Source organism: Pinus tabuliformis, chromosome 9, assembly GCF_031772625.1.
Source record: "Pinus tabuliformis cultivar Carrire ecotype Pingquan chromosome 9, CPIR1, whole genome shotgun sequence".
Classification (NCBI taxonomy): Eukaryota; Viridiplantae; Streptophyta; class Pinopsida; order Pinales; family Pinaceae; genus Pinus; species Pinus tabuliformis.
The window spans coordinates 783,105,262-783,177,350 of NC_142307.1; the positions used below are offsets into that span (position 1 = coordinate 783,105,262).

The 72,089-nt window shown below is 37.0% G+C and overlaps 1 protein-coding gene and 1 pseudogene across 1 annotated transcript; one reads left to right on the plus strand and one right to left on the minus strand.

Moving 5' to 3' along the window:
• Positions 1–35,846: 35,846 nt before the first annotated feature.
• LOC149151062 (protein TERMINAL FLOWER 1-like) lies at positions 35,847–36,797 on the minus strand. The gene is made up of 4 exons (XM_089443041.1): positions 36,588–36,797; positions 36,381–36,424; positions 36,251–36,288; positions 35,847–36,127 (listed from the first exon to the last, which is right to left on the minus strand). Exons 1-4 carry the CDS (start codon positions 36,795–36,797, stop codon positions 35,847–35,849), a joined length of 573 nt encoding a protein of 190 aa, XP_089299167.1.
• Positions 36,798–45,763: 8,966 nt separating this feature from the next.
• On the plus strand, positions 45,764–52,401 carry LOC149151063 (uncharacterized; annotated as a pseudogene).
• The last annotated feature ends 19,688 nt before the right edge of the window (positions 52,402–72,089 follow it).

The window sequence follows — 72,089 nt, forward strand, 5'->3', positions numbered from 1 at the left end:
TCCGGTGGTCGAAGAGGCACTAAGAATTGGATGTGAATTTTTAATGTTTATGCTGCATATATAAATAGAAAGTGCTTCTGGAACGGTGTTGATAATAATGGTATTTTTGACCTTGACTTTCTCATCCTTGATGGGGACCTAAACTTCACAATTGATTATATAGATACATGGGTTCCACTCTGTTTTCTGGAACCTTTAGGAGGCTACTTTAAATATCTCTTCATGTAGAAGACCCTACGAGACATCATGAATGACCCTTTGGTATTGAATTGGTGGAATGGGAGGCAGGATGAGCAAGGCATAGCCAAATGCCTTTATCATTTGTATATATAAGCTCCTTTAGAAAATATCCTGAAGGATCTGTACTCATGAATCCTTCCAATCAAAATCTCTGATCACTTCCTCATCGTATTAAATTGGACTTGTTTACTCACTCATAAGGCACCTCCATTTAAATTTAATGGGAACCTTTACTTTCTCATCCTTGATGGGGACCTGTTAGAGTCAGTCCTTTGGCGTTCCTACAGTGATAAAAATGGGCCTCTTACTAGGTTTGGTTTGGTTAGATGTTTTTCACATGATCTTTAGTGAAAAACATGTCATAAGCATGTTTATCAGGAACATCTTGAAAAAATATGTCTAGCAGTATATCACACTCCCAAAACTGGCTCCCAAATCAAAAGATATGACTGAGTGAATGGTTGACTCAAAGGCCTCCCGTGTAGTAGTTCAGTGATTGAATGATCCAGAGGAAGCTAGGAGATGTCAGTGGCTAGTCTTGTGGCTGGATTGTGATAGAGAAGGATAGAACATAGCATTTCAGTTCTATTTCCGTGTTTCTAATCCTCATCTCAACATATGGTGAGCTCATTATGCTTTTATTGAAAGAGATATCCTGTGTAGAGGGAACTGTACATTGTTGACAGGGATATTGCTGGTGAAAGGTTGATTTACAGTTGTTGGTCTCATGGTTCTACAGAGGAATTACTTGAAGATTTATAGATGTTCATTTAGTGTTTGTTGTTATCCCTACCTACATGTCTTCCAAACTTTTCAACTCAAAAATACTTGACATGTCAAACAAATGGAAAGCTCCCCCTTTGCCAAAGGGTTTGATAGATCTTTTCATTAGGGTTCTTTCTACAAGTAATAACTTTGTAGAGCACATCATTGTGAGGAAGACATGGATATTTTTAAAAGCTTTTGTTGAGATGGCTTTATGCTTATTGAAACCCTAAAAATTATTCTTCCATGAAATTCATGATACTATAACAAAATCAAAGTTGCAAATTCAGAGGCTTATATTACGGCATCATTATGTTCAGATGTTGAAAATATTGCAGCAGGCAACCATTAGTGTTTCCGTCTGAATGATGGCACTATAACTGATGCTTTCCCAACATCTGGCCAAATTGAAGTTAAGGGGAATATGAAATTGTCCTATTTAATCAAAATATCATTGTTATTAGAATTCGATCCACCTCATTGCACCCTTGTACATAGTAAATAAAACAAAGAAGTATGGCAATTTCATAAGTGTCAGAGAACATTAAAGAAAATCACCTGCAAGAATTCTTCAGTCAGAATTATAATTTCGAAGGATCAATCTGGAATCTTTATAGCAGTGATGTTTTCAGTCAAGAAATGATTTTCAATGAGAAGCTCAAGGCATTAAGCCTGCTGATGAATCATGACTAAGTATTGTGCAGCCACCTACGAAGAAGACACATCACATAATGGCTAGAATTGCAAAGTTTGTCAGTGAGCATGGAGGGTAATCAGAAATTGTTCTGAGAGTGAAGCAGCGAAGTAATCCAGTTTTTGGGTTCCTAATGCAAGATCACCATCTTCATATGTACTTCAAGTTCCTGGTGGATCATCCTGAACTTTTGGATCCTGATAACAAAGTTGATAAGAAACATGTTGAGAACGGCACTATTCAAGGAGAGGGCCTCTCCCTTCTTGGATTAGTGTATGGTATTGGAGATGATGAAGATGAAGGAATGGCTCAAGTCTTTGTAGATTCAAAAGAAGGGACATCCTCCATCCAAGATTGTTCTATTGATAACACTGCTTGTAGTGTAGACAACAACATGGCTTTAGAGATAGCTAAATCTTGAAAAGGAAAGGACCTTCAAAATTATATTTGTAGCACTAAACCAGATGCGGCTCTCAAGCATGATACTTCTATCATAGACCAACCATCTATTTTATATGGTTCTAGACATCCCTCTGGTGAGAGTTTAGGAAGTCATGCTTTGCCTTAACATGAATTGGCGAGAAATAATAGAGAGTCAGTTCAAACTTCATGAAATCAAACTCATATAGAAAGTTCACTAATATTGGAGCCACCATCATTTTTAAAGTGTGTAGTAGAAAAGATGGTTGAATTTATTGCAAGGAATGGAAAGGAATTCAAAGGTATTATTGTTAATCAAGATAGAGCGAAAGGACAATTACCATTTCTTTTGCCTACAAATCAGTATCATCCATACTATCTCAAAGTCCTTGAGGCAACACAACAGGGTAAGTTGCATGAAAAAAGTTTGTGGTCAAACCAAACTTTTCCAACAGTTGTTCGACCTAGTGAAAATCGAAAAACTAGCCAACCTAAGAAAATGAATAATTCAACAGGCGATGAGTCATTACATGTTATACGTGGTTCTCCTTCAGAAGATATAAAGCCTATTCATGCTAAAAAGACACCAGATCTAGAAAAAAAAATTCAAAATAGTACTTGGTGGCTCTAAGAAGGATGGATACGATCATGGGAGTGGAAAGCCTCTTGGTATGCCTTCTGAAGTTGCTGCTTCGACTATTAGAGCAGCTACAAAAATGCCGAAAATATTTTTGCGGTCTTTCTCAAGGTACCGTAGAAGTTAAGGATAGTGGTAAGAAAGGTGGATGAGTGCTGACGCAGCTACTACAATTGTGATGGCTGCTACTAGGGGTTCATGGAGGCCTCAATTGGGAGCAGCATCTGAACCTAGAACTTTACATGGAGGGATTCTACACAAGATACTGAAAGGTATGTCAAAAGAGAGTGATGGGATTGGAAGTGTTGGTGTGGGTCCTAGTTGAGATGGTAATGCATCTCACTTCAATTCAAGTAGCGGTGGTATGCCTTTTCTATAGGCTAGGGAGAATTTTGGAGTCTCTGGTTCTGGTTCAAAATTTCTTCTTGATGGTTGTTTGCCATATCAGCAGTCTAGAGACATTTCAGGTGCATCTAGATCTATTATGAGGTTGGTTGATCCAAAAACACCAAAAGATGATGCTTCTGTTGCAAAGGTTATGGTAAAAGGTGCAACCCTTGCTGCAGCTCATGAAGCAAACTCTTCTGAAGCTTGCATGTCACGTGAAGAGGAAAAGGAAAAAAATTGAGAAAGGAAGAAGAAAAATCGTAGGAATTGAAACTTGTGTATTGGCTCCAAGGTTTCTTGTTTGTTTTGTCATGCTTACGATGAGAGCTGAAGGCCCAGCTCAGTGCCCCTGCATCAACAAACACACACAAGTCAAAAATTGAAATCAAACCAATTTGGAGTGTAGCGCTACACTCCTGGCTATGGCATTGCACTTCTAGAGTATGGCACTGCACGTAGCCCTTTGGCATTGCGTGTAGGGACATCCTATAAAACAAAGTTCTCAAGGTGCCCAGAATCTAGCAAAAGGTCTTTAATGCAACTAGTAGTGAGCCAATCACTGGTGGTGGATATGAATATGGCAAAGATCAATCTGGAAGATGTTATAGGGGATCTAGAAGGCAAAATGATGGCAAAGTACAACTGTTAAATGTTCCAAATTTCCAGTGATGACACCTTCAGCAAATCGACAACAAACTAGTTGTTTTATTAATGATTATTAAACAAGGTTTGTTGAACTGCGCAGGAATGTTTGTTGAGTTTATAAAAAAAAAAATTCAGAATACGATTCAAATGCATTCATTGTTTCTTTTTACTGGTCCAAATGGTGGTTGAAAGTCTAGTTTACTTAGATCCATTTTTTTAACAACATTGCTTGGCATTCGTGGATTGATGCTTCTTGTAGAAATTGCTACTATCTCGACCTTTGATTCTATCCTGCTTCATAAGGGTTGATATGACAACCCAGCTGATGGAAAAATCTTTTTCTAGATGGAAATGTATGAAATGCGATCAATACTTTGTGAAGCTACAAACAGAAGCCTTGTATTGATAGATGAAAGCTGTCGAGGAACAAAAATACGAAAGGGAACATGCATTGTTGCAAGCACCATAGAGGAACTTGATGCCATTGGTTGTGTAGGAATCATATCTACTTATTTGCATGGCCTCTTAGATGTGTCACTAAATGCAAGAGATATTTTATATAAAGCAATCAGAACTGAAAAAATTAATGGGCAGATAAAACCAACATGGAAATTGATAGATGGGGCTTGTCGAGAAAGTCTTGCATTTGAAATAGGTCGATGTTAACGAATTCCTGAAAATTATTATTATGAGATCAGAACACCTATATTCATCATTGAAACAATATAACACTATAAGGCAAGCAAATAAAAGTAAGAGCATTACAAAATATAGTCAGAGAACATCCAAGGCGGGACAAGAACAACAAATCGATCAAACAACTCCAAAAGTCATGTAGGTAGGTGCAAGGTGGCAGTCAAAAGGAAGACTTTGTGGAATATAGTTCCACACCTGAAGGAGTAGATATATTAATATCAAGCCACTTGGAAAACCTTCACATAATTTAGGTTTTCAAAAACTATTTCTCATAGTTCTTGAGATAGTTTTGGATTTTATTTGCAAATTAGTTTATAATAGAGTTTTATGATAGGATTTTATTTTTAATTTTTTATTTCCTATGTTGAGGAAATAAAATATGTTTGAAATTTAATATATATATATATATATATATATATATATATATATATATATATATATATATATATATAGATATGATTATTTTTAAAAGATAGAGGATTGATTTTGGCAGTAGAGAGGCTACTTGGAACTGTGTAAATTTTTCCTAAATATCATTTTAATAAAGCAGTTTTTGCCCTTTGGACCCACGATCCATCACGGTGTTTACTGTTTAGTATGTTTTTCCTATAATTCACTTACATATTTTGTTTCATCTACCTTTTTATAACATTATCTAAGAGATGTATTAGGAATCCATCCCCTATGATGCTCCTTTCATGATGAATTTGTTGTTAGATGTAATGGTTGCATTTGTAGAATTCATCCTTTGCTAGATGCTCTGTTGAGCAACCTCGTGTTTCTCTTTCGTCTAATGCTGCTACCAGAGATCCATCCCCTATTTGATGCCTGCAGGGAAGTGGGCTTTCTCCCCTCTATTCTTCTCGCATTTGAAATCTTCTGTCTGGCTAAACATGGCACTTAATTTGCCCCAAGTATGTCGGCAAAAATTGGCATTGACTCCATAGCCCAATCATCCTTTCTCTTGTTGTTTCGACCCAAAACCTTTCAAACAAATCCCCGAACTCCACAAATAGCCTAAGATTCACTAGTTGTAGCCACATTTTGGGGGCAAAGAGGGAGCCCTCTCTTGTTAGGTAGGGCTAGATGCCAAATCGAAAGCTTGGCATGTGGTTACCTCGGAACAACCTCTTCTCAACCTTGAGATTCATTTTGAGTGATAACATATTGGTGCCGTTGTCAGGGACGAGGTGATAGATCTTCTCTGGGAAATATCATTCAAGTGTTAAATCTGATTGCTGATGGTGGACAACGGTAAGACACATATGGAGGCTGAAATCATCTACTTGACGACTCCATTGTTCGAGATTCCAAGTTTCAAAGTATTGATGGTGGCTCCACTGGGTAAATGAAGGACTCAGATGTTGCTTCTATTTGTTCAAGGTATTCATGTATTGATTTTTCTATTCTTCTTGGTTTTCCTAATCAATTACTGAAGGATGCATATATTTTGAGCAATAGCCCTAAATTCAATGGAGAAAATCTGACTCTGACTCTTAAACATGTAGCAAATTTCAAAACATTTATAGAATCTCTTAGAGTAAAAAAAGAGGATGTTTTCATCAGATTGTTATATGATTCATTTCAAGCGAAATGTAGACAATGGATCAAAATTTTTCCTATGAGATCTATTAAGTATTTTGCAAATTTTTGGCATATCTTTCTTGAAACATGGATGGAGAAAGAGGAAGAATTTGAAATAGAGGCGACCTCTATTCAAGGCTTTAGAGAATGGGAAGATATGTGCATAGATGATGAGGTAGATGAGAACTTTTCTTCATCTCTTTCTTCTTATTTGAAGTCTTGTCGATGTAGCCATGAAGATAAGCTCAATTTTTTGCAAGATTTTTCCATCAAAATTGAAGGAGATCTAACTGAATTAGAGACCAAAATACAGTCCCAAGATCTGGACTATCGAGTCCCATTATTTGGGGACCTTTTTCAGCAGAAGGAAGAGAAGGTAAGGCTGCCGGTGGATATTTTCATTGATAATTTGCAACTAGAAGCATGTATTGAGGAGTTGGGGCAGCAAACAAAGTCTGGCTTCTTCGATCCTATTATTGCATATATGGAAAAAAAATTCATTTTGAATGATAGATCAGATTTCCTTTTACACAACCAAACTCATTATGTGCTTGTATGGCTATTAGCCTTTCCAGTTGTGTCCTGGTTGAAGCACATCCAAGCAACATCCTTGTCACAATTACTTGATTAGTTGATCAGGCATTAGAACATCACTTGATATATTGATTTTGTTGCAAAGTAGAATAGGTTTGTAAATAAATAAGCTACTAAAAGAAGCTTTTTAATTTTTGGCATTTGTTTTAGTTTCCAAATGTACAGGTTGCAGTATGCATGTGGTTTTTTTGGATTGGTATGAGTTGTTCTGAGTTTGCAACTATTTGACCGTATTGTCAAATGGATGAGGCACTAATCTACATCTTCTGAGAGATTTGAGGCTCTTGGCACCTCCAAGGAACTGCCATCCCTGATGGTGCCACTATTAGAGTTAGTCATTTAGCCTTCCTACAGTGATCAGAATGGGCCTCTTACTAGGTTTGGTTAGGTTAGATGTTTTGCACATGATCTTCAGTGCAAAACATGTCATAAGCATGTTGATCAAGAGCAGCTCCGAAAGAAATTTCCAACGGTATATCACACTCACAAAAGTAGCTCCCAGATCAAAAGATATGACCGAACGAATGGTTGACTCAAAGGCCTCCTGTGTAATAGTTCAGGTATTGAATGATCCAGAGGAAGCTAGGAGATGTCAGTGGATGGTATTGTGGCTAGATTGTGATAGAGAAGAAGAGAACATAACATTTGAGGTCTATTGCTATGTTGCTAATCCTCATCTCAATATATGGTGAGAAATTTTTTCTTTCATTAAAAGAGATATCTTGTGTAGAGGGCACTGTACATTGTTGACAAGGATATTGCTGGTGAAAGGTTGATTTACAACTGCTGGTCTCATGGTTTTAGAGAGGAATTACTTGAATATTTGTAGTGTTCATACAATGTTTGTTGTTATCCTTACCTACATTTCTTCCAAGCTTTTCAACTCAAAAATACTTGACATGTCAAACAAATGGAAAGCTCACCCTTTGCTAGAGGGTCTGATAGATCTTTTCATTAGGGTTCTTTCTGCAAGTAATCACTTTGCAGAGTGCATGGCTGTGAGGAAGACATGGATATTTTTAAATGCTTTTGGTGAGATTGCTCCATGCTTATTGAAACCCTAAAAATCATTCTTCCATGAAATTCATGATACTAGAACAAAATAAAAGTTGCAAATTCAGAGGCTTCTATTACGGCATCAGTGTGTTCAAATGTTGAAAATATTGCAACAGGCAACCATTATTGTTTTGGTCTGAATGACGGCACTAGAAATGATGCTCTCCCAGTGTCTGGCCAAATTGAAGTGAAGGGAAATATGAAAGTTTCCTATTTAATCAAAATATCATTGTTATCAGAATTTCGCTCCATCTCATTGTACGCTTATACATAGTAAAAAAAATAAAGAATTATGGAAATTTCATAAGTGTCAGAGAACATTAAAGAAAAGCACCTACAAGAATTCTTCGGTCAGAATTGTAGTTTTTAAGGATGAATCTGGAATCTTTATAGGAGTAATGTTTCCAGTCAAGAAATGATTTTCAATGGGAAGCTCAAGGCCTTAATCCTGCTGATGAGTTATGATTAAGTATTGTGCAACCACCTATGGAGAAGACACATCACAGGATGGCTAGAACTGCAAAGTTTTTCAGTGAGCATGCAGGGAAGCCAGAAATTATTCTAAGGGTGAAGCAAGGAAGTAATCCAATTTTTGGGTTCCTAATGCGTGATCACCATATTCATATATACTTCAGGTTCCTGGTGGATCATCCTGAACTTTTGGATCCTGGTAACAAAGTTGATAAGAAACATGTCGAGAAGGGCACTGTTCAAGGAGAGGGCCTCTCCGTTCTTGGATCAGTGTATGGTACTAGAGATGATTAAGATGAAGGAACGGTTCAAGTCTCTATATATTCAAAAGAAGGGGCATCCTCCATCCAAGATTTTTCTATTGATAACACTGCTTGTAGTGCAGATAGTAGCATGGCTTTAGAGATACCTAAATCTTCAAAAGGAAAGTACCTTCAAAATGATATTTGTAACACTACACCAGATGTAGCTCTCAAGCATGATACTTCTATCATAGACCAACCATCTGTTTTAGAGGGTTCTAGACATCCTTTAGGTGATTTTTTAGGAAGCCATGCTTCTCCTTCACATGAATTGGCGAGAATAACAAAGAGTCAGTTAAAAATTCAGGAAATCAAGCACATAGAGAAATTTCACCAATATGGGAGCCACCATCATTTTTAAAGCGTGTAGTAGAAAAGATGGTTGAATTTATTGCAAGGATTGGAAAGGAATTCAAAGGTCTTATTATTACTCAAGATAGAGTGAAGGGACAGTTCCCATTTCTTTTGCCTACAAATCAGTATGATCCATACTATCTCAAAGTCCTTGAGGCAACACAATAGCGTAAGTTGCATGAAAAGGGTTTGAGGTCAAACCAAACTTCGCCAACAGATGTTCGAACCAGTGAAAATTGAAAAACTAGCCAACCTAAGAAAATGAATAATTCAACAGGCGATGAGTCATTACATGTTGCACATGGTTCTTCTTCAAAATATATCAACCCTATTCATGCTAAAAAGACACCAAATCTAGATAAAAAATACAAAATTCAAAATAGTACTTGGTGGCTCTTAGAAGGATGGATACGATCATGGGAGTGGAAAGCCTCTTGGCATGACTTCTGAAGCTGCTGCTTCAACTGTTAGAGCAGCTACAAAGATGCCAACAAGATTTTTGTCGTCTTTCTCAAGGTACCACAAAAGTTAAGGATAGTGATAAGAAAGGTAGATGAGTGCTGAAACAACTGTTGTAATTGTGATGGCTCCTACCAGGGGTTCACGGAGGCCTCAACAGGGAGTAGCATCTGAACCTGGAACTTTATGTGGAGGGATTCTACACAAGATACTGAAAGGTATGTCAGAAGAGAGTGATGGGATTGGAAGTGCTGGTGTGAGTCCCAGTCAAGATGGTAACGCATCTCACTTCAATTCAAGCAGCGGTGGTATGCCTTTTCTATAGGCTAGGAAGAATTCTAGAGTCCCTGGTTCTGGTTCAAAATTTGTTCTTGATGGTTTTTTTCCACGACAGTAGTCTGGAGATATTTTAGGTGCATCTGGATCTATTATGAGGTTGGTTGATCCAAAAAGACTGAGAGATGATGCTTCTATTGCAAATGTTATGGTAAAAGCTGCAGCCCTTGTTGCAGCTCATGAAGCAGACTCTTCTGAAGCTTTCCTATCACGTGAAGAGGAGAAGGCAGAAAAATCGAGAAAGAAAGAAGAAAAATTGTAGGCATTGAAACTTGCATATTGGTTCCAAGGATTCTTGTTTGTTTTGTCATGCTTACGATGAGAGCTGAAGGCCCAAATCAGTGCCCCTGCATCCACAAACACACACAAGTCAAAAATTGAAATCAAGCCTATCTGGAGTGTAGCGCTGCACTCTTGTCTATGACGCTATGCTTCTAGACTATGGTGTTGTGTGTATCCCTTTGGCATTACGCGTAGGTCCATCCTATAAAACAAAGTTCTGCAGGTGCCCATAATCGAGCAGAAGGTCTTTAATGCAACTAGTAGTGAGCCAAGCACTGGTGGTGGATATGAATATGGCAAAGATCGATCTCGAAGCTGTTATAGCGGATTTGGAAGGTGAAATGGTGGTACAGTACAACTGTTAAACGTTCCAGATGTCGAGCGATGACACCTTCAGCAAACAGACAAGAAACTAGTTGTTTTATTAATGATTATTAAACAAGGTTTGTTGAACTGTGCTGGAACGTTTGTTGATTTTATAAAAATTGTTTTCAGAATACGATTCAAATATTGTCACTATTTCTTCTTACTGGTCCAAATCATGGTGGAAAGTCCAGTTTACTTAGATCCGTTGGTTCAACAACATTGCTTGGCATTCATGGATTGATGCTTCTTGCAAAAATTCCTACTATCCCAACCTTTCATTCCATCCTGCTTCATATGGGTTCATATGAAAGCCCAGCCGATGGAAAAAACTCGTTCCAGAAGGAAATGTATGAAATGTGATCAATACTTTGTGAAGCTATAAACAAAAACCTTGTATTAATAGATGAAATCTGTCGAGGAACAGAAATACAAAAGGGAACATGCTTTGTTGCAAGCATGATAGAGGAACATGATGCCATTGGTTGCATAGGCATCATATCTACTTATTTGCATGGCCTCTTAGATGTGTCACTGAATGCAAGAGATATTTTATATAAAGAAATGGGAACTGAAAAAATTAATGGGCAGACAAAACCAACATGGAAATTGATAGATGGGGCTTGTCGAGAAAGTCTTTCATTTGAAACAAGTCGATGTGAAGGAATTCCAAAAATATTATTATGAGAGAAGAACACCTATATTCATCATTGAAACAATATAACACTAGAAGGTGAGCAAATAAAAGTAAGAGCATTACAAAAGGCAGTCAGAGAACATCCAAGGAGGGACAAGAATAACAGATCGATCAAAAAACTCCAAAATTCGTGCAGCCAAGTGCAAGTTGGTAGTCGAAATGAAGATTGTGTGGAATATAGTTCCACACCTGAAGGAGAAGATATAGTAATATTAATCCACTTGGCAATCCTTCACATAATTTGGGTTTTCAAAAACTATTTCTCATGGTTCTTGAGATAGTTTGGGATTTTAGTTGCAAATTAGTTTGTAATAGAGTTTTATGATACGATTTTATTTTCTATTTTTTATTTCCTATGTTGAGGAAATAAAAATAGATTTGTAATTTAGTATATATAGGATTATTTTTAAAATATAGAGGTTCGATTTTGGCAACAAAGTGGCTACTTCGCAGTGTTTAAATTTTTCCTGAATATCATTTTAATAAAGTAGTTTTTGCCCTTTGGACCTGGGATCCATCATGGTGTTTACTATTCAGTATGTTTTTCCTGTAATTCACTTACATATTTTGTTTTCTCTACCTTGTTATAGCATTATCTAAGAGATTTGTTAGGAATCCATCCCCTATGATGCTCCTTTCATGATGATTTTGTTGTTACATGTAATAGTTTCCTTTGAAGAATTCATCCTTTGCTAGATGCTCTGTTGAGAAACCTCATGTTTCTCTTTCGTCTAATGCTACTACTAGAGATCCATCGCCTATCTTATGGATGCAAGGCAACAGGATTTCTCCCCTCTCTTCTTCTCACATTTGCAATCTTCTATATGGCTAAACATGGCACTTAATTTGCCCCAAGTTTGCTGGCAGAAACTGGTATTGACTCCATAGCCCAATCGTCCTTTCTCTTGTTGTTTCGACCCAAAACCTTTCAAGCAAATCCCCACACTCCATAACTAGCCTAAGATTTGCTCAATGTAGCCACATTTAGGCGGCAAAGAGAGAGCCCTCTCTGGCCTGGCAGGGCTAGATGCTAGATCGAAAGCTTTTTTTGTGGTTACCTCGGAACGACCTCTTCTCAGCCTTGACATTCATTCTGAGTGATAATCGGATCTAAACTTCACAATTGGTTCTACAGAGACATCAGCTTCACTCTGTTGTCCAGACCCTTTAGGAGGCTACTTTAAAAATCTCTTTATGCAGAAGGTCCTACGAGACATCATGAATGACCCTTTGCGACTGTTAGGATATTTTGACACATACGAAATAAGAAAGTATAAATTGGTCTAGTGTAGAGTTAGGTGAAGTGTGCTTCATTACTATGTACTTTTGTAACTTACAATCTAATGGTCACGATATGTTCTAGACGTGAAGTGGTCTGACAATTTATTCTCTCGTCAGTATTACCGACACTTGATCTGTGGCTTAATGTTAGGTCCCTATACTACTAGTGTAACCCCTTATTGTTATTAGTACAACCCCCTTATTATATTGTTGTGCCCATTTAGTCCCCATATTGTTATATTGTGCCCCATAGAAGCCCACTATTGTTATTATTTGCCCTTACATTATTATTGTTATGTCAGCTCTGATTATACTGTGACCCCTTATACTCCTATATATAGAAAGGAGGTCTTGTCATTTGTATCATCTAAGAATTGTTCATTTTTGTAATGTAAAGGAGGTTGGCCCCTCGAAGAGCCTTATTTCTAAGGCGTTGATCTATGTTTTATATCCTTTTGTGAGATGGATTCATAACATTTGGCATAAAAGCTTTGGATTCTAGGGTTTCACTACTCCAAATAGGTCATCGTGGAATTTTTGCTATAACTTTGTTTCTACGATGTTTTAGAAGCTAAAAAAACAACCCATTTGAGAATAAATCTTGCAGAACCTCGGGTATAAATTTCGGATCTTGTCTCGCTATATTTTGGGATATATGATCTGTGGAAGTTAGAGTTTTTGCAAGTTCCAAAATTTGATCTAAAACAGGCATTGTGGAATTTTCGTTGTAACGTTTTTTCTACAAAGTTTAAAAAGCTAAAGAAAAAACCCATTTGAGAAGAAATGGTTCTAAACTTCAGGTCCAAATTTCAGAGCTTGTCTCGCTACATTTTCAAATATATGATCTGAAGAAGTTAGGGTTTTTGAATACTCCTGAATTACATCCTAACCAGGTGACTTTTGGAAAATCCTCATAACTTTCTCTCTGAGCATCAGATTGAAATTTCGTAAGAAGTTACAAAAAGTGTATGGATTGTGTTTTGTTTGGTTATAATTTTCAGAACCTAAGATTGAAACAATGGCACGTGGCACTTCGTTTCTATAATTAGGTCATCATGGGATATTGGCAATAAAGATTTTTTCACAAATACAATTGTGATCATATTTGCGGAGTTAGAAAGAGGATGCAGAGGGATATTACAGGGTAAAATTTTAGAACTTAAAGATCCAAAATTTCAGAGTTATAGTCGTTTCAACATCGAGCTCCTAAAATCAAGAAAAAGCAAGATGAGGAAGTTTGATGGCAAAGATCCGATAAATTGGATACTACAGTTGGAGAAATATTTTGATCTACATGGTTTACCACTATTAAAAAAGGTATGTATTGCATCTAATTATTTAGAACCGAATCAATTTTTATGGTATAAAGGGCTTTTTTCTCATAAACCACTTGTTACGTGGTCAGTTTGCACGGAGGAAATGATAGCGCATTATGAGGATACAAAAGGAAACACCTTCTTTAGTTAATTGATAAATCTCAAACAAAAGGGCTCAATGGCAGAGCACATTGAGGACATTTGAAAATGGAATATAAGGGTGAGTGATATTTCGGATAAGCAAAGGATTAATGTCTTCATAGGGACTTTAAAGGATAAAATTCAACATGAGGTTCATCTTTGGTAACCTAATTCATTGGAAAAGGATTCAGGTTGGCAAGAAAAATTGAAAGCGAAATTATGGAAACAAGGAAGCCCACCACTCACAACTATAAATATGGAAGTGTTTTTTCTCCTAGCCTTCCACAACCTACAAGGTTCAGATTTTGACAAATTTTATATGGTTTCATCACTTCTCGACGCCACGAACGCAATGGTGCTATTTGTGTCTCCATCAGATTTATGAATTTTTTGGTCATTTTTCAGTATGCAGGTGGAACCATGACTGTTGCAGAAATAGGGAGCAAAACCATGATCGATGAAGTTTTCCCGAGGAGGTAATTTTTCTCCATGTCGAAATATAGTTAACTTTATAGTCGTTTTTCATTGTTTTCCGCAGGGATTGCAATGGCGAGGTTAGATTTGCCTTTGGATTTGTAGATTTCCAGTCCACCCATGGAGTAGAATCTTTGAGGAATATAGGGGGAATCTAAAAGATTCCTTGAGCCCTAGATTCTCAATTTCTCAGAATTCAAAAATTGGAGAGTCAATTTTGCACTATTTGATGTCACAAAGTTGATGGTTCATTCAGATTTCTCATTTTCTCATTCTTTTCTCCAGCCACTTTTCTAAGTGGAATGTAGGTGTCAATGTTCATATGCGAGTAGCCATTTTCATGTGATTCTATGCCGTGAGATCGATGGTCCGAGCAGCTTCAACAACTTGACATCTGGTTCTTTAGATGGCCCCTGGTTGTGAGGTATATGTAGTGTGTTCATGTACTTCTTTTGCTATGCATTTTCCTGCATAGAACCATGTTTGATGTTGATGATGGATCTTGTTTATTACTTGTTTTCATGATTATGCTTGATGTGATGCGGAATCGTCTATGTGATGTACTTGTGTCATGATTCGTCATGTCATGTTTTGAGATCCCTTTTTTGTATGCTGATGGGATACTAAGGTTGTTGTCATGGATGTTTACATTGAGATCCCTTTTATGCCATGTTGGCAGGATGCTCATCATGCATGAGTTTGTTTCATACTGATAGGAGTCTTTTGACTAAGAGTTCTTGTAGTGGAACATCTCTTGGAGCCACTCCTGCATGAGGGAATTTTCCTTGTATGATAGCGACATCACTTCTACATGTACATCATCACTATTGACAACACTTAATGCAGCGATCTACACCATCTTGACACTGGGGCCTGGAGACGTAGTTCGTCCTGGAAGAATTCCATTATTAATGCTTATGTTTTATATGTTGCTGATGATTGATATGTTCCTCTTCTTTACAACATGAAGATGTATTCATTAATGTTCTTTTAAAAATGCAATTTAACACATCATGAAATTAAAAGGTCTTGGAAGGGTCCTTCGTCACACCTGGACCTAGATTAGTTACATTTGTGATATAAAATACACTAAAGGTCATAATTGTGCTGAGAAGAAATTATTTTACATAGATTATGAAGAGGACGAAGAAAATGATCAAGAAACATCAAAAGAGAGCATATACAGCAGGAACCAACCCTAGAGAAAGAAGAAATGAATCCGACCATATCTTGTAAATCATTGGCAATAATTACCACTCCTCAAAATCTCAAGATAGAAGGACATATCAAGAATAAAAGGGTTCAAGAAATGAAAGATCACATCGATAAAGAGGAATTGAATTCAACCATATCTTGTAATGCATTGGCCAGTATCGCCACTCCTCAAACTATCAAGATAAAATTACATATCAAGAAGAAAAAGGTAGTAGTGTTGATTGATACAGACAATACCCATAAGTTTATTCATTATAAGATAGCCAAGGAATTGAATTGCTTCCTATACCTAGCACCAAAGTGTCAAGTGATGGTTGCAAGTGGAGGAACCATAAATTGCTCTCGAAAGTGCCATAATATCAAGCTATTCATGGGAGAATATGTATTGAATAGCCCAATGCTTTCAATTCCAATGGGTGGTGTTGATGTTTTACTAGGAGCCTAATGGCTACAATCTTTGGGTACAATAGCTTTTAATTTTCAAGAACTTTTCACGAAATTTTGTGCGGAAGGAAAGGAAGTTTAATTAAAGGGTATTGCAGGGAAACCGGGAAAGATAATCAACTCTAATGGTATCACAAAGCTTCTAAAGAAGGAACAACGAGGTGTAATTGTACAATTATGTTCGCTAGAGGTTCCCACATCGAAATCATCTATTTCTCCACATCTCCAAAAAGTCTTGGACAATCATTCCAAGCTATTTAAGACTCCAAAAGGCCTCCCACCTACTCTTGACCATGATCATGCTATTCATTTGATTCCAGTAAGTGCTCCTCTAAACATCAGGTCATACAAATATCCCTATGCAGAAAAGAGTGAAATTGAATGTATGGTTGTAGAAATCCTAGAGTCTGGTATAATTCAACATAGTCAAAGTTCTTTCTTTGCTCCAGTACTATTGGTGCACAAGAAGGATGGATCATGGCGCATGTGTCCAAATTATAGGGAGCTCAACAAGCTCACTATTAAAGATAAATTTCCCATTCCCGTCATTGATGAATTATTGGATGAACTGCATGGATCAATTTACTTCACCAAGTTTAATCTTCGTTCAGGATATCATCAAATCAGAATGAAGACTGAAGACATTCCGAAAACATCATTTAGAAATCATGAGGGTCATTATGGATTTTTGGTATGCCTTTTGGCTTTACCAATGCACCTTATACATTTCAAGGTTTGATGAATTCCATTTTCAAAACCTTCCTTATAATGTTTGTGTTAATATTTTTCAATGATATACTAATCTACAACAAGTCTTGGAAGGATCATGTTCAACATGTTGACAGGGTGCTCAAACTATTGGAGGAGAAACAATTATATGCAAAAAGATCCAAATGTTTCTTTGGAGTACAAGAGGTGGAATATCTTGGTCATATTGTATCTCATGAAGGTGTTAAGGTAGACCCTAGCAAAATTAAAGCCATTAAGGAATGGAAAATCCCCACAGCCATAAAGCATCTGCGAGGATTTCTTGGGTTGACAGGGTATTATCGCAAGTTTGTTAAGAATTATGGGAGAATAGCGGCACCTCTAACAAAATTATTGAAGAAATATGCATTTTCATGGACTCCAAAAGCAACAAAGGCCTTCGAACATCTTAAAAAAGTAATGTGCCAAGCACTGGTCTTAGCTACGCTGGATTTCACAAAAACCCTTATTGTGGAATGTGATGCTTCAGGAAATGGAATTAGTGATGTTTTAATGCAATATGAAAATCCCATTGCTTTCGGAAGTTTTCCAATCAAAGGAAAGTATTTACACAAAGCTATTTATGAGAAGGAAATGTTGGCAATACTACATGCACTTAAGAAATGGTGACCCTACCTAATGGGAAGACACTTCAAGGTAAAAATAGATCATGGTAGTCTTAAATACTTTTTAGAACAAATATTATCCTCTTAAGAGAAATAAAAATTTGTCACAAAGACGTTGGGTTATGACTTTGAAATCATCTACAAAAGAGGGAGGCAAAATGTTGTTGCAGATGCACTCTCAAGAAAGGATGAGGATGTGGAAGCATTGTTTTGTGTTATTTCTATTATCCAACTAGATCAGATAAATGAAGAAGTAAGGGATGAAGGGAATAATGGTGAAGAAGTGTGGCCACTCATTCAAAAGTTGGAATACTACATGCACTTAACAAATGGCGACCCTACCTAATGGGAAGACACTTCAAGGTAAAAACCGATCATGGTAGTCTTAAATAATTTTTAGAACAAAGATTATCCTCTGAAGAGAAGCAAAAATGGGTCACAAAGATGTTGGGTTATGAATTTGAAATCATCTACAAAAAAGGGAAGCAAAATGTTGTTGCAGATGCACTCTCAAGAAAGGATGAGGATGTGGAAGCATTGTTTTTTGTTATTTCCATTATCCAACTAGATTGGATAAATGAAGTAAGGGATGAAGGGAATAATGGTGAAGAAGTGTGGCCACTCATTCAAAAGTTGCAGAAGATCCCAGTTCAAATAATATTTCCAAAATTTGACGAGGAAAGAAAAGTCATATCGGAACCTGAAGCAGTCAAAGAAACAAGAAATTGACAGCTACGAAATTGATAAATTTCAGAGTATCTCATCAAGTGGAAGAACTTACGCGCTGAAGATTCCACATGGGAGGATGAAAATTTTATACAGAATCATCCATAACCACTCAAGCGTGGAGGACAAAACTTTTGGAAGGAGAGGGGCATGTTAGGTCCCTATACTACTAGTGTAACCCCTTATTGTTATTAGTACACCCCCCTTATTATATTGTTGTGCCCATGTAGTCCCCATATTGTATTATGCCCCATAGAAGCCCACTATTGCTTTTTTCCCCGTAGAAAAAGTTGTAATTTTATTCATATGAAAAAATTACATTTTGTAGATGCTTAAGCATATGCAGTTGGCTGTCCCTGTAATCACAGGAGAAAAGAGATTACGATTATAAAAAAATAAAAAAATAAAATAAATTCGCCTATACTTTCCTTCCCTTCTTCTTCTCCACCATTCACCAACCTTCAAAGTTGGAAGTTGGTGCAGTTATAGCAAGTTGGTTTTCCATTGTGTTTATTAGTTGTTCTTTGTCAGATTCTAATCCTTCAGATCCATGAGTTTGTTTGATGCCGCTTACTTCTAGCTGAGGTTATTGTTGTTGTTTCATATTGTCAGGCCCCAAATGTGAATTTGGGTTATTTTCTTCGTGTGTATATTTCTGCCCCATTTGTATGTCAGGTTCTGATTGGTTCCCTGTATGTTGTGTGTGGAGCATGATTGTTAAGAGGTCCTCCTTTTAGCCAGATGTATACCCCAGGAAGTTTGTACAGCCCTCCACATGGGGGGGTGCGAGGAGGACTTGTCCCCCCTACAGGGGTCCGGGGGGGCCGATCCCCCTCGGCTGGGGATTCTAGGGGCCAGTGGTCCCCCGGCGGGGGCTCGGGGGTAGCGCCCCCGAAGCTAAAAATAGATGTAAAATTTCCTTGTAAAAGTATAGTAATTTATAGTCAATCTGGGCCGTTCATTAGGCAGATGATCTGACGGTAGAACTTATGTTTAGTATAGGGTTTTTTTCCCTAGAAGTCAACCCCCTCTCTTGGTATGAGGGCATTGTATTTGAGGCTGTGTAATAGATGTGTATTTTATGAGCGAGAAATAGAGAGGTGAGACTATGAGAGAAAATAGAGGATATTACAGCGGATCTACTGTAGGTTGTGTCTCTTCATTTTGCTGGATAATAGAAAGGAAGGACTGGCTATTCAGGGTAGACGTAGCCCAAACTGGGTGAACCACGTATATCTGTGTCTCTCTTGTTTTATACATTTTATGTGTTTATATTTCTACAATATTTTATGTGTTAGATTGCTTCGTAATATATAATTTTCTAACAACTGGTATCAGAGCCGAAGGTTTATTTGGCTGATAAACACGTAGGAAAGAAGGGTTCCTCATTCGAGTGGGAGAAATGGCGGAAGATGGTAAGTTTAGGGTCGAGAAATTTAACGGCCAAAACTTCTCACTATGGAAGATGCAGATGGAAGATTATCTGTATCAGAAATATCTATACTTACCATCGGGCGGAAAAGCAAAGATGCCGACGGGTATGAAAGATGAAGAATGGAACCTTCTCGATAGAAAGGCACTTGGAACAACACAGTTGTGCCTTGCAGCATCGGTCGCCTTCAACATTTCCAAGGAAACAATGACAGAGGGTTTGATTAAGATGTTGGAGAAACTATATGAAAAATGCTTAGCCTCAAACAAGGTATTTCTTATGAAACGGTTATTTAATATGAAGATGTTGAAAGGTGGATCTATTGCAAATCTTTTAAATGATTTTAATACTGTTACAAGTTAGTTATGTTCTGTAGGGGTAAGGTTTGATGATGAAGTTAGAGCTCTGTTATTCTTGTGCTCATTGCCAGAAAGTTGGAATGGTTTAGTAATGGCCATTAGTAACTCTGTGTTTGGATCTAGTACTTTAAAGTTTGATGATGTTGTCGGTGCTATCCTTAGCGAGGAAATGTGACGGAAAAGCTCCGGTGAGACATCGGGAAATGCTTTGAGTGAAGAGTCTAGGGGAAGAAAAATGGAAAGAGGAAAGAGCTTAGGATATCGCAGTAAATCAAGGAAAGGCAGATTCAAGTCCAGATCGGGGATAGTGTGCTGGAAATTCAGAAAGAAATGACACCTAAAGAAAGACCGTAGATCTCGGAAGGGAAAAGAAGGAGATTCACAGCAAGAAAACAATCATGAAGCAAATGTGACAGGTGAGGTGTTACAAGTTGCTTTGATTCTTTCTTTTTAAAATATTACTAATTTGTGGTTGGTAGACTCAGGGGCCTCATTCCATGCCACACCTGATAAGAAATACTTTCATGACTATGTTCAAGGAGATTTTGCGCAAGTTCGTTTGGGTGATGATAAACCATGTAAAATTGTTGGAATGGGTAAGGTTCTTGTAAAACTGCAGAATGGAAACCAATGGCTACTAAAGGAGGTAAGGAATGTTCTAGATCTAAAGAAAAATTTGATTGCAATAGGGTAGTTAGGCGGTGAAGGTTATGTGACAACTTTCACAAATAAAGCTTGGAAGGTCACCAAAGGAGCCCTGGTAATAGAAAAAGGTGAAAAGGTTGGTACATTGTACTTATGCAATGGTATTTCTAACTGTTAATGATTTAACTTCCAAAGGAGTATATGCAGCATTATGGCATCATAAGCTCGGACACATGAGTGAAAGGGGGATGAATATTATTCACTGAAGGAATTTGTTGCTAGGTTTGAAGAATGTTGATATGGACTTCTGTGAGAATTGCATTTATGGAAACCAGAAGAGAGTCAGATTTCTCAGAGTTGGGAAAGAAAAGAAGAATGAAAAATTAGAGCTTGTGCATGCAGATGTATGGGGACCCGCTCAGGTATCATCTCTCGATGTTTCTTGTTATTACGTTACTTTTATTGATGATGCAAGTAGAAAAAAATAGATTTATTGTATTAAGAAAAAATATGATGTATTTGATACTTTCAAGAATGGAAAGCTTTGGTTGAGATTGAGACAGAAAAGAAATTGAAGTGTCTTAGATCAAACAATGGAGGTGAATATTGCAGCAAAGAGTTTGATAGGTACTATTCAGAGCATGGAATTCACAAAGAGAAGACAGTTCCAAGAACACCACAAGAAAATGGTGTGTCAAAAAGGATGAACAGAAAAATCATGGAGTGTGCAAGGTGCATGAGATTGCATGCAGGATTTCCTTTATAGTTTTGCGCAGATGTTTTGAATACTGCTATTTATCTAATAAACAGAGGGCCTTCAAGTTCCTTAGATGGTGGTGTTCTGGAGGAAGCATGGACAGGTAAAAAGGTAAACTACTCTTTTTTAAAGCCTTTTGGTTGTGAGGCCTTTGTCCATATTGATAAATAAAATAGAACAAAGCCTGAGACAAAGTCAAGAAATGTACCTTTATTGGATATGGTGTTAATGATTTTGGTTATCACTTATATGATTATGAAAATCACAAAATCATTAGGAGTAGAGATGTAATATTCAAGGAAAAGGTCTTGTATAACAATCAGTGGTAGGAAAAGAAACAGGAAAAAGAAAACAAGGAATATGCAGTTCTTGATGAAATCACTGAAAAGGTAAGGGTGCCTGAAAATAGTAATAATCAACAACCACAATAGAAGTAACCACCACAACAGCAATAGGAACCCCAAACACCTGTAAGTTGTGTTAGAAGATCTACCAGGATAAGTAGACCCCCTGAATGATACTCTCCTTCATTATATTATTTATTGTTGACTGATTCCGGTGAACCCGAATGTTATGAAGAAGCAATGCAGGTTGAAAGCAGGAAGAAGTGGGAGGTAGCCATGGACTCCTTAATGCATAACCAGACTTTGGGCATAGTCAGGTTGCCTGCAGGTAAAACTACATTACAGAATAAATGGGTTTACAGGCTGAAGGAAGAAGATGGAGGAAAATAGAGGTACAAAGCTAGACTTGTGGTGAAGGGGTTTGCACAGAAGAAAGGTATTGATTTTGATGAAATATTTTCTCCTGTTGTTAAAATGATTTCAATCAAAACTATTTTAAGTCTAGTGGAAGTTGAAGATTTGCATCTTGAGCAGTTAGATGTAAAGACAACCTTTCTCCATGGGGATTTGGAGGAAGAGATATATATATGCATCAGCCACAAGGATATGAAGTGAATGGGAAGGAGAAACTAGTGCAGGTTGAAGAAGAGCTTGTATGGCTTAAAATAGGCTCCAAGGCAGTGGTATCTAAAATTTGACAAGTTTATGTCTCAACAAGGTTATACTAGATGTCACTCTCATCATTGTGTTTATCTGAAAAAGCAAAATGATGGAAGCTATATTATATTGTTATTGTATGTAGATGACATGATTGTTGCAGGATCTAACATGCAGGAAATAAATGTGCTCAAAAGAAAATTGGCAAATTCATTTGCAATGAAGGATTTGGGAGCTGCAAAACAAATCCTTGGTATGAGAATAACTAGAGACAGGAAAATCGCAAATTAACATTGTCTTAGAATGAGTACATACAAAAGGTGTTGAAAAGATTTAACATGCACAATGCAAAACCAGTTAGTACACCTTTTGCTAGCCATTTTAAACTTAGTAAGGAAATGTGCCCAAAGACCCAAGAAGACATGGACTATATGTCTAAAGTTCCATATGCATCAATAGTTGAAAGCTTAATGTATGCAATGGTTTGCACAAGGCCTGATATTGCATATATAGTGGGAGTTGTAAGCAAGTACATGAAAAATCCAGGAAAGGAACATTGGATGGCAGTGAAATGGATTCTCAGATATTTGAAAGGTACCACAAATCAAGCATTATGCTTTGGTGGTTCAAACATTTCCCTGCAGGGATATGTTGATGCAGATATAGCAGGTGACAGAGATAACAGGAGGAGCACTACAGGATATGTATTTACTATCGGTGGAATAGCTATCAGTTAGGTTTCAAAAATCCAAAGTGTTGTTGCACATTCAACAACAGAAGCAGAGTATGTTGCTGCTACAGAGGCTAGTAAAGAAATGATTTGGCTACAAAGGTTTATGGGTGAAATGGGTAATGAGCATGATATGGGCACGTTATACAGTGATAGCCAAAGTGCCATTCATCTTTTAAAGCACTCATCATTTCATTCCAGGACTAAACACATACATCTCAAGTACCATTTTCATATGATTAGTGTTGGAAGATGGAGAGTTGAAGCTGGAAAAGATACACACTAGGCAGAATCCTGCAGATATGATAACAAAAGTTGTAACCAGGGAGAAACTGAGAACATGCTGAGTTTCAATTAGTCTTCAAGGATGATGATGAAGATGAGAAACGGGCAGGTCCAAAGATGAGTCATTGTCCAGCAAATGAAGCAGCGATGGAGTTGCTACAATCATTCTCCAAGTGGGAGATTGTTATGTGTGGAGCATGATTGTTAAGAGGTCTTTGTTTCAGCCGGATGTATACCCCAGGATGTTTGTACACCCCTCCACGCGGGAGGGTGTGGGGGGGACTTTTCCCCCCAACAGGGGTCCGGGGGGGCCGATCCCCCCGGCTGGGGGGTCCGGGGGCCAGTGGTTCTCCGGCGGGTGCTGGGGGTCAGCGCCCCCAAAGCTAAAAGCAAGTGTAAAATTGCCTTCTAAAAGTATAGTAATTTCTAGTCAATCTAGGCCGTTCATTAGGCGGATGATCTAATGGTAGAACTTATGTTTAGTTTAGAGTTTTTTCCCCTAGAGGGCAACCCCCTCTCTTGGTATGAGGGCATTGTATTTGAGGTTGTGTAATAGATTTGTATTATGTGAGCGAGAAACAGAGAGGCGAGACTGTGAGAGAAAATAGAGGATATTACAGCGGATCTGTTGTAGGTTGTGTCTCTTCATTTTGCTGGATAATAGAAAGGAAGGACTGGTTGTTCGGGGTGGATGTAGCCCAAACTGGGTGAACCACATATATCTATGTCTCTCTTGTTTTATGTATTTTCTGTGTTTATATTTCTGCAATATTTTATGTGTTCCATTGCTCCGTAATATATAATTTTCTAACACTGTAGATTTTGTCTACATGTCCTCTTCTTCCCTCCAGTCAGTATGCTGCCATCCTTTGGGCTTTTTTTGTTGTTTCTTATTTCCTTTGGGGTCCTTCCTAGCTAGTGGACAGGTGTTTTGAAGATGCCATGTCTGCATGCAGCTATAGCATCTGAATGATGTGTTTTCATAGTAAAGTGGTTGAGTCCTCAGTGTATTATTATAGTTCAGTGTAATGTGATTAGGTAGCTCCTGACTTAGTTCCACTTCTACACATATTCTGGAAAATATGAAAATTCCCTGCTTGACTCTGTCTCTATCTATTTTAAGGAATTTCCAATGGCTGTTAAAACTTTGTGATGCCAAATGTGTAGAGGGAGGTTATGTAACCTCACCCAAACAAGAATTGTTGCGATTTTTGTAGTATTTGCATCAAACTCAGGAAACCAGGGGGTCGTGAAGAGGCCAACATTACCCCAAAACCAAGGCTCGTGATTGATAATGTTATCACATTCTTGTTCTGTGTTGAATCTAACTATGAAAAAAAATTTTGAGCATAGGTGAATTTCACAGACAGGTGACCATGCTGTGAGGTTCCATTGATGCAAGACGTCGGATTTTGGCCAAAACCCATTAAATCTACAGATAAAGGCATTTGTGGATAGATCAATGTGTAGATTAGTTACCTCTAACAAAGTTATTTGGATCGTTGGAGATTCCAGTTTTTGTTCCACAACATAGGGACCTGGAAGCTTTGATGCTGGTGCAGGTTTAGATTGTATTTTTTCCTTTCCTTTGACTGCATCGTGAAAGGTACCTGTATTTTTTGAATTGGCTCCATTGCATCCCCCTCACAGTCTCAGATTAAGAATGACAGTTGAATTGTTGTAGATACCATATTCCTTAAGTGTATGGATATCCTGTAGACTCCGTCCTGTATATATCAGATTTGGTATTTTGTGGGGGTTCCAATTTGAATCTGGATTTCCTTCTTTAATTCTAGAATATAAAGTCCCTTTCTGAGCCGCATGCAGTGATTTCTGCCCCCTATTAGTTTGATGAAGATTTTTATCCGGTCTTCGCCCATACTATTTGGGTTTCTCCGTTGCCCGCTCTGTTCTGTGATCTAGGCCTGTGATCCGGACCTAGAAGGAGACCTTTTATTGTCAGGCATCCAGATTTGGGTTTGGTATGGATTGTTCCATTTATTGAGCATAAAATCCATTTAGTCAATGGGGTTCTGATATTTTTCACTGCATTTTGTTTATTGTTCTGTTCTTCTTCAGCATTTGGCTATCTTGGCAGTTATATATCCCCAAAACTGTGCTACATGTTGCGATCCATGGCCGAAAGGAGGTTGTTCCCTTGTTGTTATCAACTCAGATTCAAACTACCCATCTGTCAATTTCTTATGGAGGCTTTGTTCTATTCCATTATATCCCCCTTCCTAGGTCGCCAGTGCTTTGATGACACCGATCTCTAGTCCAGAAAACCACATAAAGAGGGAAAAACCCATGATCAGTCCAGGGTATTTATCTACATAACTCTGCAGTGGCTTCCTTATCCCCAAAGGGACAACGTTTTCGTCTCCATCATTAGCTACCGCAGCACACACTGACAAGGGCATGATCCGCAGGTGTCTCAAAGGCAAAGCCAACTTATTAAAGCCGATCGATTTACCAACTATAAGCTCCGACAAAGGGGCCACAGCATGCAACAAGGCTGGCTGGGTTTCCACCTCCGAGCTGCTTAGAAACCTTATCTTTAGTAGAGAATAAGAAAACCCTACTCTCGACGACGCATTATTAACCAGTGATAGTCGTGTGGATTCAGGTTGCTGGTTTAAGGACTCACCGGATGTTTTGCAGTCATAGGAAGATTGGATCAAATCCATTGTCATCGTAGAGAAAAACCTTCGCCACTCCTTGGCAGTTTTCTCATCGAGCTCTGGTAGTTTGTCTTTGGGATCAGTGGCTAGATATGTGATAGGAATAACGAATTGCAGATCGAATTCATATTTGAGGAGATTGTGAATGTACCAGCACTTGCCAGTCCATCGAGTGCCATCTGCATTGGCTGAGATCCTGAACCAGTCATTATCATTGGCTTTGTTCATACCCATGTATTTAATGAGGGATTGGTACTCTTCCTTCAGCCGTTGGGTCCAAGCAGCTCCATCCATGGGGCCTGCTGTGGTAGATAGCAGAGGTATCTTCTGTAGAGTAGATTTAGTGTTCGAATCCCATCCCTCCATTTTCTCAGTCTCTTGCTCCGCTCTCCGGTTTGACAGTGATTTTTCAGGACTAGTTAAAGAAATCACTTCTTATCATAGCCATTCCAGAAGCCCACTATTGTTATTGTTGTGCCCTTACATTATTATTGTTATGTCAACTCTAATTATATTATCACCCCTTAGACTCCTATATACAGAAAAGAGGTCGTGTCATTTTTATCATCCAAGAATTGTTCATTTGTGTAATGCAAAGGAGGTTGCCCCCTCGAAGAGGCTTATTTCTAAGGAGTTGATCTATCTTTTATATCATTTTGTGAGCTGGTTTCATAACACTTAACACCCGATCGGTCCATGACCTCTATTTAAAGAGCATGGAGGGTCATTTGTAAGGTGACCATTCATGAGAGAAGATTATGTAAATTTTCTTCCTTTTACATTAATAAATTGCTTGAAGTGGTCGCGTTGGCTCAAGCCATGGATTGTTTTCCTCTTTGAGTGCTTTAACCACGTCAAGAATACTGGTGTACTGATCTGTGATGTATTTGTGAGTGGTGTCCTTTAGTGTTCTATCTAAGGAACTTACCCTGTAAATTCCTATAGGAACTGACTTGGCAGAATGGAAGGTAGGATGAGTAGGGCCTAGACAAACACCTTGATAATTTGTATATACAAGTTCCTTATAAAAAATCCTAAAGGATCTGCACTCCTTCATCCTTTCAATCAAAATATCTGATCACTTCCTCATCCTATTAAATTGGACTAGATAACTCAGCCATAAGGCACCTCCATTTCAATTTAATCATTTTTGGTTGAATGATCAAATTTTTTTGGTGTGGTTCACTCAACTTGGCAGCTCCCTTGTGAAGACTTTGCTCATCAGAAGATGGACCCAATCAACCTCAAGTTGTGTATGCTAAAAAAGAAGGTCTGACTGCGGGATAAGAAAAAGAAGTGGGAAAAAATCCAATAATTGATCCAAAAATGGATCATAGATAAACCTCTAAGTCTAAAAGACTTCATAGAAGAGGTAAAAGGTGCCAAATGGCACAAATCATTTGTAAATCAAAGGAAAAAAAAGTCACGGGCTACTCTCGGAAATAGTCTCATTGCAGAGATCTCCTCATTCTGAATCTACTGCAACTTGAATGGGCAAAAACTGACTTATGATGCATAAGTTATAACAAAATGAAGCTACCCTTTTTCCTTTGAAAAAGAGGCAAAATCCCCTAAGAATGGGTCCTAAAAACCCTCTAAGTCTTCAAAGTCTTCTAAAAATCCAAAAACCATCGAAAAGGAGAAGTTTTGGAAATATAAGATTACACTATTAGGAGGCAAAACCATAGAGAAAACATTGAAAAATGGGCTTATCAGTTGTCGGATTTGGCTTATCAACGGTCCAGATCCGATCAGAAAATCGTAGTCGGTGATGGCAGTTGGAGGATATCGGAACATGTTATATGATTATTGTGACCGCGCTATCGCAATCGACAATAACAACAGAGAACTTACCAAACGTCCTAGGGCTTATGTGATATGCGATTGCGACAAGTCGCGTCGCAATATCACATCAGAGCCACCGAGAGGAGCAAGGATATATATATTATATATATATATATATATATATATATATATATACATATGCATACATATACATACATACATACATACATATATATATATATATATATATATATATATATATATATATATATATATATATATATATATACATATTTGATGCGATGGCCGGACCTGACAGGGCTATAGGCGATAGTTGATATATTTTAAAATCCGTCGAATGACATTTTGTTATGTATTTTTGCATATTTCATTTCATAAACAAAAAGTGAAGGGATGCACCGATGAGATGAATCCAAACCCGAATGGGTTTCGAAATGCAAATGAATATTATTTCAAATCTGTCTAAAGCCATTTACAATATTTTTCCATGTTTTAATGTATTTTTAAAATTCAAAGGGGAAACCATGGAATAGGGCAGTGGCGACATGTGATAAGTGATTTCAAGCGGACTCGATAGGAATATAGTGCACATTTATGAAGATTTGAAGTCTGATAAACAAATATTTGGTGATTTTTCCTGTGTTTTACATTGTTTCTCTGTGTAAATAGGGAATGACTATTTCTAGGGATTTCAAGCGCCAATGGGTCCATTCCATTATAGAATAGGTGGCCACCATCCCTGAGGGTGTTTAGCAATGATTTCTAATTCTCAGAGAGGGGATTTGAGAGGGCCAAGGCTGGAAGACAGAGAGCCCAAAAGGGAAAACAAACAGATAGTGCCAATTGGCTCAAAAAACCATGAATGTCAAAGACAGAGAGGGTGGTTGGTTGTTGGTTGTTGGGGATTTGTTGCTGAAAGTGAAGCCAAAGCATGAAGATAAGGCGAAGGAGGCATCGCAGAAGCAAAAAGAGCAACTAAAGGAGTTACTTGGAAGTCAAGTGAAAAGACAAGAGGGATGTAAACTAATAGAGCAGAAAGGAGCCAGAGTCAAAGAGCAAGAGCCAGAGCTAGAGCCGAAGAGCCAAAGCCAGAGCCAAGAGCCAAAACCAAGAGCCAAGAGCGAGAGCCAAGAGACAGAGTCAAGAGCCAGAGATTCAAGAGCCATGGGATAAAATGGTGTCTGAACCCACAGTTTCTGTGTAAAATAGTAAGAGTTGAGCCAAGAGCTTGTAAAAAGGACTTACACCATAATCCCAGAGAGCCTAGTTGAGTTGACTAGAGCTCACGAAGATGTAGCCCAAGAGTTGTGGGTGAACTCCTAATTAAATTGTTGTTTCTGTGTGATTGTTTATTGCTGCATTTTTTATTGTGATATGCATTTACATATCAGTTTAAGAACATCAACTTACAACAAAGACAATATATTTTAAAGCATATAATCAGTTTAAAACAAACATAAGCATACACTATATTTTCAAGCATATTATCAATTTTGTATTGGTTAATCAATAAGACTTGTGAATATTTAAAGCTTTGGAAGTGGGAGAAGTTCTTGTAAGTTAGACAAGAAGCCTAAGTGCCCCATTTTTAGATCAGGTGGTATCAGAGCCTAAGTTTGGTGAACCACACCTTTAAGAAGGTTATATCATAATTCTTTATTGACAAAGCAAAGACTGCTTGTCTGAAAGGTGTTTGAATAGGAAGAGGTTGATTATATGCTTGTTTTGTAGACTAAATACTTTCTGAGTTTGTAGAGGTAAAGGAGAAGCTACTGATAGCTCAGTCCAAGAAGGACAATTAGGAAGAAGGGCTAAAGGCATTCTCCTATCCCAAGGACATCAAGGTAGTCCTTAAAGCACAAGAGGTTTGTTGCAAAAGGTTGCTGAAATAAGCTCTTTATTAATCTTGTTTGAAGTTCTTTGTTCATTGGCATAATGATAACTTCCTCATGTGTATCCTTGAATTCTCCCTTCTTCATCACAAGAATCTTTGATGGAGACTTGAAGCAAGATTCGTTTATCATCATGGACAAGGTGAGAGAAATGTATGAGGATGGAAGAAAGATTAGCATACTTAGACAGCAGTTGAATTCCATGAAGGAAGAGAAGCAGTTGCTTTTTGACAGACTGTAGGAAATGGAGAGGCAACTTCATCTTGCAAATATGAACCTGAAAAGGATGCATGAGTTAGATTCATAGCTCTTTGTTTCCAAAGAAGCCTTAATCAAGTAACAACTTGAAGAAGAGGTAAACCATTATAGTTTGTCTTCAAATTCTTCTAAGAATTCTTATATTGGTTCTTTTGAAAAACATACTAGAGGCATAGGTTCCAGGCTAATGTCCAAGATGGGCTATGAAGGAAAGGGCTTGGAAAAGAATGCACAAGGTATTGTTGAACCAATAATGGTTGAGGAGAGGCCTAAGTATTTGGGTCTTCGCTATGGACAGTCTTACGAAGAGAGTTCCAAAGCTGCCATAAAGGCCATTGAAACAACTCCAAGAAGGGGTTGCATTGTAGAGTGTGAAGGCTGTATTCAAGAGGAATGCAATAACTTGAAACATCACTTGCAGGATGTAGGTGTTTAGAAGCACACACTTGAACCGGAGAGTTGTGGAAACTCTGACAGCCTTGAAGAGATTGATGGTGTTCCAAAGGGAGCCACTTCTTCATTTGCTTCACCTCCTCATGAAGGAAATAAAGGTGAAAGAGGCAGGCATAATCTGATTCTAATCATATTCCTTTTGATTTTTTAAAGCATGGTAAATTTCCACATAAGCATGGGAAAATAATTGCATGTTCCTTTTGTGGTTTGGATAACCATCATGTTTCTAGATGTTGGAAGAGAATGGCCACATACAAGAAACTTTTGAAATAAAATAAGCAAAGAGCCAAAGGTCCATTGGACAAGGCAAATAATGTTGTCAAGAGGATGCACATGCAGTGTACTTACTACCATAAGCAAGGACATCTTACTACAAAATGTTGGACCTTGAATCCAGCGATGCTTCCACAAAAGTTGAAGAAAGTGGAAAGAAAAGATGGCAGAAATGGAAAGGAAGTTTCCATGAATGATGTGTGTCAAAATGATTCACATGTTGATGTCGATGTGTAGACAAAGGCAAGCCCTTTGAACTGGATTGGTAAGAAATGGTTAGAGTTCTTTTCCAATTAAGGATTGCATGTCTATTGATGCATATATTGGCATTTCTTTGTTGGTGAGATGCAATTTGCAGGTTTCTACCAAGACGGTGAATGGAGAAAGGTTGAGTAGGGGACTCACTTTTTTCCTGCGACATTATATTTCATTTCAGCTTCGAAAGTACAGTGTACTTAAGTGAAAGTTGAAGGATGAAATGCATGCATAAGCATGATATGCATGAACACACGGATGTTGATTTTTTCATTGTCTTTGAATATGTATGTAATTAACTTGAAGAGTTGATTGCTCTGATATGAACATGCATGCAATGTTGACTTGAAAGAAGTTAACTTGGTCTCCAAGATGGAGATAGTGATGAAATGTTTCATCTTTTGAAAAGAGTCCTAATGGTCTTTTTCTACATGCTTGACTTGAAGAATCATTTGTTTTAAAGGCATGTTTTGTGGTCTTCTTGTCTATTCCATCATTTGTATGCAGATGTAACACATGGAGGTGTTCACAAGATGTGAAATATGTTTCTTTTGTTGAAGCAGGAGTTTAGTACATCCAGTTATTGTCTATATGCCTGCTGTTGTTAACAGTTGTTGTTGATAGTTTTTCAAACAGGTATAATTGAGAGTTTGTGGAGCAGGTGTACTTCACATTTCTTTGAGCCACCTTGGGTCAATGGTCAAGGCAGGGAAATTCAAACTACCTTCTGTGACCATTTTAGTGGAAGTTCTACAGGAAGGCAAGGAGGAAGATAGTTCTTCTCGGGAAGACCAACCCATCCAGAGGGGAAGTGGTCAGAAACTATGGTTAAAGGTACTATGCAATGAAAGTGTATGGAGGCTGAAAGACGAGGGTGTTGTTACTCTCAGGTACTATTTAGATCAGTATATCTGTCTTTTGCAGACCAAAAGTTCTCTTAGTGGGAAGGCGTGATCCAAAAATGGATCCTAGATAAACCTATAAGTCTAAAAGATATCATAAAAGAGGTAAAAGGTGTCAAATGGCACAAATCATTTGTAAATCAGAGGAAAATGAAAGTCACAGGCTACCCTCAGAAATAGTCTCATTGCAAAGATCTCCTCATTCTGAATCTACTGCAACTTGAATGGGAAAAAACTGACTTAGGATGCATAAGTTATAACAAAATGAAGTTGCCCTTTTTCCTTTGGAAAAAGAGGCAAAATACCCTAAGAATGGGTCCTAAAAACCCTCTAAGTCTTCAAAGTCTTCTAAAAATCCAAAAACAATTGCAAAAGGAGAAGTTTTGGAAATATCAGATTACACTATCGGGAGGCAAAACCATAGAGAAAACATTGAAAAACGGGCTTATTGATGATCAACAAAGCAATGAACAGGAGATGTCAGATCTGGCCAATCAATGGTCCAGATCTGATCATCAAATCACAATTAGCGGTGGTAGGTGGAGGTTATCGGAACATGTTATATGGTTATTGCGATTGCGATATCTCAAACGGCGATAACAATGGATTGCTTACCAAACGGCCTAGGGTTTATGTGATATACGATTGCGACAAGTCACATCATAATATTGCATCGGAGCCACCCAAAGGAGTGGGGATATACATTATATATATGGATATACATTAGATACATATATATACATATATATATATACATATATATATATATATATATATATATACATATATATATATATACACACACACACACACACACACATATATATATATATATATATATATGCGATGGCCAGACCCGACAGGGCTATAGGCTATACTTGATATATTTTAAAATCTGCCAAAGGGCATTTTGCTATGTATTTTCGCATATTTCATTTAATAAACAAAAAGCAAAGGGATGCGCGCTGTGATGAATCCAGACCCGAAGGGGTTCCAAAATGCAAATGCTTATTATTTCAAATCCGTCTAAAGCCATTTACGATATTTTTCCATGTTTCAATGAATTTTTAAAATGCAAAGGGGAAGCCACGAAACAGGGTAGTGGCAACATGCGATAAGTGGTTTTAGGCAGACCCGATAGGAATATAGTGCAAATTTATGAAGATTTGAAGTCTGATAAATAGAGATTTTGCGATTTCTCCCGTGTTTTACAACGTTTCTCTTTGTAAATATGGAACGACTATTTCTAGGGATTTCAAGCACCGATGGTTCCATTCTGTTACAAAATAGGTGGCCACCATCCCTTAGGGAATTTAGCAATGATTGCTAACACTCAGAGAGGGGATTTGAGTAGGCCAAGGCTCGAAGACAGAGAGCCCGAAAGGGAAAAAAAACAGACAATTCTAATTGGCATAGAAAGCCATGAATGTCAAAGATAGAGAGGGTGGTTGGTTGTTGGTTGTTGGGGGTTTGTTGTTGAAAGTGAAGCCAAAGCAGGAAGCTAAGGTGAAGGAGGCAGCGCAGAAGCAAAAAGAGTAGCCGAGGGAGTCACTTGGAAGTCAAGTGAAAAGCCAAGAGGGTTGTAAACTGATAGAGAACAGAAAGGAGGTAGAGCCGAAGAGCAAGAGCCAAAGCTAGAGCCGAAGCACTAGAGTCAGAGCTAGGAGCCAAGAGTCAGGCACGGGATAAAATGGTGCTTGAACCCATTGTTTTTGTGTAAAAAAGTAGGAGTTGAGCCAAGATCTTGTAAAAAGGACTTATACCATAATCCGAGAGAGCCTAGTTGAGTTGACTAGAGCTCACAAAGATGTAGCGCAAGAGTTGTGGGTGAATGCCTAATTTTATTGTTGTTTTTGTGTGATTGTTTATTGCTGCATTGTTTACTGTTATATGCATTTATATATTAGTTTAAGCATATCAAATTATAGCATAGACAATAGATTTTAAAGCATATAATCAATTTAAAACAAACATAAGGATACACTATATTGTTAAGCATATTATCAATTCTGCATTAGTTAATCAATAAGACTTGGGAATATTTAAAGCTTTGGAAGTGGGAGAAGTTATTGTAAGTTAGACAAGAAGCCTAAGTGCCCCATTTTCATATCAATAACTGATCATGATTTATTAATAGGAGAAAATATTAGAGGGCACCAGCTCTCCTACATACTTCTCTGACATGAGAAAAAAAGGCAATCCTTCAACTAGAAATCTGTAGTTCAAAAATTCTTCTTGGTCAAGTTGAAGAATTATAACGAAAGAGCATAATCTTATGGGTTCAAGTTGGTCATAATAACAATATATTTTTTCACAACCAGTAGAGGACAAAAAAACACAATTTGGTATATAACATCGGAATCAGGTGAGACTTTTACCAATCAATGAGACATCAAAGAGGAGGCTAGAAGCTATTTCAACAATCTATATTTCTCTTGAGCTCAGGTTCATTTATGCAAACAACTTGAAGTATGTGACATGTTCCTATCTTTGGCGCATCTGGAGGAAATAAATCAAATGGACTACCCAGTAACACAACAAGAAGCCCTTCAAGTTCTAAACAATCTGGCCAGAGGTAAAAGTCTGGCCCAGAGGGATGAACCATTGAAATTTTCTTGCATTTTCAAGATAAAATGATTCATGAGCTGACTAAGATGATTGAAAAATACAAGGAACTTGGTTGGGTATCTAGCGCCATAAATTCAACCTTCATTTACCTTATTCCAAATTGAGTATCATTTTCTGACTATCACGTGATTTCATTATGTAATACTATTTAAAAATTGATTTAAAAAACAATTGCAAATAGACTTAAACCCTTATTGTCCAAATATATTTCTATGGAGCAATTTGGTTTTCTTAATCACATGTAGATTCATGATTTGGTTGAAATCACCCAAGAAGCCATCATTATGTAAAACGAAACCAAATGGATGCTTGTCTCATGAAGATTGACTTAACAAAATATTTTGACTGTGTTGATTGGGAACTGTGGATGATTTTCGAGAATATTGCTGTGGGCAGAACAATGATTAACTGGATCAAGGCATGTATAAAGTTTGCATCCTTTTCTATCTTGATCAATGTCCTTCATACGAATTTTTTCTCAACATCTATAAGAATTAGACAGGGTTGTGCAATGCCCCCACTTTTATTCCTCTCAATCATAGTTGGACTCAACAGAAAAACCAAAGATACTCGATCATAGGGCATCATAGCAGGTTGTAGAATAGTGTCAACAATCGCCCTCTCTCACCAGTTTTTGGTGGATGATCTGATGGAAATTGTTAAACCAGACCCCAAAGAATGGAATACCTTTTATGGTATCCTAAAGGACTTTTCTCTTGCCTTGGGACTATATATGAATAAATCCAAGTCCATTCTCATTAGAGATGACCTAGACCCTACCTTGAATATTCAGATTGCTACCACTTTTCTGGTCAAATTTTTTCACATGGATGTTGGTCTAAGATGACTGGGCTTCACTTTGAAATCAAATAGTTACAAAACTATAGAGTGAGATCCAATTCAAGTGATTATGAATACACTCACTATGAATATCTGTGTTCATTGAGAAGTCAATTTAGAAAATCATGAGTACTAGTTAGTTGTTTTAATTGAAGAAAAAGGAAAAGGAAAACAAACCAATTTAGCTATTGTAAGAAATAAATAATTCAATCAAAGATCTCCCGTCCTAGTATTAAAAACTAAAGTTAAGTGATCAAACGTGATGAAGTCTTTTATTAAGAAATGCCAGTAAAACTGGCTTGACAGATCCGCGCTTCGATTCTTGATCTTGGCCAAGATTCTGTTCTGGTTATAGTCATGGTATTTCCGTTATAGAATCTTGATTTTTGCATGACAAATTCAGGATGTTGTTAGATAGCTTGATTAGAAATAGCACTGAATATATCAAATGGGTTACCAAAAGATTTATCGCACAAAATAATTTGATTCAAATTTACATATATTTATTGATTGCGTCAAATATTATCCATGTTACAAATAGTTACAATTTCGCATATTAATATATAGATGACAACCACAAAGTTCTTGAAACGCAGAAAATGGTCCAACGTACTCACGAATTTGATTTTCAAATAAACGATAGTGAAGCTGGTGCATGACCCTCCTAAAAAACATCGTCTACTTCATTGTTTCTTGTTTATTCGCCGGTTACTTGTTGAGTAGCTGGCGCTGCATTTTGTCCAGGAAATTCTACGTTCATTCTTTGTTCATTTCCATTTTCAATCTTGATATAGAAAAAACCAGCGGCCATCGGTGGTCCAAGTCGATTTTCGTTGGCAAAAGCTCTGGTGCTGAAGTTCTCCCGCGAGTTGGGCTCAATTAAGGGATGGCATGGACCCCTGAACAATGTGAAAACCATCTTGCTACTACGCGTGGGTGTCGGAGCTTCGTACCTGAGAAGACTGTCGCTCGGCAAAACTGATATTGCACCACAAAGAAACACATGACATTTTGAGCATTAAACCGAAAAAACATTAACACACATTCAATCCAATGATTTCAAAGATCAAGAAAAAGTGGCATCGGCCATGATATCCATACCAACATCAGGTTTGCTGCTAAAAGGTTTGGTATTCAGCCTGCACAACGTACAGATTAATGCTGTAATTTAGATGAAATAGATATGGGTGCTATATATTATTCAGAAATTTGCGAAAGGATTATGACATACCAGTGCAAATACTCGTGGCCAGGAGTTTCAGGATCAGTCATCACCTGTTTATTTGGATTTATGAACGACTTTAATTATGTGGTTATGAAAAATTCATGATGAATAAATAATAATCGTGAATTGGAATAAAAAGTAGTTACCAGTATGAATATGGAGTTGAGAAAGATATCAGGGAGCACATTATAATCTTCGTCAAAAAAAATGAACGGTCGGATAGCATGTCATCGGGCGTAATTTCCTCGCCCAAGCTGGTTTCCATGTTGTCGCAGAGTACAGAAAATTTGTAAAGAGGAACGAAATCGTCGAAACCCCTCCGATAACTCCTGCTGCCAGAAGCTGAGTTCTTATTTCCTGCATACGCCCTTTTCGCTCCAGAGCCTGAGTTCTTATTTCCTGAATCCGCCTTTCTCGCTCCATTCTCTGGTTAGGGCAGGAAAATCCCAGTCGAAAGACCGTTGAATATTTATGGCAGACATAGTTGTCATTGTAGGTTAAATGGCTATGACTTTGACTCGGAAACTCCAGGGAAGTTGAAGAACCATGTCATGTTTGTAGGTTAAATAAGGAGAGTAAGGAGAGCACATATTCCAATGGCTATATTTGACTCGGAAACTCCAGGGAAGTTGAAGAACCATGTCATGTTTGTAGGTTAAATAAGGAGAGCCGATCTTCCAACTGCTATAATTGACTGGAAACTGCTATGTCGGATTGGCAACTAGACTTGACCAATGGCTATATTTGACTGGCCCATTGCAGTGGACTAAGCCATAAGTATAAGGACTAATATTATATTTGATAATATTGTTTAATAATAATAATATTATTAGATAATAATTATTATATTTAATTCTTGTTTGATATACATATTATCAAACATAATATTTTTAATGTTCTAAATATTATTCATGTAAAATGTTAATAGTAAAAATATTAATAAATCTAGGGATTATTAATATTAATAATCCAGATAGTATGGATTTATTATTAGTATTAATATTCATAAATGTATAACTATAATAATAATATTATAAAAATAATTATTATTTTATAAATTATATTATTATTATTATTATTTAAAAGTACTAGGAGAGCAATTAATGAAGTTGTTGATAAATCTCTTAAAATTGGCGAGATAAAAATATACAAAGCCCTAAATAGGAGGAAAAAAAGGCAGTATATTCGTAAAAGACAAGAGAATCTCTTACACATCGCTACAGTAGGTCCTAAAAAATTCTGGAGGCAGATTCTAACTAGGAATACTATGGATAATAATAAAATTTCTTTACACGACTTGAATTCCTATCTGAAAAACCTTTATCAATCTTCAAATGTCATGGATAACTTTGAAACCCTGCTCACAATGAAAGAAGTTTTCTCATTAGAAGATATTGATTTTGGGGTTAAACGCCTCGCAAATGCGAAAGCTAAGGACATTGAAGGTTACAAGGCGGAAATATTAAGAATTGGAGGTCTTGTCATCATCCCCCACATCCACACGTTTTTCAATCAAGCGGTCAAGCAAGAGTTCCCTAAGCCATGGACTGAGAGCCTCATTACCCCTATTTTTAAATGTTGGGATACAAATAGCCCCTTCAATTATCAAACAGTTATGATCAACCCTCTCTTATCGAAGTTATATGGTATTATTTTGGAAAAGAAGTTGAGCATATGGCTTGAAAGTGAAGGTAAGTAGGCTAAAGTCCAAGCTAGTTTTAGAAGGCATCACTCAACAATGGACCACCTCGTTATGCTCTGGATCATTGTGGAGGAATGCCGCAATGATAAATCCAATCTCTTTTGTTGCTTTGTAGACTTTAGAAAGGATTTTGATATGGTTACTAGAAACAACCTATGGAATAGATTAGAGGAGCTAAAGGTTCCTTTCGAGTTGAAAGCTGCCGCTATAACATTATACAAGAATGTAATTTCCAAGTTAAAGAGCAATGAGGGGTCGTCAAAAGATATTAAGTAGTATCGGAGTTAAACAAGTTTTCCCCCTCTACCCTACCCTATTTGGCATTTACATTGACAAGATAGAAGGTTGCTTAGAGGAAGTAGGTTGTGCTGGCACGATCTTAGTTGGGATAGTCATCATCCTTCTTCACTATGCTGACGATATTGTTCTTCTCGTAAGCTGCCCATCAGATCTTGATAAGCAACTTAGACTTCTTAAGGATTTCTACAATACCATGAGTATGACTGTTAACACTGACAAAACAAAAGTTATCATTATCAAATCCAAGAAGGACACTTACACTAATTTTATGTATAAAAATAGTAACTTGGAAAAAGTATCTTCTTACAAGTACCTAGGAATTGATATCCATCACAAACTCAACTGGAACTATAGCATTGAGAAAAGGATTAATGGGAGGTGGAAAGCTTATTTTGATCTTGAAAATAATTGTAAAATGGAAAAACTTGTAATGTGGGATAGAAAGAATTTCATCTTTCAAACTTTAGTCACTCCTGTTATCTTATGTGGATGTGAGGTTTGGGGTCGCAGCATCTTTAGAGAATCTTGGAGAAAGATTGAGCAAATCTAGAAGCGTTTTATAACGTATAACCTCAAAATTAAAAGCAATACACCCTATCCTATTCTCCTTATAGAAGTGGGTCTTTCCCATATCAGGAGCCTAGATATGAATAGGATTTTGTTGTACAAGCACAAACTTAATAACATAGTAGACCATAGACTTCCTAAGGTAGCTTTAAATTCCATCCAAAACCACCTGAGGCTCAAAGGAGGTTCGTATAAAGACACCAATGCCTAGTTAAACCATTGGGAGATAGACGAGAATGTTGCATTGTAAAACATTAATAACATTAAAAATATTGTTACTTCTAAGTTCAAATAAAAAATGTGGTGTGAGAAAGATTTAGCAACTAAAAGAAAATTAAGATATTATAAGGAGGTCATCAACCCCACCATAGAAGATGAAAATTATCTTCGTTTTAACTACCTCAAAGAAGAAAATTAATATAGCCAAGATTAGAACGAACTCTAATGAGCTCCATAGTGAAAGGGGTTGTTGGGTAATTCCTAAAACACCATGGATGGAAAGGATCTGCTATCTCTGTGAGAATATGAACATCGAGGATGAAAATCACTTCCTCTTAGAGTGACCAGCATACAACCACATGATCACAGTCTCATAATCTTTGTTCCAATACTAAACTTCCTAGCCTTTTATGATGTCAAAATTATAATGAGCTCGGGAGGCTTCTCTCCAAGCTATTTTAGCATAGGAATAAAATCTTAAATCAAACTAAAGAATTTGTTTCTTTAGGTCTTAAAGACCAAAGTTTGGTCTCATTGGACATTAATCATAATCATCATTATCATCATCATCAATAATATTTGATGATATTATTATTATTATTATTATTTAATTGTTTGTATAACTTATTAATAGAACTTATTAATAAAACTATTAAATTAAATATAAACTTAAATTATTAAGCTATCTAATACAAACTTAAAACTGTCTAATTAAATATAAAATTTAGATCAATAATAATCTATAATAAACATATTTTATTAAAAGGATAACCTATAAAGTTAGTTAAATAATGGACCTTCTAATAAATTTAAGGAAAAGAATATGAGGTAAATTTCCGTAAATTGACTAAAACCAATGAGGAACTAATGAGAAAGAAAATAGTTTGTTTTAATTGTCTCATTAATTAAAAACCATTCTCATCAATATTTAGGAATATAAAACTTATAAAAGGATTTTTATTCCATGTATACACAATTTGTTCTTATTATTAATCAAGAAGGGCTGAAAGACAGCAAGCGACCATAAATATTAAGAGCATAAAAACGAAAATAAACAACTAGGAAGAGAGGGAAGGGAACCAACAACTGCTAATTTTCTAGTCGTCATCTCTATTGAGATTGCTCAGCCTTTTTTCAATCTTGATGGCTTTCCTAAATTTCTGGTTATGAAACTGCACAAACTTAGAAATAACACCGGCCTCCTTAATACATACATGATGCTTATCCTTCTCAGCATGCTCTGCTAGTGTGGAAGACTGGATCCTCCCATGTTTTAAGTTGGCTGAGTGCTCATTAATCCTCTGATTAATAGAGCGACCTATTTCGCCAATGTATGGGGTCGCATAGGAAGATGGAATAACATAGACACCTTTCATGTCCTTGGGTTCGACAGGATAGCTTTCCGATCAAAGGGAGCTACAGATGGTGTTAAGGGGTCTAAAGGTCGAGGGAACATTATGCTTCCTAAGAATCCTTACAATCTTATCAATGGTCCCCTGGATAAAAGGGAGATGAACCCCTAAGACTCGATCTTTAGGGTCTTAGCATATTAGCAGCCTTATCATATTAACTATATTATAATTATTAATTATAAAACTCTTTTCATTCCCACTTTGTCATAATTATTTATTTATTTATTTTATTTTAAATAAAGTTTATTGCAAGAACATTATTCAATGCCATACCTTAATAATATTGCATACCCAATACGGCGAGAGTTGCGAAAGGATGGCTCGCGAGGGTTTGGGTTAGGGTTACACGTTCCTCTACAGTTCACAATAACCTAGCTAGGCCACCGTTAAACTGCACATCTGCCGTCTGCTATCACATCCCGTTTGTCACCTACCCCTACGCTACGAGCTGGTTGACCTGTTGGGAGTTCGAGGGGATTTCAATGTGCCGCAACTCTCAGTTGATAACCCGCAGAAAGTTTCGCTTTACCTGCCTATCTTGGTCCCCTGAGAACTGTCATACTCTCCGGTTTCTACTACTATCTGAGGTGTCCGCCGTTCCGAGAAGCAACTGGCATCATGGAGGATCTCGAAGCCGTTGATTAAACTGAAGACCCGCTGGAGGGGGTGTCCATCTGGCACTCCTCTTTCTCCACATCAGAAGGTATGTATAACTCTAGCCTCACCAAGAATTACCCTTCGTATTCTCTTGGGGAACCGTCGCGGTCATATCCTGTGGTCCTCCCAAATGTCCCTCCAACGTGGCCTGCGCTTTCTAACCCCCCTCACTCTCTGGCAACCCTTGGTTTCGTTTCCGGCGGTTTGAACCCTAACCATGGATTGGATCCCTCGGCGACTGGTGCTTTTACCCGACCGTTTTTTCCCCCTTTTTTTCCCATGGTCTCGGCCGGTTTTACCTCTCAAGTCTCTCACGCCCCTCCATCTGGCAGTTTCACCACTGTTCCTCCGCTCGCCGGTTCCCCCCCTGTCACTGAGGGCTTCGCTAACCCATCCTCTTCGTACCCTAACCCTACCCCCCCGGTTGCTATAGCCCCTCCCCCGAGCTGGCCACATAACCAACCTCCTCCACTGGGCCCTAAGAAGAAGTACAGATGTTTCAAGTCCAAGGCGGACGACATCTTTCTCAGACTAGAGGAGGACATTCAATGGGGTGAGACCATGGATTTTGCTGACATAGTACTGGTTGGGCGCATCAGAGTTCAGAACTACACGGCTGCTCGCCTGAAGTCATGGGCCACTGAAGTTTGGGGTCAACATCTGGTGGAAATCCCCTTCCTGCAAACATTCGTGAGGGGATGGTTTTCTTTGAGATTCGCTCGTGCTGATCACACCAATTGGGTATTGTCCTCTTACTGGAATTTTCAACATGCCCTGGTGCTCCTTAAGCATTGGACTCCCCTCTTTGACCCTGAGACAAAGCAGATAGGCATTGGACCTATTTGGATTCGACGCCCAGGCCTACCATTGCAATACTGGACAGAAGATATCTTCAGGCGGATTGGCAATGCGATAGGCTCCTACATGGACTATGGTAAATCCTACCAGCACACAGGTATGATGGCTTATGCTCAGATTCTTATCAATATGGACACCAAGGGAGGATTACAAGAGTTCATTACCATACAATGGAGGGACATAGCTTGCAAACAGATAATTGACTATGAAGGTATCCCGTATCGCTGCCGCAGATGCCAAAAAGTGGGGCATCTATAAAGGGATTGTCCGCTCCTCTGGAAAATCAGGGATAATGTACAGGGATGGGAGACTGAGCATCCCTTGGATAATCCCTCTCGGCAAAATACTAATAAGAGTCAAGAGGAGCGTGCCAAAGACATTGGAGAACCCCACGGTATACTTGATAATGCGGAAGCAGTAAAACGCAGCTCAGTTTCTCACCCACCTTCGCCATCTCCAATACACACCGCGACTGAACTGGAGGACATCTCAACGACGGGTATGTTGCTTTCATCCCCGTCTCACTTTCCTCCTTTGTCTGGCATATCTGATGTTACTGCATCTCATCATATCATGTGCACGTCTTCTCTATTGGCACACTTGACCTCTGTGGTTTTACATAGAACCCAGGGCCTCGCCCCTCCATCCTCCCTTATATGCTCTCCCCTCTCCTGCCATATCCCCTTGCATGCCATCCCTGTCATCTTCCTCTCTCCCATCTCACCTCATCCCCTCCCCTTCTGTATTTCCCCGGTACTCACTTCGATCTAGATCGAAGGAAAGAGGCTTTGATGCATTTGGTCTAGACTCTGAGGCTACCCCTGCCACCCATAAGAACTCACGAGGCCGACCTTCTCGCATCACAAAAGCCAGGCACACTGCGGATGAAGAAGTTTCCCTTGGGCGACAACAAACCATTTTCAGGGCCCTTAGAGCGAAGAATGGCCCACATTTTCACCCTTCATCAAGATCCTATCTTTCAACTGCAGAGGGTTTGCTAGCATGCCCAAAAAACTAGCGCTCAGTAGACTGCTCACCTCGTCTCAGTCGGACATTATATTTCTTCAATAAACTCTCTATTTAGCTAAAACTCTAATTAACACACTTAACTCCTGGCTGCCCAATTGGACCTTTCATGCTTTGGATGCGTCTAGGAGATCTGGAGGTTCTGCTATTGGGATAAGCAACAAAGCATTGGATATTAGGAATATTTGGGGAGGCAGAGGCTTCATTGGGTTGGACATTTTTGCACACTCCGTTGAGATGGATATTTGCATTATGAATGTCTATGGTCCTTGTGTAGACAGGGCTAACTACTGGAGAACCTTACTGGAATCTGACCTTCTACAGGCAGATAACATTATTCTTGGAGGGGACTTAAATTTCTCGGTGGGTTTTTGTGAATCTTGGGGACACTCGGCCCAGGTAGACTCCTTATCTGATACTATTTCCAACCTACTTGAGGAACATCAATGGGTGGACATACCTTCGGCCAAATTACAGTATACTTGGACTAACAATTGTAGTGGAGATCAAAGCTTGGTCAGAAGACTTGACAGGTTCCTCATTAAGGAAGTTCTTCTCAACAGACTTCCCCGCATTCGTCAATTGGTTGGAACTAGAGGCATCTCAGACCATCAACCAATTTTGTTGGAAATGGCCGACATAAATCAAAAGATCAGGAGCCCTTTCAAATTTAATGCCTCTTGGCTAAAGGACCCTTCATATATACAGTTGGTAACTAACCATTGGCAGACAAACCCTATATTGGAAGGAGAGGGACATATTGAAGGCTTTATTAGGAAATTATCTGAACTTAATAAGATCTCTAAAATCTGGGCACATTAGAAGCGTATCAGTGATGACAACTCTCTGAGGGAGGCAGAAAGGGTCATTGTTGTGCATGAGGACACATCAAATGGCACCTTCCCTACACCTGAGAGCAAAGAAATCTACTCCTCCCACATCATGAAGCGTTCATGTATTCTGAAGGAAAGAGAAGAAAGCTGGAGGCTTAGGAGCAGGGAAATATGGCTCAGCGAAGGAGACTATAACACAATGTTTTATCATAAATTTTCCAATGGGCACAAAGCCATTAATACTATTTGGGAATTGTGGGATGAGCAAGGACAGACAGTATCAACTCAGAGGGACCTCGCCAGACTAGCTACAGAGCACTTTAGGGGCATATATAAAGCCCTTAGAGATGTAAACATCATAGAGATCATGTGGGTGGCTGAACATTTCCCCCGGTTTGTACAACATGAAGACTCGGAACATCTGCTAATGGAAGTAACCATGGAAGAGCTGGAGGCAACTTTAAAATGGTTTAAAAAAGATAAGAGCCCTAGTCCAGATGGGTAGACCATTGAGTTTTACATTGGTTTCTTTGAAATCCTTGGGAACGACCTACTCAAGATCGTGGAAAATTGCAGAAGGAGTGGTAGAATATCCCCAACCACCAAATCCACATTCATAGCACTTATTCCAAAATTAGACAATCCCGTCTCATTCAATGATTTCTGCCCCATATCCCTCTGTAATTGTCTATACAAAATTATAGAAAAGATCATTGCCAATCGTCTGAAACCTATTCTATCTCAACATATATCTTCAGAACAGTTTGCCTTCCTACACCACAGACAGATTCATGAAGCTATTGCTACAGCACAGGAACTCCTTCATTCTATGCAGATCAAAAAGCAGAAAGGAATGATACTAAAGGTGGACATATCAAAGGCTTTCGATAGAGCAAATTGGCTCTACATCAGACTGTTGCTGACCCATCTAGTATTTCCTTTTGCATATATCAAATGGATAATGAGCTGTATAATAGACATATCTTACAGTTTGCTACTTAATGGGGAATCTACATCCTTTTTCAATTTGGAGAGAGGCCTCAAACAGGGATGCCCACTCTTGCCCTTGCTTTTCTTACTTATTATGGAAGGATTAAGTAGGACTATTACATCTGCTCGAGATAGAAATCAACTGTTAGGCATCAAAATAGCTGAAAATTTTTTCCTCACTCACCTATTGTTTGTTGATGACATTCTGATTTTCTTAAATGGCATTATTGGGGACACCACGACCCTCCAAACATATTCATTCTTTTTCAAAAAGCCACAGGGATGGCGATAAATGACAGCAAATCCACGATTACTATTGTTGGTTTCCCACAACATGAGATCACATACACATCACAACGCTTCCCATTCACCTCTTTGAACTTGGCAGAGGGTATAAATTATCTGGGATTTAGACTAAAGCCTCTCGGTTACAGGATTGCGGACTAGACTTGGCTCATTGCGAAAGTGGAAAAAAGACTACAGGTATGGTACCATAAATATCTCTCTCGAGTAGGCAGACTGATCGTCATCAAAGCAGTGATTGAAGCCACTCCAGTCTACTTGATGACCCTGGCCTGGATAACTAAAGGTATTTTGAACAGAATACAAAGTATATGTTGCAGATTTTTATGGAAGGGACACCAACCAGGAAAGCTTTTTTCCTGGGTTAAATGGGACACTATTGCAAAACCCAAGAGATGGGGAGGGTGGGGCATCAAGAGGCTTGATCTATTTTCCAGCGCATTAGTGGCCAAGCTTAGTTGGCAGCTCATTACCACTAACAGTCTCTGGTCCTGAGTTGCACAAGTGAAGTATATCAGGCCAATGAATCTGATGGATTGGTTCCGACAACCGCATGAAATAAGACATAACATATCCAATATTTGGAAAGCGGTCATCGGTTCACTTCCTCTTCTGCGCGAAGGCATCACATGGCGTATCAAGGAAGGCAATGCTGTTCGAATCAGTTTGGATCCATGGGTAGGCTGTGGCAATGCCCATAGACTATCTGCGGACTTAATAAGGTACCTAAACATCAGAGGAGTTACACACATCAAGCACATCGGTGACAACAACAATTCTTCTTTTCTTCAGCAGGCATGGGTATCGGCACGAGAGTTGGAGATACCGGTTCAGTGGCCGCATGAATGGCAAGACTATATGGATGCCCTCACCCAGGCACAAATCCGACTCACTGATGGACCAGATGAGATAATATGGACCTTTGCCAAACATGGTGTATACACCCCGAGGCAAGGTTATATAAGGCTTATGGAAACTTACAGGCCACAGGACATCCTTCGAACTTGGAAAATACTCAAGAAGCTCAAGGCAACCCCCCGCTCACGTTTACTGATGTGGAACATCCTCTTTGACAAGATCCCTACCGGGACCAACCTGATGAAGAGATCGTTTTATGGCCCTTTCTGGTGCCACTTGTGCCGCAAAGATGAAGAAATTACAGAGCACCTCTTTCTAAAGTGCCCCATAGCAATGGAATTTTTGCAATCCATCATCGCTCACTATCCTTCCTTAAAGAACTAGCAGGGGCACAATCTAATGGATGCATGGAATTTATGGTGTCAAAATCATAATGGAAAAAACATTAATATGCCACTGCTAGTATGTTGGGCACTATGGATAGCTCGCAACCAGTCCATTTTCAACTACAAGTCCCCCCATTGGACTGTCATCTTGCACCATACTATTGCCGATTTTGACTTGCTTCCAACTGAGGATAAATGTACCCCACCTCGCACCTTCAGACCCGAAAACATCGACAAATCTAAACCCTGGGCATATTTTGATGGCTCTGCTCAAGAGGCAGGCTGTGGTGATGGAGCCATCCTTTACCTTAATGAGATTCATTGCTTCGAGATCCAAATTAACTTAGGCAGGGGCACCAATAATTTTGCTGAACTTTGCACAACAAAACATATTATCCACTTTGCATTGCAAAAACAGTGCAGACACCTACAACTTTTTGAAGATTTTAAAATCGTTTGCAACTGGTTGAATGATGCATCATATTGTTATGCATTTTCATTGAGGCATATATTAGATGAAGCTAAAAGACTGATTACCTCATTTGACTCCTTTGTCTGTCAACACATTTACAGGGAACAAAACACAGGGGCAGATCAACTATCAAAAGAGGCAGTGCATAGACAAGGAAATGACTGGTTGATACAGGAGGAGATTGATGGAACTTTCTACCAGCATTATCATAGACCTTTTGATGATCCTATAGACAATGGGCTATAAGGCCCTCATATATATAGAATATCAATTGTATTATAATGTATATATTTCTACTACTTTGTCATGAGTTACAACTCAACTTTTGGTAACTTACAGTTTTTTTGTTGCTCTCTGCGTAGAGCAGGACTTATTTTTTATCAAACTCATACCAATAACAACTAGCACAGTCTTAGTGGACTCCCTACATGGAGATATAATAGACTTTCTTTTCGATCTATAGTTTATGAACTCGTTAGGCATCTTTGCCTCCATATGCATATGCACTTGGCATCTACAAAATGTAATTTCTTTATATCAATAGAAATTATGACTTTTTTCCATGGGAAATAAAAAATATTGCATACCCATAAACAATAAATGGTATTGGTAATTATATAATTTATATTTAAATGATATAATTTTAATTAATTAATTTAATTTATAAAAGAGAAACCATGTAATTTTTTAAAAATAAATTTTAATATTTGATATGTAATTACTATTTAAAAATATTATAATATAGTTTATATAATTTAAATTTTCACTATTCATTTAGTAATTATAAATAATTAAACTAAAATTCTAGAATTTTTATTATAGTATAGAAATATTTAATATTATTATTATTATAAACAAGAAATATTATCTTTTATTATTTACATATTTATGCTACAAAGCATAAATATATAAATAATAATTGAAGACCGGTATTAATTTGTTACAATTAAGAACAATGATGGATGATGTTGTAGTTAATGTAATCAATTCAAATCCAAAGCATGGAAATATTTGAATAACAAAACCCCTTACAACTTTCTCCATTCCTTAAAGAAATGCTTTTGAAAGTAGAACCCTTTAGAATTAATTGGACCCAACAGGAGCTTTCGAGGATCAAAACTGTTGAAACTAGCAACAAGAAATGATAAAAATAGAATCCATAATATTCTAATTTTGATTTGTCCTTTAATTAAAATTGAATTTAGTCTCACCAGCTTCTTGGAAATAATTAATTAATTCATTATGGATTAATTAGTTGGAGAAATTCAAGTTAGATGTCTTTCTGAAGTCATGCAACATTCATCCCTTAAATTAAGAAGATTATCCCTTAATTAAGGAGATAATATTGAGTTATATTTGAGTTGTAATTAGTTAGCTCAGTTTACTGAGTTAAGTCCAGTTAAATTAGTTCCAAACTATTTGAGGAACTAATTGTGAGTTATCAGTCAGTCGATGCATGCATCCACTCAACCAGTGTACTCCAGATAACTAAAGATTCCCTCATCAGAAACTCATGCATATATATTCTGAGAAAGACCTAGTTGAGCTAAATGTCAAGGATAGTGTACTATTAGTTGCATGTTTTCTCCTATAAGGGAAACTCATGCATGCAGTTTAGGGAAGGATCCTTGAGGATTGAGCAATTTTGCAGGGTGTGAGATTAGAGTGAGTGATCAGTGTTACACTTGGTAACAGCAGGATGACACAGGAGAAACTGCGTAAGGAAATAGGAGGCTTGGAGGGCAGAGATGAATGTTTGTGAGAAGCCTTGATTGCCTGTGAGCATCCAGGAGGATTGTATTGATACCTGGCTAGCTGTGAGAGCTAAGGCTTTGTGTAATTCTGAAATATTTCCACCTTGTATGATAATACAGATAGAGGGGTTTTTAGGTGAGGCTTTCCCCTGACTATTTTCTGTGTTTCATGTGTACTTATTCTTCCTCTTATGGTTATATGTGTTCAACTATGATTCATTCAGATCTCTAAGCTTCCACAATGCAAATTGATAGTAGAAGTAGATTATAGTATTTTTCTTTAGTTATATTGCATTATCGGGTTAATCTACAGTTAGATTTTCTACATAGATCTGAGAGGTATATTTGTAGAGAATTTGTAGGAATTTATACATGGTATTAGAGCTAGCTGATCTATAGAGAAATTTATACATGGTATCCGAGTTGAGTTTATCGAAGCTATGAATCATATACAAAGAAGAGAATTCGAAGTTTGATGTTCGGGGTTGCAAGTGCAAATCGAATTCATATCATACTTCAATGGAGATGGGATATTATGCGACTAATTTCCCATCGAAGAAGTCCAAGAAGGGATCCTCAGAAGGATCAGAGGGTGAGGCATTAGACTCTTTGTTCGAAATGGACTTTACCCTCATCGCATGCATGGTGTCATCGATGATGGCATGTAGTCGGTAACTTGATAGTGGAGCCTCATTCTGCATGATTGGTGATAAAAGTTTATTCAGTGCCTTGGAGGAGAAAGACCTCAAGATGCGCATAGAGATGAGTGATTTCAAAAGGTATAGTGCTTCAGGAGTGGGCACGGTTGCTTTTTAGAGGGAGCATGGATCTCCTATCACCTTGATAGATGTGAAGTATGTGCCTGGACTGAAGAGGAACTTGGTATTGGTTATGATGTTGGAGGACAAAGGCTACAATGTCGTCTTTAGTAAGGGAAAGGTTTTCCTTAGACACATCACCATGAGACAAGATGCATTGCAAAGCCTTGAGGAGCAAGGCAAATGTTATAGACTTGGTGTTTGAGAGGGAGAGCAAATTACCTCTCAACATGCAGTCCCTGAAGAAGTCTCAGACAATTTTTGAGGAGCCACAATTGGAGAAGTGGGCAGAGGGATCACATGCAGCCATACCTATAGGTGTGAGGTTGGGAAATGTGAAGTGATAGTCCCAAGAAGGCTAAAATTGGGTAGGGTCCATTGAGAGGTTTTATCTCATGGATCGTACCTTGCTATGGAGCCCAAAGTACATAGTAGCAGGAGGAATCAGTGAGATTGATGCAGTCAAAGATCAAAGTGATAGAGGCTAGAGCAGTCATATAGTAAAGAGTGTAGAGAAGGATTGATAATAGTGCAAAAATGTAGAGTCAACCAAAGCACAAACTTTTTCAGTTGACAAAGGCAATAACAGTCAGAGACTTTGATGACAGATGCATCATATTCACTTAGGTTGGATGTTTTTTTTTCGTTTTTGGAGTTGCTGGAGCAACAACACTCGAGAGAAGTGTTGCATGCAGAACATTCCAAAGGTTCAAGGTAGGGATTGAGTTGAATTCATTTCTTGTTGAGAGGGAGTGTTGAAAATAGCAACAAGAAATGGTAAAAATAGAATCCAAAATATTCCAATTTTAATTTGTCCTTGAATTAAAATTGTGAATTAAAATCGAATTTAGTCTCACCAGATTCTTGGAAATAATTAATTCATTATGGATTAATTAGTTGGAGAAATTCAAGTTAGAAGTCTTTCTGAAGTCATGAAATAGTTATCCCTTAAATTAAGGATATTATCGCTTAATTAAGGAGATAAGTTTGAGTTATATTTGAGATGTAATTAGTTAGCTCAGTTTACTGAGTTAAGTCCAGTTAAGTTAGTTCCAAAATGTTTGAGGAACTAATTATGAGTTATCAGTCAGTTGATGCATGCATGCACTCAACCACTGTACTCCAGATAAAGGAAGATTACCTTATCAGACACTCATGCAAGCCTACTCTGAGAAAGACCTAGTTGAACTAAGTGTCAAGGATAGTGTACTATCAGTTGCATGTTTTCTCCTATAAAGGAAAGTCATGCATGTAGTCAAGGGAAGGTTCCTTGAAGATTGTACAATTTTAAACAATGTGAGATCACTGTGAGTGATCAATGTTACACTTGGTAACAATAGTATCACCCAGGAGAAATTGTGCAAGGAAATAGGAGGCTTGGAGGTTAGAGGAGAAGGTTTGTGAGAAGCCTTGATTTCCTGTGAGCATCCAGGAGGATTGTACATAGAGTTGGCTAGATGTGAGAGCGAAGGCTTTGTGTAATTATGAGATATTTCCACCTTGTATGATAATAAAAATAGTTGGGTTTTTAACTTAGACTTTCCCTTGAGTATTTTATGTGTTTCATGTGTATTGATTCTTCCTCTTATCATTATATGTGTTCAGCTCTGATTGAGCTAGATGTTTAAGCTTCCACAAATCAAATTGATAGTCGAAGTAGATTATAGTATTTTTCTTTAGTTATATTGCATTATCGGGTTAATCTACAGTCAAATTTTCTACATAGATCTCAGAGGTAGATTCGTAGAGAATTTCCAGGAATTTCTACATGGTATTAGAGCTAGCTGATCCATAGAGAAATTTCTACAAAAACCAATCTCAAATCCTCCAAACATGTCTCTTAAAATCTAGTTCTCGAGCTCGTTCTATTGATATAATTTATACAAAACCCCAAAAGAAGAAATGGGATAAATCAAATGATTCGTGTCTTCAAAGGCAAGAACACAATAGAGTCTTCATGGCTAAGGAGCTCGAAGACTTTATTGCCAACAAAAAGCTCACACTTACTTGTAACCTTAGCTTCAATTCTGACACCATTTATTTTCCCATTACCCACACTTGTATAGTTTTACCTAGAGGATCAACTCCTACCTCAAAGCCTCTTTCTTAGAGGCTGTGAGCCTCTTCCTTGCCGACACTATAATGCTACAATGCCTTCAAATCATTTAAATCCATTTCATTTTTGTGGGAGCATGTGGAAAACCCTACCAAATTCTAGCATTGTCTGGATTTCATATTCTTGCCAAAATTACTAGTGCCTCATCTAGAGGAAATACCTAAAGTTCTTTGATGACTCCAAATATTGCTTCAATCTTGAGGGGTGAGATAAAACCAGGTGGTTAGATAGCCATGGATCTGAAATCAATTACTCCATTGACAAGGTCTTGAAAACAAAGAGTAATACTATTTAAATTAGGTTGGACATTGAGAGTAGAACTAGAAATTTCACCATGAGAATGAGGGAGCGAAATGTGACGATTGTTACAACCTCCATGAACTTTAATGGGGCCTTCAAAAGATTCATTATTTCTAAAGGGGGTTCCCCATGTATATAATTGTTTCTAAGAGCTTTGAATTCTTTGATAATACCATGGACATTGTTAATTCCATGCATCTCTTTAGAAATTGGATCCCGATAGAGCTATTGGAGTTTATATTGTATGATACCAACATGATTCTAAGGCACAAAGGGTTTTTTTATCTTGATTGTTTCTTTTGCATTGAATACTAGTTGAAGGTCTATGTTCCCATGATTAGGAATCTTGGCTTTAATAAGTTTAAATATTCCATTGGGCATAAGTTGGACAAAGGGCATGAGCTTAAATAAATGTACATATCTCCTCCTTTGGAGAAGTCACTGAAGAGGGATTGAGATTAATCAACAAACATTTTTAGATGCACATCTAAGTTGAATGAGATGTGAGTGATGGATTTTTTTACCTTAAAATCAACTAAACTTTTTTGTATGTAATATCTTCAGCTATTGATTAATGGGAGTAGGCAAACATTATGTAAATTAACTAGTTTCATTTGATTTTATATGCTTTCCACTTTAGTTTAAGGTCCTTGGTCCTTAGATGGGTAGTGAATATCCTTCTCAATATCTTGACCATCAACACATGGGCAGTGAATCTGGTGAGAGGGACCTCGTTACTTCTGCAAAAGGAAAGACATAGTAGGTTAAATATTTTAATATAGGTTCTTATTTTATAACTGGTCTTGCTTTGTTGTTAAAATATGCCACATGTTTTTACAGGAACAATGATGGATGATGTCTCATCTAATGAAATCCATTCAAATCCAAAGCATGGAATTAACTGATTAAAAAAATGCACTAGAGATTTTTGAATGCCTCAAAAAAAAGAATGAGTATGAAAGAAGAACCATTTAGAAGTATCTAGAGTCTTCAAATTCCTCAACTAGAAGAAAACAATGAAACTGAATATGTTGATATGAATTATGCACATTGTTTGGGATCTAAAAAGACCTGCTCAAAACAAATCTCCTCACATACAATACTTCAAGAGAATCTTATGCCTATTTTAGTTTGCAGATGCATGTCTAAGATGAATGAGTTGTCAGTGATGCATCTTTCTAACTTCAAAACAACTAAGAATTTATATATGTAATGTCTTTAAGTATTTATTTATGCGAGTAAACAAGTGTTCTATATATTAATTGGTTGCATTTGATTTGATATGTTTATTACTTCTAGTTTAAGGTGCTTACTCCTTGGATCAACAGTGAAGATCCTTCTCAGTCACCTAACCATGAACACATGGACATCGAACATTTCAGTTGATGTAATAATACACAAAGGGAGCATTCTAAGACTGGATTTTGAAACTTGTACCATAACTAACTTTATAAGAATGCCTAGGAAAAAAGTGATGAATAAAGAATATGCTTCTGAGTCACCTGACCATGAACACATGCGTAGTGAATTTGGTGAGAGGGGCCTCTTTACTTTTTCAAAAAGAAAGAAATGGCTGGTTAACTATTTTAATGTAGTTTCCTATTTTATAAGTGATCTTACATTTTAGTTAAAAGATAATCTCTTACATAACCTTTCGAGGATCTTTCACATAACTAGTAGTGATATGAATTCAAAGATATATTTTTCAAAAGGGTAGATCCATCATGATGAAGGCTATCAAAGTTCTAGCATGGTTAGTTTCTTAGTTCTTGCATTTACTTTGTTTTTTTTAATTAATATTTTGAAGTAAAAATTGTACATTGGTAGATGTTTTTTCATGTTTACATAAGCCTATGAATGTCTCAGATTGATATACTTCTTTCCAACAACTAAACTCTCAAGAAAATCGGGCGATTGTGCTCCATGTAGTGAAACATAAGAATCCTAAAAGTAGAGGCCTCGAGTTAATGGTTTCTCGCATGATCACACATTATGGCTTGCACACTTGTCATGTCCGGTGATTTTATGTAAATAAATATTTTGATAATAAAAGAGGTGAAGAATCCGAGCAAAGAAGATGGTGGTTTTTCTTGCAGAAGGGTTTCCACCTTAAATCAAGTGTTATTATGTGTTAATCTCCCTATTGACATGTTTTATGTGTTGAAGCTCTCATATTTATATCCATTGATGTTTACTATGATGTTCATGTTTTATGTTATGTTGCTACTTAATTAATAAATGATTCAATTATTGATTAAAGAAGCGAAAAATGTTTAATTTGGTGATCCATAGCATAATATTGATTCAATACCCATCTTTGTGTCGTCACACTTCCAACACTTAGGACATTCTAAAAGCATTATGCCTCAAATGGATTATCCTGTGGTAGTTAAAGAGGCACTCCAACATAGTGTTCTATCACACTAATCAAATTAATGATCATGGTATGATAAAACTAATAAGGCACTACGCTGAACTATTGAGACTCTTCTTGGAATTTCACAGTTTCTTTCAGCTGGGAAACACTTGTTGCAAGTTTGAAAACGGAATTAAAAGAAGATTAGGGCTCTAAGAAATCATCAACATTGGATTTTGATAGCATAAACACATAGATAATCAAGGTATGGCTCCTTTCTTGCATGTGGATATGGTCTATAAGCTAATAATTATTATCTCATTTTCTCTAAAACTGTGGAGGGTAATCCCTTGTCTCCTTACTCTCTCATTTCACATTTTTTTCTTATTTGAACATTGTGGGCGCTAGTCTAGAAACTAAGAATATCTCTTCATAGAAAGGAAACATGTAAAACCATAACAAGGTTGTCCTTGCCTACCAACCCATTTCTGTATATTTTTTGACTTTCTCAAGTTGCATATTGTATTCCTCATAGAAATATTTAAAATTGGCATAGTCTATACTTAATTTCTTGGTCTGTTTACATAAGCTCGACTTATGTCACTAAATAACAAGAGTGTTTCCCTAATATTTTGATTGAATAAATATATTCGTCACCATTATCAGTCAAATGCTACTTCTATTTAATATGTTCATGAAGAATGGTCAATATCTAACCCTATTTCTTTCCTTAAAAACATAAATATCTATGTAAAAAATTAAAATGTTCATGAAATGCAAGATTTCTTTATTTGTTTCTACAAATTTCATGACATATATATTCCTAGACACTTGAGATGCTTCATTCATGGGTCTAGAAGAGGTACCTAACCTAAAAAGAGAGTTTCACTCTTGTACACATTTCCTTCATGTAGACACAATGAACACTCCTTTGTTGATAGTATTATACCTAGTTTACCATGTTGCCTCACATTATAATAAAAAATTTAACCATTTAGGGTGTTATGAAGTCCTAATAATGCTTTATCTAAATTATCGTGGTAAAACTTCGGTTCACTTAATAAATTGAGGGAAGTCACAACATTGGTGACTTATATGTTGATATATGCTCGCAACATTATAAGATTCCTTTGTTTCAAAGAACATTTTTGGTCTGAAATTATGTTTAATATGTTAACATAGCATCTTGGTTAATGCACGTGCATGAATTTTTCCCCTTCCCTTACAAACATTATTTCCTTGTGTCATGTTTTAGAGTGTGTTATTATTAAATAAACATTATAAGTTAGGAAATAAATATAAGTGAACCATTTAAGATTGAGGGGTCCCACTTGTTGAAAACATTAATAATAAGAGTTAAATTAAATTTAACTCACCGTTTGGAACCCTCCATTCCCATAACACAATTAATCAGAATTAAAAAATAATAATAAAAAACTTCCTAAGTAACTATACTTCTTAACTACATCCAAGGCATAAAAAAACGGATGGATTCTATGAAGGAAAGGAAATAATACTCCGAGGAGATTTATGCGTCAACATTAATACCTGCTATTCTTTCTTCTAATTTTATTTATGTGAGTTAAAGAAGGTAATCTATTGGTGGTAGGAAACTTCTTTCCAAGGGGATACAAGGACTGAAAAGAAAATCTATTAAATTTTTCATCTTTTTCAAGTAAACTTCATTTCTTAATAAAAGAATTATTGATAAAAGGTCCAACCTTAATAGCTAGTGCTAATATCCCTTTAGTTTGTAGAGAAACCAAGTGAATTTAATTATAGCAGGTTGTCAAGACCTAATTTATCAATATTGCTTGACATATTTGTGCTTCACAAAATATTCACATATGATTTATTGACATTGTGAACATTTAGAATAAAGTCTTACCAAGGGTTTTCACAAGACCCTGCTTTATAAATTAGTGTACTCACATATTTTTTATACAAATCAATCCTTTTTGCCACTCATTTTATCTATAAATTTTCTTGTTTTTCATTGTAATTTGTCATTCAACATTTATTTTATTTACTGTTGAATTTAATACAAGTTATTAACTGTGTTATTTGAGTTTGGTGGGTTCCATGTCACTATTTAGTGGGTTATCTAATACTCTTTCAATTCACTTCCAAATTGTTATTATATCTTTTAAAATGTATATTTCACATTTGTTTTCATATTTCTATTTTTATTTCATTTTGTGTAGTTTATTTAATCTCGACTGCAATTGTAAATCACTATTTATATTGTAAATATATCTCTTAATTCTCTAAATTAATTCATCCAAAATTTAGGCATAAAGAAATTAGGCTTAGACCGATTATCTCACTTTATGGGTGATATTTAATGGGTTGATTAGAGAAATCATAAAAACTTTTCTCTTGGTCGATATACTAAATTTTACAAATCTGGTATAATTTTTTTACGTAAGGAACTTATGTATGCCTCCTTATATCTTTAAAAATTGCACAGTTTGAGAATTCCTAGCAAAGAAGTTATAATAAAAATATGGAGATGAACTATTTAAAATTGATTTCATCATAATTCATAAACCCTAGCATCCATAACTAATATCTCCAAAAATATCACAAACTAAAGTATTCAATTTTTACCTAATGTGTTATATGTCTCCATAGATCTCTAAAAAATTGACTATGTAAAACATCTAAGAAAATAAGTTATAGTGAGACTTTCAAACCGGTTTGTTTGAAAGTAATTTTAGGAGTTTTAAGAAATTGTAAATTCCACAAGACATATCTCTAAAATTATAGAGAAGAAAAATTTGAAATTTTTACCATGGATATATAGATATTTCATCCCTATCTCTCAATATTTCACAGTTTCAAACTTTTTGAAAAGTAAGTTATAATGAAAACATAAAATTGACATGTTTGAAGTATATTTCAGTAGCATTTATGAAGCCTAATTTCCTTAGTTCATGTCAATGAATATATAGAAAAATAATACTTGAAAATTTTTCCCCATGTATGTTATGGTATTTCCCTCTATCTCCTCAAAATTTCATTTTCTAAAACATCTCAAAAGAAAAGTTACTATGAAAATGCGAACATGACTCATTCAATCTACAAATCACATTTGTGCTACACCTTTAAAAACCCAAGACTATTTCTCAACTTCTCTTGTGCACCTTAGATCCCTTCTTTCTTAGATGGTCTTCAAACAATGTTTATGCATTCACTTATGGGGTTGATTTAAAATAATATTTGATATCTCCTCATTGCTATGGTGTTAGAGGGAGTGACATATACCATTGAAAAGGTCTTGGAATAATATTTTGGACCATATATCATATGCTCCCATTAGAGCTAGGTATTTGGAGTAAAAATACCTTCGTATATACGATACCGAAATAAGGCATTATAAAAAATAGGCATACAAACAGTATTTCCAACAGTGCTCATGTTGCAACCTTTACCTTCGACATATGTACTATGTCATTGTCTTTGACATCAATGGAAAAAATATATACAATACCCTACTCTCATTATTCCCATTAGTTCTAAGCATAAAACTCTATCTATGCACTAGAGGGATGGATTTTTTATTTTTAGTATGAAATCATATAGTTTTCACAAAACCTTAAATACAAATTAACATGAGACACTTACCTTGTTTAATTTAAAATATACATGTAGCTAATGAAGGATGAGTCTTTCTCAATCCAGCCATAGGCTCAGCTATCAATATAACTCTTTTACATCTAACCACACCCTAGCTAGACCATGATGTCATAAGGAAATTTTTTACTCAAAAACCATAAGGTGGTAGAATCAAGTCCACTATCCTTCATAACCAAAAGTAAAAAATGTTTTCCTTCAAATCCTCTAATCCAATAGGCTACTCATATTCATAAGTGTCTCCTAAGATAGCATACACAACATGAGGGATATTCTATTAATTTCCCTAGAAATCCCTCAAATCTCAGTTTCTGCTTTCTTACTCTACAAAATAGCTAAAAATGTAGCTCTCTTTTATATCTCGATTTAAAGACACTTCTACTTGATTTTCCTAGTTTGAAAATGGATTTCAAAAACCCTCACTATTTTTTAACCAACCAAAATGCTTGTAAACATTTTCACTCAAAATTATCCTTTACTCTAGTTTGTGTGTATCAATTTCTTGTTGCATGTAAAATTTGTTTCATTATAGCCACCCTCAACATGAGGTTTAATGGGTCAGATTAGTAATTTTGAAGTGGGTACTTTCCCATACCTCAAAGGAATGACTAGAACAACTTCTAACTGCTGCATATACTAATGAAATTTTGGTTGTTCAACTACCAACTAGCTTGATAAATGGCTTCTTTTAATTGGGATATATATATATATCTATATATATATATATATATATATATATATATATAAGTTGAAGCTTAGAAAAAAATTATTAGTAATGTTTATTTCAACATGTAAGAATTTCTACCTTTCCAAAATCATCTCATAATGACTTTGATTTAAACCATGAGAGAAATTCAAATATTGTATTACTCATTTATAAACATGTTGACTAGCTAAGATGATATTCTAGATCATATTTGTAAACTCGTACTATATATATTAATAATTATAAATTATAAATAATAATATTAAAAATGTTAGCTCCCTATACTACTAGTGTAATCCCTTATTGTTATTAATACAACAGCCTTATTATATTGTTGTGCCCATGTAGTCCCCACATTGTTATTATGGTGCCCCATAGAAGCCAACTATTGTTATTATTGTGCCCTTACATTATTATTGTTATGTTAGATGTGATTATATTATGACCCCTTAGATTCCTATGTATAGAAAGGAGGTCTTGTCATTTGTATCATCCAATAATTGTTTATTTGTGTAATGTAAAGGAGGTTGCCCCCTTGAAGAGGCTAAATTCTAAGGTGTTGATCTATCTTTTTATCTTTTTGTGAGCTGATTTCATAACATTTGGTATCAGAGCCTTGACTTCTAGGGTTTTGCTGCTCCAGAGAGGTCATCGTGGCATTTTCACTATAACTTTATTTTTGCAACGTCTCAGAAGCTAAAAATAAAACAAGTTTGAGATGAAATCTCACTAAACCTCGAGTCCAAATTTCAGAGCTTGTATCACTACATTTTTGGAGATAGGATCTGAGGAAGTTATAGTTTTTGCAAACTCCACAATTTCATCTAGAACATGTCATTGTGGAATTTTCGCTATAGCATTTTTGCTACGAAATTTCAGAAGCTAAAATAAAAAACTATTTGAGAAGAGATTGGTTTGAACCTCGGGTCCGAATTTTAGATCTTGTCTCGCTATATTTTCAGATATATGATCTGAGGAAGTTAGGGTTTTTATAGACACCCGAATTACATCTTAAATAGGTGTCTTTGGGAAAATTGTAATAACTTTTTCTCTGAGCATCAGATTGAAAATTCGTAGGAAGTTATAGAAAGAGGACAGGCTATAGTATTTTGTGTGTATTTTTCAGATTTGAATGTCAAAACAGTGACACATAGAACTTCATACAAGTTCGCTATTCTAAAAAGGTGTATAATTAGGTCATCTTGGGAGATTGTTCATAACTTTTTCTTGGAGAATCCAATTTCGATCCGACTAGTGGCATTAGAAAGAGGATGCGGAGGACTATTGCAGGTTGTTATTTCAGAATTGGAAGATATGTATTACAGAGTTACAGTTGTTTCAAGATCGAGCTCTTAAAATCAAGAAAATGTGAGATGAGGAAGTTTGATGGCAATGATCCGATAAATTGGATACTACAGATGGAGAATATTTTGATCTACATGGTGTACCACTATTACAAAAGGTACATATTGCATCTAACTATTTAGAACCGAATCAATTTTTATGGTATAAAGGGCTTTGTTCTCGTAAACCACTTGTCATGTGATCAATTTTCACGAAGGAAATGATAGCACATTATGAGGATACAAAGACACATACCTTCTTTAGCCAATTGATAAATATCAAACAAAAGTGTTCAATTGAAGAGCACATTGAGGACTTTCAGAAATTGAATATAAGGGAAAATAATATTCAAGATAGTAGAGGATTGATGTCTCTGTAGGGACTTTAAATGATAACATTCAACATGAGTTTCATCTTTGGGAACCTGATTCATTGGAGAAGTCATTTAGGTTGGTAAGAAAAGTGGAAAGAAAAATTATGGAAACAAGGAATTCTACCCCTAACAAGTATAAACATGGAAGTGTTGTTTCTCCTAGCCTTCCACAACCTACAAGGGTGACACCACAACAATTGAAAGAAAAAAGAGAAAAAGTGCTTTGTTACAATTGTGATAGAAAATGCACTAAAGGTCATAAGTGTGCTGAGAAGAAATTATTTTACATTGATTATGAAGAGGAGGAAGAAAATGATCGAGAAACATCAAAAGAAGAGGATATACACCAAGAATCAATCCCATAGAAAGAATAAATGAATCTGACTATATCTAGCAAAGAATTGGCAAGAATTACCACTGTTCAATCTCTCAAGATACAAGGACATATCAAGAAGAAAAAGGTTCAAGAAGTGAAATATCGCATCGAGAAAGATGAAATTAATCCAACCATATCTTGTAATGCATTGGCCTAAATTACCACTCCTCAAAATATTAAGATAGAAGGACATATCAAGAAGAAAAAGGTTCAAGCAGTGAAAGATCACATCGAGCATCAACAACAAGTTCTCCAACTTTTAAAGGACAACACCACTTTGGTAGAGAATCGAATGAAACAACAGGTAGATCAACATCGCAGTGAATTTTTTTTTGATGTAGGTGATTGGGTATTTCTATGGCTGCATCTCAGGCAAGCTATTTATGAGAAGGAAATGTTGGCAATACTACATGCACTTAAGAAATGGTGACGTTACCCAATGGGAAGACACTTTAAGGTAAAAATGGATCATGGTAGTCTTCAAAACTTCTTAGAACAAAGATTATCTTTAGAAGAACAAAAAAAATGTCACAAATATGTTGGGTTATGACCTTGAAATCATCTACAAAAAAGGGAAGAAAAATGTTGTTGCATATGCACTCTCAAGAAAGGATGAGGATGTGGAAGCATTTTTTTCGTACTTGTTTTATCCAACCAGATTGGATAAACAAAGCAAGGGATGAATGGAAGGATGAAGAAGTGTGGCCACTCATTCAAAAGTTGCAGAAGATCTCAGTTCAAGAAATATTGCCAGAACTTGACAAGGAAGGAAAATGATATTGGAACCTGAAGCATTCATAGAACCGAGAAGTCAACAACTACGAAATCGATCAATTAAGAGTATATCATCAAGTGGAAGAAGTTACCCGCTAAAGATTCCGCATGGAAGGATGAGAATTTTATACAGAAGCATCAAGAACTAATCAAGTGTTTCTGACAACACTTTTCGAAGGAGAGGGCATGTTAGGTCCCTATAATACTAGTGTAACCCCTTATTTTTATTAGTACAACCCCCTTATTATATTTTTGTACCCATGTAGTCCCCATATTGTTGTTATTGTGCCCCACAGAAGCCCACTATTGTTATTATTGCGCCCTTACATTATTATTGTTATATCGGATCTGATTATATTATTGCCTCTTAAACTCCTATGTATAGAAAGGAGGTCTTGTCATTTGTATCATCCAAGAATTGTTCATTTGTGTAATGTAAAGGGGGTTTCCCCCTCGAAGAGGTTGAATTCTAAGGCATTGATCTGTTTTTTTATCTTTTTGTGAGCTGATTTTATAACAAAAAAAAACGTAATTATAATAATAAGAAAAAATGATTATTAATATAATTTTTATTACCAATAATAAGAAGAAATAATTATTTATGTATATAATCAAAACTTAACATAAAATTATCTATATAAAAACAACACATATTATAAATATGATACATATCATATATTATAAATATTGTTATCTATATAAAAACAACCCATATTATAAGTGCTATCTATATAAAAACAACACATTATAAATACTATACATATCATATATCAAGACACGTAGTGTAAGGACCTAGGGTCCAAGGCATGACCACCACGCGACATGCGACTCGTTTGGAAAAGGAGCGAGTTGGGAAACGATGTGCGAGCAGCTTCCACGACCAAAATGCACGAAGGAACGAGTTAGTAATGCACATTAGAGGAGGGAGCAAAGTGTTTACAACGTGGGGAGCGATGGCTCAACCCATGGGCCGACCTTACATATTGTGGTAGCTTGTGCGTAGAAGTGTTGGCCGACCAACACCAAACAAGGCAAATGAATGATATGTGAGGGCATTAGCAAGTCGGCTTGGGTAGCACGACTTGCCCAACGCACCATATAAATAAAACATGCAATGGAGGCATTTGAGGACACGAATTCAAGTTAAGTCTTTCAGTGATCAAGTGTAGTGTGAGGTGCAGGTCGCAAGAAGGTGCAGAAGTTGATGCACTCGCTCTTGGGCGAAGGCACATGGTAGCACACGGACTTGGGTGAAAGGCAGGGGTGTGGGTGAAGGTGCCTGCCATTTGGACAAAGGCATCCACAGATGAAGGCATGGGCACTAGTTGAACGATAGTGTGCAAATGACTGGTGAGGGCATCTGGGTAGACGTGCACGGCAGGCGGCCGGTAAGGGCGTCCGTGCAGGTGTGCATGACGGGCGGCGCAAGTAGGGTGTCCACTGAATGAATGAACTGAGGTGCTGAACGGGTGATCCGTGCAGGGCACACCATGAACGGAGGTGAGTTGGTCGACATAGTGAGGTTGTGCAAATGGGCAGCTCGGTGAGGGCACACCGTGCATGACGAAAAAGTGGAAATGGCGAAGTGTTAAGATTGTAAATGGAGGTGTGACTCGTGTGGAGGTGCCCGTGTGTGGCGACTTGGTTACGACGAGGTGCGCCGAAGTTGGGCAAACAACGCGATCATGAGATGAGGTGAACGAAGCATTGGTGAGTCATGTGGCCACTATGCAGAGGCGCCGACGGGCTGGGCAATCAGGTTTGCCGAAGTTGGAAAACTGGATAAGTGTAAATTTGGGGTTTCCGAAGATTTAACTTGTACTTGTAAAAGAAGATTATATATATTGGTTTAGGCAGACTCATATTGCAGGGAGTTACCCTTCCCTTTATACAGTTGTGAATTTCTATTGTATAATGTTGTTTATGTGAATGTTATGGGCTTTCACTGTATAAAGGACAAAGATAATACTTGGTAATGAAAAATAAAACTAAGTATGGAATGTTAGGCGTAGTTTACAATTGTAAGTATTGGTGAAAAGAAAACGATTTGTAGTGCTACACCTCACTATAAGTGGTTGAAAGACTACCGAAGGTGTAGGGGCGTGAGAGGTGGTATCAGAGCTGGTCCAATTTTTGAAGGAAACTTGGTGAACTAAGTCAAGGAGCTGATTCTATGAAGACCGCGGACTTTGAAGGAAGTTCAAGTTTTGCAGGTGATAGGTGGAATATCAGGGTGATTCAGGTGAAAGGTGAAACAGGTTTAGCAGAGGTGAAGCTTAGTGCTTGGGCCAGGCTGAACGATAAGACATGGCAGGTTTGGAAGAATGCGAAGGGAAGCTCTTTCTTACCTTATACAGGTTGAAGCGTATGAAAGAAGTGAACCCCCTGATTCGAGATAAGCTTGAAGTCTTGGAAAGGAATGTTGAAGACGAACTTCTTCAACTTAGTTGGACAATGAAGCAAGATGAACTTGTAGATTGTGCTAACAAGGAAGAGGAAGCCGTGATGATCGAGGATGTTGTAGATGTGACAACGATGGAGGATGAACTTGAGATTGATCAAGTTGGATCAAGATCGTGCAGTTTACAAACATGGATGGATGAGGATACTCGTATGGAGGAACATCATGATGATGAAGTAAGTATTGATACTTGTGTTTCACTTGAGCATTTGGGAGATGAACTGTATGCAGGGAGGAGAAGAATCTGTTTACCGATGCTAGGGACGATCTTACCATGGATGTCTATGATGAGACCTTGTATGGAGAAGCAAGGATTGTTGACTATTGTAGGACTTGTTGGGGTTGTTTGTTACCTTATGGTAGAAGGTGCAAAGGCCCGTGACAATGGAGGAACATGATGATCGTTACGGAGGAATGGGTCATGCTTTAGCCATATGGAGAAGTGGCTAAGTGCCTGGCATGACTCATGGACAGATTGAAGAGGGCACACACTTGAGGTATGATGATACTTGGGTGGACTTCTCATGGCCGAGACCAAGAGATAGTCTTGGTGGAACCTATAGTGGGGGAGCTATGATGGAAGGGACTTGTGATGATGATGATATAGTTGGGTGACCGAGTTCACTAGCCGACGATTGCAGACTTGGATTATGATGACCGATTGTTGTGATGGGTCTACTTAATAGGACTACATGGGCAACTTAGTCATGGACATCAGGTTGGTGACTTGGAGCATGGTAGTCTATGCAGGGACATTATGCAGGAGCAGTTGTAGAAGTGTCACTTATGGGCATCCAATGAGGAGTGCCAAGGCAGGGATGTTGTGCAGGCAGATTTGCTGGTGTGACATGGAGATGTTTTACTTATGAGCCGATGGAGAGGTTGTGAACTCATGTACAACAAGGCCATGGACTTGGATGGAGTTATGAGCAGACTATGGAGCATTCCTACTACATGGAGAGCTAAGGCATCTTGCAGAGACCTTTGGGCCGAGACTTGTATTCTTGCTAGGATTTTGGTTGGAGATGACTCATGGAGCTCATAATGGCATGAGATTGTTGTGACTTTTGGGACTTCATATATGGTGGACTTGGAGGATCTAATGCATTGAGGAGCTAAGGTCATAGACTTTGATGCAAGATGAGGTGCATACTTTCGAGTACATGTATGGGTGTGGCTTGGAAGAGTGACTTGATGTGGAGGATCGATATGAGACACTTTCGAGTGATGTAGTTACAACGATGATGATGTCTTGGTGGCAACACTTGGGCATGGGTTGAGCCTTGAATTAACCACTTTGACACATGGGAGTTGACTAATTTATGATCATGGGCAGCACATGGATAGATGAGACAAGTGTATACTTGTTTCTATGGTAGACATGAGGGATGGAAAATTACTGATATGATGGAGGTTGCTTCATGGACCTTGATGTGGCACATCGAGAGTCGAGAGATGATCTCTTCACCTTGTGGAGATGGATGTTTTGCAGATGGATGATGATGTTGGACATAAAACATCATGGATAGCATGTTGCAGGTAAGATGAGGACTACTTCATAGACCTGGGCATGGCTTATATGGAGATGGATTCTTGATTGAGTTGATGACGTGACGGGATGTTCTGAGAAACGATTGATGGTGGAATTTTGAGTGTGACAGTTGGATTAGCTACCCAACGAGTTCATACATGGGGGGCGTCAATGTACATAGATGTGTTAGCATTGTGTTGGAGTATCATGGCAGTAGTTCACAAAAGGACAACACATGATATGGTCAACACGAGAGGTAGCAGGAAGCATGTAGCTTGGATGGAAGGACCAGCCTTCCATGATGGGGAGCAGCCCGTGGAGATTGTGACAGGGTGGTTGATGGTCATGGATTGACATGATTTCCGATGTATGACATACCGATGGGGTGTATACCTTGGTATGTTGATCTTGGTGATAGATGGTTGCCGGGGCGAGATATTGTCGAGGAAGACAATGATTTCAAGTGGGGGAGAATGTAAGGACTTGCGATCCAAGGCATGACCGCCACGCGACATGCGACTCGTTTGGCAAAGGAACAAGTTGGGAAACGAAGTGCGAGCTACTTCCATGACCAAAAAGCGCAAAGGAACGAGTTAGTAATGCACATTAAAGGAGGGAGAAAAGTGTTTATAGCGTGGGGAGCGATGGCTCAACCCACGGGCCGACCTTACATATTGTGGTAGCTTGTGCATAGAAGTGTTTGCTGACCAACACCAAACAAGGGGAACGAATGATATGTGAGGGCATTGGCAAGTCATCTTGGGCAGCGCGACTTGCCCAATGCACGATATAAATAAAACATACGATGAAGGCATTTGAGGACATGAATTCAAGCAATGTGTTTCGGTGATCAAGTGTAGTGCGAGGTGTAGGTTGCAAGGAGGAGCAGAATTTGATGCACCCACTCTTGGGAGAAGGCACACGGTAGCACACAGACTTGGGTGAAAGGTGAGGGCGTGGGTGAAGGAGCCCGTCGTTTAGAGGAAGGCATCCACGGGTGAAGGCGTGGGCGCCGGTTGAACGATGGTGTGTGGGTGACCGGTGAGGGTGTCCGGGTATACGTGCATGACGGGCAGCTGGTGAGGGCGTCCATGCAGGCGTGCACGATGGGCAGCCCAAGTAGGGCATCCGCTGAACGAACGAACCGAGGTGCTGAACGTGTGACCCGGGTAGGGTGCGCTGTGCACGGAGGTGAGTTGGTCGACACAGTGAGGTTGTGCAGATGGGCGGCTGGGTGAGGCCGCGTTGAGCATGACGAAATGGTGGAAACGGTGAAGTGTTGAGATTGTGAACAGAGGTGTGACTCATGTGGAGGCGCCCGTGTGTGGCGACTTGGTTACGATGAGGCGTGCCCAAGTTGGGCAAACAACACGATCGTGAGACGAGGTGAACGAATTGTTGGTGAGTCATGTGGCGACTATGCAGAGGCGCCGACGAGCTGGGCAACTGAGTTTGCCAAAGTTGGAAAATTAGCTAAGTGTAAATTTGGGGTTTCCCAAGATTTAACTTGTACTTGTAAAATAAGATTATATATATGGATTCGAGCAGACTCATATTGCAGGGAGTTGTCCCTCCCTTTATACTATTGTGTATTTCTATTGTATAATGTTGTTTATGTGAATGTTATGGGCTTTCACTGTATAAAGGACAAAAATAATACTTGGTAATGAAAAATAAAACTAAGTATGGAATTAAGGAGTTTAGACTTCTGTGATCCATAACATTGTTTAGAAAATCTTCGGCAAAATCACATAATCAATCTTTTGTCGACGTGTTTCGAACCAACCAGTGTGGTTCATCGTCAGGACAAGTTGAAGAACAAATCCAGCTTAGCCTGTTTAAATAGCTAGAGCAGAGATACCAACGGTTACCTGGCCAAAGGTTGACTTAAGGAGCAAGGTCAAAATTAGTTAAAATAGGTAAGAAGTAATTAAATATATCAATGATAAAATTATAATATAATAATAAATAAATCCAAAATAAATAAATATATATAAATTTAGTTAAATTAGGTGTGAGATAACTAAATAAATATATAATTATATAAATAAAGTAATAATGAATTATTTATTTATTAAATAATTATATAAATATATAAAATTATAATAATTTATATTTATTTATTAAGATAAATAAAAATCTATAAATAATTTATATTTATTTATTTATTAAATAAAAATAAATCTAAAAATATAAATATAATAGCAAAGGTAAATTATTTACTTAATTTATAAATATAAAATCATAAATAAATATATAAGTTTAGTTATATTAGGTGTGAGATAACTAAATATATAGATAATTAAATAAAATAATAAATTATTTATTTATTAAATAAATATATAAATATATAAATAAAAAATCGAAATTAAATAAATATATATAAATTAAGTTAAATTAGGAGTGAGATAACTAAATAAATAAATTATTTATTTATTAATTAAATATATAAAAATATAAAGAATATAATAATTTATATTTATTTATTTAAATAAATAAAATATAACTAATAATAATTTATATTTATTTATTTATTAAATAAAAATAAATCTAAAAATATAAATTAATAAATTTAATAAATATAAAAAATCATATATAACCCAAAGATCCTGGTCAAACCCCTAAAAAGGTTAATTAATATTTCTCGAACTAGGTAAATAAGGCATTCGTTTGTTAATTAAAAATAGATAAATTATTATTATTCTTTAATTATTAAGAGAATTCATAGTCTAATATTAATATTTTAACTCTGATGGTCATTAATAAAATATCTATATTAAATAATCTATATTTAATAATACAAGTAAAGGTAATCAACTGTTTTTAGAATATAGTTACCTAGGTAATTGAGTAATAATTATTCAATTGTCTTGGGTAAGTTAGATTTTCAATATTATGTTTTTTAGATTATATCATATTTAGTATTTAAATATAATGGTCCATTAAGATAATAATAATATATGTTTATTAATAATCTATAACTAATTAATAATCCCAAACAGATTGATAAACCAATATTATTCCTAGAATTTGGTCACATTAGGTAAATACCATAGTATATAGGGCTGTTAAAGCCAAGTCTGTTAATAATAGAATAACTAATATTATTGGTATATCCTAATTTATTCAATAAACCTAATTAAATAATTAATATTAGTTCAATATTTATTAATCCCAATAAATATTAAGCGCAGTCTACAATCATAAGTATTGATAAAAAGAAAACAATTTGTAATGTCGCACCTAGCTATAAGAAGTTGAAAAACTACCGCAGATGTAGGGGCGTGACACGTAGTATGGCAATGGTGTTGAAAACTCTCTTACCACTTCTAATATAAAGTCACATTCCAATTTTTTACTCTAAGAAAAATAGTAGGAAGAGAAAATTTTAGAGCTATTAATATTTTATTGTTAAAACAATATAACAAGCAAACATTAATACACGTCACATATGCATTTTGAACTATCATTATGATTTCAGGGTGCAACATAAAATGTCTATAGGTCATACATGTTTAATAGTGTTGACTATGTTTAAGCATAACATATACATTTTATATTTTAATTCTCTCACAATACATGTATAACACGCATGTCTTTATAACGCATCTTATTTTGTGATTATTACATTATATATATTATTATATTCTTTTAAAATTGGGTGGTTTCATCTCCGTTAATGTAAACACATTGACCACCCTAAATAAGCCTAATATTAAAAGAAAAGTAACACTATAAACACATAAGCACCTTCTAAGAGGACTAAGAGGACTTTCATGGGAATCTTTTATAAAATGTGAAATGTTTAATAAAATAACATTTCATTTTAAAATCTGGTTAGATCCAATTCAAATGATTATGAATATTCTCACTGAATATCTGTGTTCCTTAACCACTCAATTTAGTTAATTTATGGTTGTACTTGTTAGTTGCTTTAATTGAAAAAAAAACGAAGAAAAGAAAAACAAACCAATTTAACTATTGTGCGGACTCTAACTGAATATATGCGTCCATTAACCATCCAGTTAGTTTGTTACTGTAATCGGAAAAAGAGCTAACAAATTTTGGAAAACGAAATGTTAGCAATTCGTTTTATTTTAATGGTGAATTCACCCACCAAATCTATGACAGACTCCAAAATTTAAATCTCAAATAGTCGTATCTCGTAAGAAAATAGATAATTGTATTAAAAACTAAAGTTAAGTGATCAAACGTGATGAAGTCTTTCATTAAGAAATGGCTAGAAAATGTGGGGAATTTCTGGTTATTCCAAACAAAATACAGTGGAAAAATCCTCTGTTTCCACTGTTGAGAATTTTCTGATAAACTCTGAAACAACAAAAATATGAACAGAGAGTAATACTATGTTTTCTGATAATTCAAAAACACAAGAACAAAGCATAAAATAATACTCTACTTTGCCTCAGGATCAAAAACTGATCAAAATAATACTTTGTCTTTGACACAGAAAAATACTCTGTTTTTAGCTCAGAAAAACAGAAAAATTCGTTCTCTGGAAACGGTGTTGCAGCAACACAGTTTTTTTTTTCAGTTGCTGTAACTTGTGTTGCAGCAACGCTGTTCGTGGTGTTGCAGCAACGTAAATTTTTCCAGTTGCTGTTCGTGGTGTTGCAGCAACGTAAATTTTTGGTGTTGCAGCAACGTAACTTTTGACGTCAAGTATTTTTCGACTTACGGTGTAACAGCAACAGGAAATTTTTGACAAAATAACTTTTGGTGTAACAGCAACACACAGAAAGAAACTTCTATTTATGAAAATAAACCAACTGATAAAATAATTCTTCCTCACGTAGAGGGATCTTCACAAAATATTATGCTAAAGAGCATCTTCCTCTTGACAGAGGGATTACAACATGAACGCTTCAGTTCCACAAAACAACTATCTCAGAAAATTTCAGCACTGTTGTGCAATACAAAAAAAAACTCTCTTGTTCTACATTGCTGTGTGTTACAAAAGGACTTTCAATCTATTTCCTCTCTATTTTCTACTTCTGTTTTTGTTTCTATTTATAGTGCGGGAAAGGGTCTTCACCGCTTTAACTTGCTGATAAAGTTTATGCTGCTCATGATTAACAGATTTGATCTTTTGTTGTATTTCTTGAGTCGGTGGTGATGAAATCTATGGTTGATAAATGCTACGTCGGCTCGAGGCTGGTTCTTTTCTCTTTCAGCCATTCTTCTCATTAATATAGTTGTTGAGAAGTAAATGATGTAGTGCTGTATCTGATCTTCATCCTTCGGGAACTCTAAAATAATTAAAGAGTGAAAAGATGGTAATGGCGGTGACATAAAAGATCAGGAAAAAATGTGGGGCGCCGGATCACGACAAATGAATAAAGTAGCTACTGATGTTCTGTTCACTGCAGTTGAAATTATAATTTCAACACTCCGCTTTAATTTCAACTGCTGGGTTATGAGTCATACCCAGAAGTTTCCTTAAAAACTCAAAACTTTTCTGATCCAATGGCTTTTTCAGAATATCTGCAACCTATTCCTGAGTCCTGCAATGTTGTAAAATGATTTCTCCATTGTTCACCAATTCTCTTATGTAGTGAAACTTTGTGTCTATGTGTTTTGTTCTCTTGTGGAATACAGAGTTCTTGGATACTGCAATAGCTGAGCTATTGTCACAAAAAATAATTGTTGCTGTTGCCTGCTCCTGGCATAGACTTCTCAACATTCTCCTCATCCAAACTTCTTGACATGCTGCTGCTGTAACTGCCACATACTCTGCTTCTGCTGTAGACAATGCCACAATTGGCTGTTTCTTGGAAGCCCATGAAATGGCTCCTGAACCTATGTGAAAAATGTAACCAGATGTGCTTTTCCAGTCATCTACACTTCCATCCCAATCATTATCTGTGTATCCAACTAAATCTGAACATTCTGAAACAGTATAAAATATGCCATACCTTTTTGTACCTTTAACATATCTCAAAATTCTCTTTGCTGCCTGCCAGTGTGTTTCTTTTGGCTTCTCCATGAATCTGGAAATTAAACTAACAGCATACATTATGTCTGGCCTAGTTGCAGTCAAATACATGAGGCTGCCAACTATGCTCTTGTACACACTAGGGTCAAAATCTTTGCTGCTGTCCTCTTTGCTGAGTTTTAATCCCATCACTGTGGGAGTGATTGCTGCCTTGCTGTCCTGCATGTTAAATCTGCTCAACACTTCATTTACATATTTTGCCTGTGAAATAAAAATTCCATTTTTATTTTGATCTACTTCTATTCCTAAGAAGTATCTCAGCAAACCCATGTCAGTCATCTCAAATTCTTCTTTCATGACTGATTTGAAATTTTCAATGAGGTAGTCATCATTACCTGTAAAAATCACATCATCAACATATAACACAACAATTAAAATTTTACAGTCTTTTTCTTTGATGTAAACAGTGGGTTCTCCCTCACACTTCTCAAATCCGTTCTCCAGTAGATAGGAATCTATCCTACTCTACCACACTCTTGGTGCTTGCTTCAGCCCATAAAGAGCTTTCTTCAATCTGCAGACTTTGTGCTCTTGGCCTTTCTTCTCATAGCCTAGAGGTTGCTCGATGTAAACC

Bases quoted from the DNA above. Each gene is read 5' to 3' on its own strand.
- LOC149151062 (XM_089443041.1), bottom strand. From the start codon at position 36,797: ATGGAGCGAGAAAGGCGGATTCAGGAAATAAGAACTCAGGCTCTGGAG. The intron at 36,425-36,587 runs GTTCATTTTTTT...CCAAATAAACAG, and splicing joins CGATGACATGCTATCCGACC to GTGATGACTGATCCTGAAAC. The intron at 36,289-36,380 runs GTATGTCATAAT...TACGTTGTGCAG, and splicing joins GGCCACGAGTATTTGCACTG to GCTGAATACCAAACCTTTTA.